This window comes from Petaurus breviceps, unplaced genomic scaffold (genome assembly GCF_028583685.1).
Source record: "Petaurus breviceps papuanus isolate PSGF00001 unplaced genomic scaffold, PetGlider_PUasm1.0 90845, whole genome shotgun sequence".
Taxonomy (NCBI): domain Eukaryota; kingdom Metazoa; phylum Chordata; class Mammalia; order Diprotodontia; family Petauridae; genus Petaurus; species Petaurus breviceps.
Genome location: NW_027187359.1, coordinates 22,822,923 through 22,895,011, shown reverse-complemented (window position 1 = coordinate 22,895,011; position 72,089 = coordinate 22,822,923). Strand labels below are relative to the sequence as shown.

General features: G+C 39.3%; 2 protein-coding genes across 3 annotated transcripts; one reads left to right on the top strand and one right to left on the bottom strand.

Annotated features, from left to right (window-relative positions):
* The first annotated feature begins 15,687 nt into the window (after nt 1–15,687).
* Nucleotides 15,688–29,877, top strand: MPHOSPH6 (M-phase phosphoprotein 6). The gene is given in 6 exon segments (XM_069072244.1): nt 15,688–15,813; nt 15,816–15,887; nt 19,925–20,037; nt 20,371–20,461; nt 28,546–28,640; nt 29,131–29,877. Coding segments are annotated over 6 exon segments (615 nt in total). The 5' UTR covers nt 15,688–15,702; the 3' UTR covers nt 29,264–29,877.
* Nucleotides 29,878–30,038: 161 nt separating this feature from the next.
* On the bottom strand, nt 30,039–44,462 carry LOC138149217 (arylamine N-acetyltransferase 1-like). 2 transcript variants are annotated; one of them, XR_011165258.1, is made up of 3 exons: nt 44,210–44,462; nt 32,610–34,031; nt 30,039–31,581 (listed from the first exon to the last, which is right to left on the bottom strand). XR_011165258.1 is itself a non-coding variant. In XM_069072243.1 (2 exons), the coding sequence occupies exon 2, from the start codon at nt 34,024–34,026 to the stop codon at nt 33,157–33,159; it is 870 nt and encodes a 289-aa protein (XP_068928344.1). In that variant the 5' UTR covers nt 34,027–34,031; nt 44,210–44,462; the 3' UTR covers nt 30,039–33,156. The 2 variants fall into 2 exon arrangements, 1 of the variants encoding a protein (XP_068928344.1); XM_069072243.1 differs by having other exon boundaries at nt 30,039–34,031.
* Between the last annotated feature and the right edge of the window lie 27,627 nt (nt 44,463–72,089).

Here is a 72,089-nt window from a genome sequence, read left to right as displayed (position 1 = left end):
TGCCTGGTAGCAAGTAAGTCAAGAACTGCTATGGGCTTCTGCTACTTTTGTCCCTGTTGTGTCTATTCTTTCCTGGAATGACCTCATGAGCTCTGAAAAACTGGATGAGCCAGCAGAGTTTACCAGTAGCTTTAGCCTGCATCTATCCCAGCAGTAACTCAAATTGGCAGCCAAGACACCACATCCTACAAGTACAGAACAGTTATTCTGTTCATTACTGATATGGCATTTGGAAGGAAACCTGTTGGGGCAACTCTTTTGTAGCAAACACTTCTAGTTTAAGTTCATTCTCTTCAAGTACTAAGGTGTAAAGGGGAGGGTATATCTCCATTTAGGAAGACATTATTGTATTTTGGTTCTTGCTATATCTTTTAAATAAATATCATTTTGTAAAAGACAATTTATGTTTTTTGCTTATGACTGATATTAAGGAGATATAAACTGGTTAAAATGATAGTGGGATAGTAATCAATGGAATCAAATAATGAGACAATATTACTGGCACTTACGATTGACCTGAGTGACACACCAGAATGGGGATCATTAGCATTAGGGGGTGGCTAGGTGGCACAGTGAATAGAGCACTGGCCCTGGAGTCAGGAGGACCTGAGTTCAAATCCAGCCTTAGACACTTAACACTTACTAGCTGTGTGACATTGGGAAAGTCATGTAACCCCAATTGCCCTGCCTTCCCCCCTCCAAAAATGCAAAAGAAAAACAGTTAATAGCAATAGAAAGTCATCCCTGTGGCCCTCAGACTATGATTTACTAGAGCCACAAGAGGATCTGGGCAGCTAGGTGATATGATAGAATGTCAAGTCTGAAGTCAGGAAGATTCATCTTCCTAAGTTCAAGTCTGACTTCAGACACTTACTAGTGTATGACCCTGGGCAAGTCACTTAACCTTGTTTGCCTCAGTTTTCTTATCTGTAAAATGAGCTGGAGAAGGAAATGGCAAACGACTCTAGTATCTTTGCCAAGAAAACCCAAATGATGTCAGGAAGAGTCAGACATGACTAAGAAATAACTAAGCCACAAATAACAAGAAGAAGATATAGTTGTCTTTTGGGCACCCAAACTATCAGTATGAGTGAGAATTGAGATAAGGACCTCTTGTTCTCTCTACAGGTAACACAGGATTTCTAAGAATTTTTACTGCTAATATCTACAAGGAAACATACAGTTTGGATTAACAAATAGAAAAAAGCTCAAAGTAGACTTCCTAGATTTCTTATGAAATCATAGTCCAATGAGCCTGAATTGTAGTGAGGTAGTACTAATTAGCACCTTGGGGCTTAAAAGGAATGTTCCTCGCAGCAACTTTCTAGGGTAATACAAGAAGTATTTTCCCCAGATGAATAAACTGAGGACTGAAGAAATCAGATGACTTGCTCCTGTCACACAGCTGGTGTTTATCCAGATCCTCCTAACACCAAGTTCAGTGCTTTATCACACTAGATTCTTCAACTCTAGCTCTGATCATATCATCACACACACACACACACACACACACACACACACACACACACACACACTCTTTCTCTCTCTCTCTGTCTCTCTGTCTCTCCCTCCAATGGATCTCTATTACCTCCAGGATAAAATATAAAATCCTTTATATGGCATTGAAAGCTCCTAACAACCTGGCCCCTCCCTCTCTTTCCAGTGTATTTTTATTTGCTCCTCTCCATGTGCTCTATGATCCAGTTACATGAAGTAACTTGCTGTTCCTAGCGTAGGACACTCCATCTCCTAACTTAGGCATTGTGCTGGTCATCCTACATGCCTGGAATGTTCTCTCTTCTAACTAACCTCTGGCTCTCACAATCCCTGGCTTCCTTCAAGACTCAGTTCAAATATGACCTTCTACAAGTGGCCTTTACATATCCTCCCCAACTACTGCCGCTTTTTCCTCTAATGTACCTTCCTTCTGCTCTGTATGCATCTTGTACACATCCAGGTATTTAGAATTTGTTTCTCCCAATAGAGTGTAAACTTCTTAAGAGCAGAGACTTTTTTTGCCTTTTTGTGTGTCCTCAGTACTCAGCATAGAGTAGTAAAGATAGTATATAGCACAATGATTGTTTCCTCAATTGTGTTGGATGCTGATACAGTTGAGTATGGGCAGACCCCTCCTAAGAAGGGGATCTAGCCTCATCAATCAGTCAATAAACATGTATGAAGCACCTACTATGTGCCAGGTACTGTGCTAGAGCTGTCCACTTCTTTCAGCACTGGTCCTCATCCTCCAAAATTGTCTCTGGAAGCAGACAGTGTCCTCCAAAACTCATTTTCTTTCTCTGGAAACAGAGTTCAGTACACTGCATTCCTCACAGAAGCTATGAGATAGAGTCATTTCAATTTAGGAGCATTGAGATTAAAGAGAAATACAAATTATACATAGATTTAGATCATGAAAGAATCTAATAGGCTATCTAGTACAACTCTCTCATTTTATACAAGAGGAAACTGAGTCTCAGAAAGGCTAATGACTTGTCTGAGATCCCACAAGTAGTAAATGGCAGTCAAGATTTCAATTCAGGCTGTCTAATTCCAAATCTCAAGAAGAAAGAGTTTCAAAAAGCAGTAGATAGCTATTAGAGCAAAATACTTCAAAGATTTCTAAGAGGGTGAGGTTGATGAAAAGGTTATTAGAGTTGGAAATTGGGAGGTTACTGCAAGACTGTTTCACTGAGCTGGTAGTGAAAAACTAATGGGAGATTGAATGGCAAAGTGGAATCAGTTAATCTGAGAAGTTTGGCAATAAACTGGTTATTTACACTTGAGGTTACTTCTACAATACCCATTGTTCTTTTTGTTTTTTAATGCATAGCATATTCATTTGAAAACAAGGCTGAACTCTGACATAGCAAGCTGTATTTTCTTGAGACAAGAAAAACATACTTTAGGAAGTTTTATTTAGGTGAGAAATGCCTACCTGAATTTCTCTGTATTCTTAGATGCAGAATTCAAGACTTTGCAGCTCTAGCCCTCCCCATACCCAAGTGAAGATCCAAGCCAAGGCCAGAGCCTCTAATTACAGAGAAGGCCCCTAGGGCAGTTCTTCAGGGGACTAATTAGCATTGGTCTGTAGCAACTAATTAGCATTTGGGTTTCCCAGCATTCCCCACTCTCCCCAATCTTTTCACTGTTCTTCCCAGAATGAAAGCCCTAGCTTGTTCTAGCAACAGAACAAGTTTTCATTCTAAATAACTCCAAATTACTTAATTCTGCATGTGTTTGACCCAGGGATCCCATTATAAACAGGGTTTATAATACCGAAGAGGATAATGTCAAAAAGAAATGTGCCATATATAAAATAATATTCATTGTTGCATTGTTCATATTAGTAAAAAGCTCAGAGGAGAGATAATAAGAGCCTGAACCTTAGTGCTTGCCTAAACAGAAAGCAACTGAATCAAAATATCAGGTGAATGAGGAAACAAAACTATCACTCTTTGCAGATGTTATGATGCTATACTTAAGAGAAACCTAGAGAATTAACAACTTTAGCAAAGTTGCAGGATATAAAATAAACCTATTGGAGTTTGTGGGGCTAGGAACCCCAAAATGCAAAGGTATAGGGGGTCTGCCTTGAAAGAATTTTATCATTCCAACCTTCTTTCAGTCAAAGTAGCAAGGTTTATTTGTGAAGCCAATAGAAGCAAGGTAGATTATAAGTGAATCTGAGCAATTTAAGGGGGGTAAAATGGTACTTATAAACAAGAAAAGACATTAAAAAATCTGGATGGGATTAAGGAGTGGCAAATAGCCTGGGGTGGGCCAGGTGCAGACAATGAAAGGAGTTAAGTAGTCTGGGTTGAGTAGGAGAGTCACAGTGAAAGGACAGTTAAAAGCATTATTGAGGGCAAAGCCAAGATGGTAGAATAGAAACAGGAATTCCGCACAGCTCCAGCTTCCACCTCCTCCATGTAAAAATGACTCTAAACTAACTTTAGAGCTACAGAACCCACAAAGTGACAGAGAGAAACAAATCTCCCACTGAAGGAAGCCCAGTAGGCCAGCAGGAAGGGTCCATCACAGCACACTGGGAGCCAAGTGCAGTCCTGACTAAGCCGTGGGGCCAGGGTGTCCCAACCAGCTGTGACTGGAGTAGACTTCAGGAGAGTTGATTACCAGCAGCTGTAGTGGTTTCCAGATGTCTCAATCCACAAATGCCAAAGACAAAGTAAAAGGTCAGTGTGGAACTTTGTTCAACAGGGGGAGTGTGGTCCGGCTGATACCCCAGGAGCAAAAAGCAGAGAAGGATTAAGAAGTAGAGGAGGCACAGTGGCTGCTGCCACTGCTTCATGGCTTCTTCAGAGCTCCTGGCCTTCAGACTGTAGGAAGACCAAGCAACTATTCAGAGGGTAATTGCTCTTGCTTTAATCTGCTTGGATCCAGATCTCAGTCTTGGGTAGTGATCCTGGGGTGTGTGGCCAGTGAACCAGAGCTGTAGAGAGGGTGCCCATCTAATGCCTCCAGCACCTGCAAAACCCCCAGCTATTTGGGACATAGCTCTCTCCATTTTGGAAGCAGAGTTCTACTGTGGCAAAGAGCTCAAAAGTCAAGTAATTGGATGCCAATATGGCAAGCAACAGAAGCACAAACAGACGATAGAATCCTTTTTTGGGAACAAAAAGTTTCAAGGCATGGACTGGGAGGAAGACATCAAAGTCAGACCTCCTGCATCAAAAGCCTCCTAGAAAAATATGAATTGGTTACAGGCCATGGAGGAGCTTAAGAAGGATTTTGAAAATCAAGTAAGAGAAGTAGAGGAAAAATTGGGAAGGGAAATGAAAATGATGCAAGAAAATCATGAAAAACAAGTCAACAGCCTGCTAAAGGGGACCCCAAAAAATACTGAAGAAAATAACACCTTAAAAATAGACTAACTCAAATGGCAAAAAAGACCCAAAAAGCCACTGAAAAGAAGAATGTCTTAAAAAAGCAGAATTTGCCAGATGGAAAAAGGAATTTCAAAACTTCACTGAAGAGAATAATTCCTTCAGAATTAGACTGGAGCAAATGGAGGCTAATGACTTTATGAGAAATCAAGATACTATAAAACAGATACAAACAAATGAAAAAATAGAAGGCAATGTGAATTATCTCACTGAAAAAAAACACTGACCTGGAAAATAGATCCAGGAGAGAGTAATGGGAATGCAAATTTGGAAGATCTTCCCTGCCCCTAGGCTAAAATGCACCTGAAGCCTGGGGTGGGAGGCTTGTTTTTCAGTAGATACTTCTTGATTGTCCAGTGAGTCAATAAGATTGTTACATTCTCTGAGCCAGGAGAAGGCTATATAAGCCCTGATGTGTAGCTTTGTTTTGGGACTCACTTTGAGAAGTGTTCTGTGATTTGATCTGAATTCTGGGAAGCCATTGTTGAGAGTCCCCCGGCTTTGAAAAACCCAGATGTGGAAACCCAGATGTTGACTGGGTATGGATGTAATGGTTGGACAGTTTGGAAAGCTGTCTACTTGATCTGTTAATGTCTTGATAATTCTGTCTGTATATTTTGAAGTTTGGGGTGCTGACCTTTTTCCCCTGAACAAGGTAAATGATATATGTCTGACTGATTAAAGTAAGCTTGTTAACCCATTTTGAGTTGCTTTCCTTTAACAAAGCAGATCCAAGAACCTGTGGTAGCTGCAAACCCTGAGGACGCTTGGGGTGCTTGCTGCTACAGAGAGATAATTTAAACATCATTGGTTTACCTGAAAGCCATGATCAAAAAGAGAGTCCAGACACCTTCTTTCAAGATATTATCAAGAAAAAATTGCCCTGCTATTCTAGAACCAGAGGGTAAAATAGAAATTGAAAGAATTCACCGATTACCTCTTGAAAAACATCCCAAAAAGAAAATTCCTAGTAATATTATAGCCAAATTCCAGAATTCCCAAGTCAAGGAGAAAATACTGCAAGCAGTCAAGAAGAAATAATTTGAGTATTGTGGAAACACAATCAGGATAACACAAGACCTAGCAGCTTCTACATTAAGGGATCAAAAGGCTTGGAATATGATATACCAGAGGTCAAAGGAGCTAGGACTAAAACCAAGAGTCACCTACCCAGCAAAACTGAGTATAATGCTACAGCAGAAAATATGGCTATTAAATGAAATAGAGTACTTTCAAGCATTCTTGATGAAAAAACCTGAGCTGAACAGAAAATTTGACTTTCAAATACAAGAAGCAAGAGAAGCATGAGAAGGTAAACAGGAAAAAGAAATCATAAGGAACTTATTAAAGTTGAACTATTTACATTCCTACATTGAAAAACAATAATTGTAGCTCATAAGACTTTTCTCAATATGAGGATAGCTGAAGGGAATATATATACGTATGTATGTATGTATGTATATATATATGTATGTATGTATGTGTATATAGGAGGATGTATGTGTATACAAATATATATATATATATATGTGAGTGTGGGCATTTGTATGTTCATGTATACATAGACAGAGGGTACAGGATGAGTTGAATATGAAGGGATGATATCTAAAAAATAAAATTAAGAGGTGAGAGAGGAATTTATTGACATAAAAAGAAAGGGAGAGATAGATTAGGGTAAATTATCTCATATAAAAGAGGCAAGAGAAAACTTTTACATTGGAGGGGAAGAGCAGGAAGGTGAAAGGGAATGGGACAACCTGATTTTTATTGAATTTGGTCTAAGGAGGGATTAACATACACACTCAGGGGCGTCCAGGTAGCACAGCAAGTAAGAGCACCAGCTCCAGTGTCAGGATGACCTGGAGATCGAATCCCTGCCTCAGACACTTAGCACCCACCCAGAAACACCTGGCCATGTAACCGTGAGCAAGTTACTTAACCCCAAATGCTTAGGGGCAACCAGGTGGCTCAGTGAGTAAGAGCACTGGCTCCAGTGTTGGGATGACCTGGAGATCGAATCCCAGGCCCAGACACTCAGCACCACACCCACACCCAGAAATAACTGGCTGTGTAACCTTGAGCAAGTTACTTAACCCTGATTACTTACAAAAAATAAAAAAAAAAACATACACACTCATTTGGGAATCTTAACCTACAGGAAAATGGGGGGGGGGGGGAAAAGGGAATAAGAGGGGGGAGGGTAGAAGGCAGGGCAGACTAGGGGAGAGCGTAGTTAGAAGCAAACATTTTTGAAAAGGGAAAGGGTCAAAGGAGAAAGTAGAATAAGTGGGGGGAGGGATAGAATGGAGGGAAATATAGCTAGTCTTCCACAATATAACTACTATGGAATATATTTGGGTAACTATGCATGTATAATCTATATTGAATTGCTTATCTTCCCAGTGGTGGTGGGTGAGGAGGGAAGAAGGGGGAAAAAAATCTGGAACTCAAAGTTTTAAAAACAAATGTTTAAAAATTGTTTGTTTGTTTTTTACATGCAACTGGGAAATAAGATATACAGGTACTGGGGTATAGAAACCCATCTTGCTCTACTAGAAAGTTAGAGGGGTGAAGGGGGAGGATATAAGAGAGAACAGATTGGGGGAAGGGGTATTCAGTAGGCTTGCTATTTGGGGGTGGGGTAGAGAAAAGATGGAGAGAAAAAAATTGTAACTCAAAATCTTGTGAAAATGAATGTTGAAAACTAGAAATAGATGAATTTTTTAAAAAAAGAAAGCAGATCAAAGAAAAAAAACTAACCCAAGAAAAATAAAGTTTAAAAACATGTGCTTCAAAAAACAGAAAAGAAAAGTTGGGGATCTACATTCCAGGACAAACCTAGGAAATATATGAACACAATTGTAAAATATTTTCACGCAAATAAAGACAAATCTAAACAACTGGAGTAATATTCTCATGGTAGATAGCACAATACTACTGCATCACAACCATATACCGCATTTTGCATCACAATATACCACATCTCTGACCAAATATAATAAAAATTACAATTCTACCTAAATTAATTTACTGATTCAGTGCTATACCAATCCAACTACCAAAAATTTACTTTATAGAGCTAGAAAAAATAACAAAATTCATCTGGAAAAGCAAAAGGTCAAGAATACCGAGGGAATCAATGAAAAAAAGGGAAGGAAAATGGCCAAGTAATAATAGATTTCAATCTATGTTACAAAGTGGTGATCATGAAAACAATCTAGAACTGGCTGAGAAATAGAGTGGTGGCGTGGAGAAACAGATTAGGTACACAGGCACAGAAGTAAATGACTATAGCAATGTAGTATTTGATAAACCCAAAAATCCAAGTTTTTGAGACAAAAACTCACTATTTATGAAGAGTAAAATAAGCAAAACCAAGAGAACATTGTATATAGTAACAACAATACTGTTCAAAGAACAAATGTGAACAACTAAATTATTCTGAGTATTATAAATACTCGAATCAACTACAAAGTATGACATTTAAAAAGGTTCAAGTGACATAGTTTGTGGGCAACTTAATCATTTTATTAATAAGGCCAGCAAGTTATTAATAAAAGGATGGTCATTTGGTTTTCTCTCTTAGACCAAAGACCATCATGGCAGTGGGCTCACTTTATACACACTTTGAAACAGTAGATGGTCAACGGGGTTAAGGGTGACCCTTGCACAGAGAAATCATCTCTACTCAGAACACCCCCAGCTATACCAGACTACTCCCAGCCTTAGGCTGTCTAAACAGAAGGATCTGTCTCCATGTAGTCTTAAATAGAACACAATGAGCTTCCCCCACACTAGATTAAATTCCTTGCTAGGTTGGATGGGGTCTGACTAAGATTTAGGAGAATTAACTCATTATCAGTAATGTCCTACAGGAAAACTGAATTTAGGAGTGGCTAGGTGATTCAGCAAATAGAGCACCGGCCCAGGAGTCAGGAGCACCTGAGCTCAAATCCAGCCTCAAACATTTAACCCTTACTAGCCATGAGACCTTGGGCAAGTCACTTAACCCCAATTGCCCTGCCTCCTCCCTCCAAAACAAAAGAAAAAAAAGCCCCCCAAAAAAAACCACCGAGAAAACTGAACTTAAAGTCAGGACTTTAGAAAAAGAGGGGGGTACTCTGAATTTTCCCAAGATATTGGTTATTAATAATTTCTCACAAAAGGACCTATGAAGGAAGATTTCTACCTCCAAAGAAAGAATAAATAGAAGTATGCATAGTATGCTTTTACATATTTGTGTGTGACACACACAGAGTTCAGAACTTAAAATGTAACTAAAAAATAAATTAAATTTTAAAAACTCACTTCCTGGCAAAATAGAGCACATTTTGGCAGAAACTAGGTAAAGACCAGCATCTCACACTGTATACCAAGATAAGGTCACAATGAGCACATGATTTTGACATAAAGGGTGATATTATAAGGAGATTAGGGAAGCAAGGAAGTTTTTACCTGTCAGATCTATGGACAAGGGGGAAACTTATGACCAAACAAGAGATTGAAAGTATCACAGGGTATAAAATGAATAATTTTAGATACATTAAATTTAAAAAGTTTTACATAAACAAAACCAATGCAGCAAAGATTAGAAGGAAAGCAGGCCAAGATTAGAAGGAAAACAGGAAACTAGGGATAATCTTTAAAGCAAGTTTCTCTGATGAAAGCCTCATTTCTCAAATATATAAAGAATCGAGTCAAATTTACAAGAATACAAGTCATTCGTCAATTGATAAATGGTCAAAGAATATGAACAGGAAGTTTTCAGAAGAAAAAAATCAGTTATCTATTATCATTTGAAAAAAGATGCTCTAAAAAAAGAAAATGACAAATTTGGAGGAGATGTGGAAAAACTGGGGCACTAATACACACTTGGTAGAGTTGTGAACTGATCCAACCATTGTGGAGAACAATGTGGAACTATGCCCAAAGGGCTATAAAAATATTCATACCCTTTAACCCAAGCAATAGCACCAATAGGTCTGTACACCAGAGAGATCAAAGGAAAAAGAAAAGTACCTACATGTACAAAAGTATTTAGAACAGCTCTTTTTTTGTGGTGGCAAAGAATTGAAAATTGAGAGAATATCCATTACTTGGGAAATGGCTGAGCTGAACAAATTGTGGTATATGGTTGTAATGCAGTAGTATTGTGCTAGAAGAAATGATGAGGGGGCAGCTAGGTGGCATAGTGAATAGAGCATCAGCCCTGGACTCAGGAGTACCTGAGTTCAAATCCAGCCTCAGACACTTAACACACACACACACACACACACACACACACACACACACACAAACTAGCCATGTGACCTTGGACAAGTCACTTAACCCCATGTACCCTCCCAAAAAAAACCCCAAAAACAAAACAAAACAAAAAAAGAAATGATGAGCAGGATACTTTCAGAAAAACCTGGAAAGACTTGTATAAACTGATGCTAAGTGAAGTAAGTAGATCCAGGAGAACATTATATACAATAACAGCAATACAATGATCAAATGTGAATAACAGTTATTCTGATCAATGCAATGATCTAAAACAATCCAAAAGTAAATATATTGAAAAATTCTATCCTCTTCCAGAGAAAGAACTGATGGAGTATGAATGTAGATAGAAGCATAATTTTTTCACTTTTTTTCTTGCTTTTTTTTTCAAAATGGTTAATGTGGAAGTGTGATTTGTATGATTTCACATGTATTACTGATATTACATTACTTGCCTTCACAATGAGTAGGAAAGTGTGGAGGGAGGTAGAAAACTCATAACTCAAAACTTTTATAATTGAATGTAAAAAACAAATAAATATAAACATATGTTTTATATATATACATATATATATATATATTGTTAAAGAAAGAGATCTGGTGGAGGTAAAATCAGACATCAATTGACAATTGACTGGACATGGTTGGGGACAAGAGGGAACAGGTGAGAGAAAGGGAAGTGTCCAAAACATGGAAATATGGGTGAAGGACAAAGAAAGAAGGTCCCTGGGAACAATATCTGAAATGATTACTATAATGTAAATGAAGAAATCATTAAAGGCAACAGCATTCAGGTCATTGCTGATGCTATTTCCAGTGCACTAATGTTAATACATACTTTCTACCTTTATTAAGAGGAAGGTAGACTCATAAGCAGAAAATATGATGGTTTGAATCCCAATGGCTCTATCAGAGAGTTTTGCTAGTTTTTTTTGTTCATTTGCTTGCTTTATGAAAGGTAGGGGAAAAGGGGCTATTGTGGAGTGATTATGTTCAACAAAACCATCATCTATAGCCCCTGGATCCCCCAAAGACATTAGGTTCACATGGATTCAAGACCCCTAAGATGTCAGTTTCTTTTTTTTTTTTTGGCTCATTGCCCCCCATTCCTAAATAAAACCCAGAAGAAATCTGACTAAAGCTTAGGTATACCTAAGGCCTGGGTTTCCCTATACGTGAGTAACAGGGTCCCCACTCCCACAAATATCAGTGTCACATATAAGACAGCCTTTATTTCAACAACTACAAAAGAGAATAAGATGAAAAAAATTCACTGGAGTCCAGGAACAAAATAGAGAATCATAAAGCCCTCTTATATCTGTGATGTTTAAAGTTTGAGAGACAATTATACCTAGATAATTTAATCATTTTATTAATAAGGTTAGAATGTTAATAATCACACTCTCAAATGCCATAGATCCTTTATGACAGTGGGCTCACATTTTACATGCCCTGGGAAGAGTGGGTGTTCCTGAGGGTGGTAATCAACTTGGATTGGTTAACAATTAATGAGACAATGAATATTACAATGAGAAGTGGGCTCACTCTAATGAGGGCCTAAGAGAGTGCTATCATGTCACTATTGGACAAAGAGACCACCTCAATAGCCAGACCACTTCCCAGCCTTGGGAAATCTAATCAAAGAATTTATCATCACCCAAACCTGAGTAGAACACAATGGGCTTCCCCACCTTTGATTAAATTCTTATAAATTTGGGTGGGGTCTGACCAAAATTGAGAAGAGAGAATTCAATTATCAGGCATTATCAGTAATGTCCTTCAAGGGATTGAACTTTGAAATGAGGACTACAGAAAAATGGGGAACTCTGGATTCCCCCAATTCATTGGTTGTTAATCATTATTTCTCTCATATCCCATTAGAATCTTTAGGGTCCTCTCTCTCCCTATGCATCCCCAAAGTGAGTTATTTTGTGGGACTGGGAAACAAACACTGCTCATCCACTTCCACCTTCACCTTTTGAGTAGCTCACAGCAATATCATGAAGGATTAGCAGGAATCTTATCTACTGCTCCGACTCTAAGGATGTGCCTTTATTCCTTCAGGTACAGGTACAGTACTATCCTATTTCATCTCCAAAATTATATACAGTTCTAAAATCTTTTCCCTCTTGAAAGCCAGTGCCCAAGGCTCAAACTCAGGAATTTCAATCTCTTGCAGACTCAAGAACTTGGGAGCTCTCAAACTCAGAATTACCCAAGACATAATCACCAAGGTTATAAATGTCTCTTCTCAGCCTTACTAGTCTCTGACCTGTGCTCAAGGAAACAGAAAGCTAAGAGAAGGTAGTCAGAATCTGGAGGTACTGATAGGGTGCTTGTGCTTGGACCCCAGACCTAGGGCCATATCTCTCCCCAGCCCAAAGATGCTATCTCTGGCAATAACTCATGAGTGGGCCCCAGTGGAACAAACTATCTCTCCCTGTTACAAGAACAAGCTGACCTCTGTAGAATTTCCTTTGTATAAAGAGGACTATCTTGTACCAATAGAACTATCATGTACTGATTCATACAGTTACCATATACAATCCAGAGGTCAAGCTATAGGGATCAACTCCCGAGACTCTCTTATTATAGACATAGCAGATCAAAAACACACCCCTTAGAAGTCCCTCACCCAGCATTTCCAGTAGTGAATGATGCCTTCGCCCAGTGTACAGAACACTGTATGTTCACCACCTAATTAGCATACTTGGCACACAATGCACTAAGTTTTTCCTATATAAGCTTTAGCATCATCCCCCACTTACGTTGCAAGTTCCCTAAGGAACTCTGCCTTCTGCCCCCTATATTAGCATTACAATAAACTTTTTGCCATTTGACTGGAAGATTGCTTGAGCCCAAGCATTCTTTCTAGATAACTCTGCCCTGTACCTCAAAAGCTTTGGGATTCCTGTACCCCTAAACCACATCTTTTAAGGTACTATCCTCTCAAAGTCACCTAACCAAACATAGGTCACTCATCATGTGCTTCTCCATCTTCTGTTTGAGGAGGTAGAAGAAAATCTCTTCCCAACTATCCTTGCTGCACCCTGGACTGGAAACCTAAAGATAAAGCCTAGGAAAAGAAAAAAGGGAGAAGCTATTTCGCAGTTCATTTTTATATACCATAGTAAATAGGTAACACTTTCAACAAGAGTCTGTCCCCTTTCACTCTCAGTTGGCAATCCTTTTGGAGGCAGCAACAATCACTAGGAACCAATCAAAGTAGTTCCCTATATCTTCTCAGCAATTGTCTAGGGCAGATGTGGTTTCCATAGGAACTAACCGTTCCAACAAAAATCTACATCTGTAATCTCTTCAAGTGTATTGGAGGATTCATGAAATTAATCATGGGCTCCCCTGATCAAATGTTTGTCGCACAGTGAAATGTCTGTATTTTAACAATTCTAAATAACTATGCATCAGGGGATAAGGATCATTTTCAAATTGATGACCATTAACATCCCCCCCAAAAAAAAACTTAAAATTTTAAAACTTCAATTTTACTTTGTATTAGAGGGGAAAAAGTTTTCAGTTTAATAATATAAAACTATTCTATTAGGTTAAATAGTTAAAATTTATACTTGTTCTAATAAATCAAACACTTAAAATTTATATTACACTTCCACACTGTATCAGGTTAAAGGAAAAAGACATCAGGAAAGACAAACAGAAGGAGGTGGGGAAAATGACACAAAGGAAAGTAACTGAAAAGATGGATAAAGGAAGTAAAAAAAAATTTGATAGGATTTCATTCTACCAACAGGCAGTACAAGAAGGGGAAAAAAAACTAATTCAAACGTGATGAATGAAAACACCAAGATAGTAAGGAAAGCTAGGGATATACAAGTGATTTTTAAAGCTGACTTTAGTGGACAATCAGGCCCTCACATAGTATGTCCCTTGGTGCCCGTTGGAAAGGTGTACTACTAAATGGGCTATGGCATCAGACCCAGGGTGATACTTCCTACAGTACCCAAGACATACCTCCAGAGGAAACAATAGCCCTAAAGAGCGCTGATTAACAGAAAAAAAAAAAAAAAACTGGCTTTGGAGTCAGCGAACTTAGTTTGGAATCATTTATAAATTGTGGACAAAGTTACTTCTCTCTGGACCTTCCGACAAATTCTTTGACTCAAGATCTAGCACCCTTATTACCATAGGCAAATCACTTCCCCTTTCTGACTCAGTTTCCCCTGTGAAATGGTTGCTAAAATCCCTTCTGGTCTGGACTTCACATGAGGCAGTTGCAGTTTAAACCCAGGAATGCCAAAAAGCTGTTGAGGTAGGGGCTCTGCCCACCTAAAAACTGTTGGGGTTTCATGATGTACTGTGGTAGAACCATCTCAAAGAATTCAGTCAGACCACCTCTAATCCAAATAGAGGCATTTATTGAGATTAACATCTCTCATGAATCGGGCTAAATTCCAAGAGGAACCAGCAACTTTAAAGAAAGCAAGATGGATTTTTATAGGGTAAAGATGCAATTACATAACAGAAATTTACATAGAAGAATTTCATTAATATTAAAAAGACAGGAGGAGTTTCTTAAGGGATTAGATAATGGAGGAGGGGGGTCCCATCTATTTTCAGTGGTTAAACATTCTGGTCATTCTGCCCTCCAATTGGCTAGCTATTGTGGTCCTGCCTGGTTAAGACAGATAGGTATTATGGTCCTGTCTTGGGCTAGCTGGATGATGTGATTGTGATTGAATACAAGAACACACCAGTTTCTGTGGGAATGGGTCTGGGGGCAGTGGCTAAGGAGAAGCAGTAGCTGGGTTCCCATCACATGGACACACCTGCTGTTTCTGTGGGAACTAAGAGTTCAGGGACACACCTGTTGTTCCAGTGAGCAATGAGGCATATAGGAAGAAGTTAGGAGATGGGGGGTGGGGGGAGGGTGAAGCAGGTAGGTGCAGTGTGCCTGCTACTCAGTAGGGCCAAGACTATAATTAAGTTAAAATATTGGGGCTGGGGGGCAGCTTTATTAGGATTCCATCAAGGCCAAGACAGACCCCCAAATTGGATGGGAAACTATCCTAACTTTGGAGTCAAAGAACCTGGGCTGAAATACTGACTGATGCCAAGTAAGCTGCTTAACCTCTCTGGGTTTCAATTTGTTCATCTTTTCAATGCGGGAGTTGGGCTAGGTGACTGCTAACGCCCTTTCAGCTTCCTAATTAACGGTAGTTTTTTCTCCTCCTCCGCAAAATCTCCCCCACCCTTTCCGAGGTTAGCAATCAGAGCAGGAGGATGACTCGATAAGCATCGCGCTCTTGAAGAGGACTACTTCTTTCCCTAGAGAAATCACCCCTGGAAGCCAGAGAAAGGGAAGGAGGACCTGCCAAAGGTGCGAGCTCAGGCTAACACTGGTGTTAGTGAAGGATCGGGTGTCAAGGAAACCCAGCCCCACGTGGCTACAAGGCAAGACGCTCAAATCAGACTCCCCACAACAGCCACTGTGTAGAAGCCTAACAGCTAGAGCCTGGCTTCCACGACGCAGTCTGCGCAGGCGCATCAAAGCACTCAGTGAATGCCTTTGGTACTCGTCCCCACCCCGCGCTGGAGACCCCCGGCGCTGGAGAGTGACGTTGGCAGAAGCGACGTGGGCAGAGTTTCTCCTGGAGCTTTCGCGTGTAGTTTAAGGGGGAAGCTGGTGGAGGCGCCATGGCGGCCACGTCTAAACCCAAGCTGTCAAAGAATCTAATGCGGATGAAGGTAAGAGACATCGCGGCGGAAGATAGTACGGGGTCCCCAGAGAGGCTGAGTCTGAGGCCCCAAGGCTCGTCTCAGAGGCCGCGGTCTGGGGTGGGAGAGGAACACTGGGGCCCGATCAGGGAGGGCTTTGAATGTCAGAATCAGAGCTGGACTTAATTGTCCGAGCGATAGAAAAAAAAACCCTTTGAAGGTTTTCTGCAGGACAGTCACGTGGTCAGAGAAATATTAGAAATGAACATTCCTCTGCCGGCAGGGCCCTCTTCCACGTCACTTTGTGATGACTGTGCCTATTTCCTATTGACTTACACCTCTAGAATTTTTTTTTCTCTTGCATCTGGTAGAATGTAAGCTTCTTGAGGGCAGAGGCCCTTTTTTTGTTAGCCAGTCAATAAAATATTTATTAAGCCCCCTTTAAGCCAGTCACTACGCTTAGGCCCTAGGGTTAAAAAAAAAAAAAAAATACAGTCCCTGCTCTCAAGCTCACTGTCTAGTGGAGGGGGCACAACACGTAAACAACTATGTACAAACATGCCATTTGCGGGATAAATTGGAAATCAGTGAAAGAAGAAAGACACTAAAATCAAGGGGATTGACTTCGTGTAGAAGGTGAGATTTTACTGGGACTTAAAGGAAGTCAGAAAAGCCACGAAACAGATTAGGTGGGAGAGAATTTCATTTTTTTCTTTTTATCCGTAGTACCTAGGACAGTGCCTAGTATATAGTAGGTTTATAAAAGACTGGAATAGATGCGTGAATGAAGATTCAGACTGAATTGGAGGAGGAGAGGCTGGAGACAGAGGGAACTGCTAGGAAAAAATATTTTAAAAGAATCCAGACAAGAAATGATTCGGGCCCTGTGAAGAGGTGATAATAGAGATTGGAAAAATAGAGTGACATGATTTAGAAAACATTAGCATGGTGGTGGAGTATCAGTAGTGAATTAAAGTTGATGCTGAGGTTTGGTAACTAGGAGAATGAGAGATGCCATTGACAAAAAGAGAAGATGGATGTGAGTGGAAAATGGTGGTGGTTGGAAATGAGTCTTATTTTTAGGTTTGAGGTGCTTGCAGAACATCTGGCTATTAGAGATTTTGCAAAGATGTTTGGAAATGGTCAGGAAATTCAAGAGAAAAAAAATTGGGGTTGAAGATAGAAATTTGAGGATTATCACCAAGTTAATAGTTGTTTAGCTCTGAACTCCATGGCAGTTTCAATTCATTTAAGAAGTAATTTGTAGTCACACTCCAGAGAGAAAGGAAGAGAATTCTAGGCCTTTTTGTTTATCCCTCCTCATTCTCTGTGTCTCTCATCTGTCTGTGTCTTTCTTTTTTTGTTCTCTCTCTTTATTTGGCCATAAAATGGAATGCAATGGAATTTTCAAGTGTATTATATTTATTTTCAAATCAACTACATTTAATTTTGTGTACATCCATTTCAGTCTTATAGCAATCATGATCTACAAATGTATTGATGATAACCTTGATGAAAATGTGAAAAGGAAACAGGCAAGTTTTTTAACTTTTTCTATTGCTTTTAATTTTAACTTTTTCTATTTCTTATTTACAACTACTCAGTTGACTAAAAGGTGTAGAAAAGACAAGATTCCTCTTTACAAAGACTCTCCTTCATTAAAGAATCTCTCCTGTATACTTTAAGATCATACAAGATTCTTTGGTATATGTAATCCAGAAATCAATGACCTCCTGATTATTGTCAAGTGAGACATAAAACTAGAAGATACCCTTACCAAAACTGGGTGAAACAAAGGTTTTCATCATCCTTATCATGAAATATATACTGCCCATGGTCTAGTTGGAATTGGAGATTCCCTATACATGATGAGAGTTTTCATATGCTTCCATTTTCAGGTGATATGCATTGAGCCCCAGCAACTTAAGATCCTCATGATTAGTCAAAAGAGGTGGGACTATCAATTTATTCAGGAAAATATAAATGAATAGCAAGTGCCTTTTGTACAGACTATGATATGAATAGTTAGATTCCTGTCTATTGACATCAGTACTTATATTTGGCATAGTCACTGCAGATGGACTAAATAAATAGTACTATAATAAATAAATAAAAAGTGAATAAGAAGAGTGGAGTAGATTACACTTAAAATTTTTTGCAGTGTTTTTATGATTCTAAACTCCTGGACACACACTCATCTTTTAACATTAGTCTTCTCCCACTGAAATGCTATGTTTGCAAATCTTGTAATTCTAAGGAGATGATATCCTTAGAATTGCAATAAATACAAATGGCAGTGAAGAGACACAAGTTAAGTAAAAATGGCATACCTCATTTTCTTACACTTTCCTTTATTGAATTTCTCAGATATTACATTTTTTACAAATTGGAAGTTTGTGTCAACCCTGCATCAAGCAAGTCATTCAGTGCCATTTTCCCATCAGCGTGTGCTCACATCATGTCTCTATCACATTTTGGAAATTCTCTCGGTATTTCAGACATTATTATTATTACATGTGTTATGGTGATCAGTGATCTTTGATGACACTATTATAATTATTTTGGGGTGCCACAAACCATACCCAAACTGAATCGTTAAATATGTGTGTGTTCTGACTGCCCCACTGACCAGCTATTCTCTATCTGTCTCCCTCTCTTTGGGCCTCCCTATTCCCGAAACACAATGATGATTGAAATTAGGCCAATTAATAATCCTACAGGGGCCTCTAAGTATACAAGGGAAAGGAAGAGTAAAACTATGTGCAAAACTTCATTGTTAACTTATTTTAAGAAATTGTCACAGCCACCCCAGCCTTTAGTTACCACCACCCCGATCAGTTAGTGGCCATCAATATCAAGGCTAGACCCCTCTACCAGCAAAAAGATTACCACTTGCTGAAGGTTTAGGTAATGGTCAGCATTTTTTTAGCAATAAAGTACTTTTTAATTAAGGCATATACGTTGATTTTTTAGATATAATACTATTGCACACTTAATAGACTACGCTTTGGTATAAACATAACTTTTACATGTACTAGGAAACCAAAAAATTCACATGACTTGCTTTGTTGCAATATTCACTTTGTTGGGGTGGTCTGGAACTGAACCTGCATTGTCTCCAAGGTATGCCCATATTTGTAATGACAACCTCTGCTTAAAAGGATGTTTTAAAGGATGTTACATTGGAAAAGAGGTGGACCAGTCATATAGTGATAAGAGATGGACACCCAAAAGAAAGAACTCTAGATTGTTTAGCAAATCTTCTAAAGTCAGTAAACATTTGTTAAATATTTACTATGTGCCAGATATATGCTAAGGATAAAAAGAAAGTCAAAAAACAGGGTTCTTTTCCTCAAGAAGCTCACATTCTAATGGGGGAGACAAGATGCAAATAACTGCACATATTAGACATAATACGATGTACATAGAAAAGTATCTCAGAGGGAAGGGGGGAGGAGGAGAGGAGGAGAGGCATGAAAGTCCTCCCATAGAATGTTGGGTTTGAGCAGAAGCTTCCAATTGTATGGGAAATGAGGAGCTGAAGATGAAGTCTGAGAGCATTCTAATTCTTGAGGGACAGCTAGTGCAAATGGAGTAATTAGCTGGAATGTCAGGTGTTAGGAACAGCAAATAGCCCAGTGTAAATGGAACATACAGTTTATGGAGGGGGGTATGGTGTAAAAAGACTCAAATGATAGAAGAGGGCCAGGCTGTAAAGTGCCTTTAAATGCCAAAGAAGATTTTATATTTGATCCCAGAAGTAATGCCTGGAACTTATTGAATATGTTTGTATTGGGAGAGTAGGGGGGAGGGACAAAGGTCAGATCTTTGTTTTAGGAAAATCCCTTTGGCATATGAGTAGAGAATGAATTGGAATGGGGAGAAACTTGGGACCAGAAGATAAATTGGGAGGCTGTTGCAGTGATCTAAGAATCACATGATGATGACTTTCAGTCTCATACCAACTGAGTGAATAAAATCATGGATCCATGAAGGTATTAAAGTTAATTAAAGTTAAAAACTATCTTTAGCTCATTACTTAACCAATCATATTGTTTTTAATACAGTTTATGCAAAGGGGGTTGGATGCAGAAACTAAAAAACAACTAGAAGAGGAAGAAAAGAAAATAATCAGTGAAGAACACTGGTACTTGGATTTACCTGAACTTAAGGAGAAAGAGTAAGTTTATTGGAATTTGTATTTGTGATGTCTCATTTATCCAAAAGAAGTTTTCTGTAAATGAGAGTAAAGTAAATGCAAATGAACTGCCTAGGAAGATTTGCTAATCTTTTGCTTTCTTCATTTTGATGTTATTTGCCGTGGGAAAAAATTTATGATGTAGTATATTCAGACTTGATTTTATCTTTAGTTAAGCCATCCGTGCATTTTCCCTTGTGTCTACTAAGAACCTAAAATTGGCTAGTTTTGCATTTTATTCTTGGCTTTTATTTGCTACTCTTTATTGCAAATAATAAAGACATGGTATTCATATAAATATATTTCCCCCTTTAGGAGTTTCATAATAGAGGAGCAGAGCTTTATGCTTTGTGAAGATCTTTTGTATGGAAGAATGTCATTCAGAGGGTTTAATCCAGAAATCGAGGTATTTAATAGTTACTCCAAATCTGAGATTTTTATAATTTAATTACTTCTACCAGTAATGGATTTTTTAAAAATAATTTATCCTTATTGGAAGATAACAGGTCTTAGAGTATATAGGACAGCATCTGGTCTTGATGTCATTTGAAGATGGGACATCATTATCCCAGTCTTCTGTAAGAATATCAGGATTTTGATTCAAATGATGGTATTTGTTCTGAAATTTTTTTCTCACTGGTCTTTACAGATATCTCTCCCTCTATGTACCTGACTACCTCCCTTTAAATTATTGTGTAAATTAAATTTAAATTCTTTTGCATAGGATATAAAGGCAACCTATGGCACATTCTTCTATCAATCCATAGAGTGGGTTATTGCCAGAAGAGACATTAGAGGTCATCTGACCAGCCCCCTTATTTTGCAAATCAGTTAAGTGAGCCCAGAGGTGAACTAATTTGCTTTAAGATCACACAGTTTATAATTACCAGAGCCAGAATCAAAGCCAGCTTATCTAGCTCAAATTTAGTGCTCTGTTTACTATATCATGCTTTAAACAAATAATCGTTACCTAATTTATCTATTTTGTTCATCTGGATTTTCATAAATCAGGTTTGTGATAAAGTAAGCATGTGCAGTAAAGATTTGTTCCCCTCAAATTCCTTTGAGAAATTTAAATGGTTTGATTTAACTCAACTAATACTAACTGCTATGTGAAAGGAAGCAGTGTAGAGATGAATTTGCCAATCTCCCTGTCTTCAAGGAGTTTATAATTTGGTAAACTAACCAGAATTGTAGAGAGAAGGCAAGGAAATAGGTAGAAAGGGGATACAGAAAAAATGAGTGGGAGAGAAACTCAATCATACATAAAGAACACCTTAAAGATAGGGACCCCCTAAAACAGAAACCATAACCAGATGAAAGTTTGTAGGAAGCAGTCTTTAAAGAGAGGCTAGGAAAGTGAATCAGCTGTGCCTAAGAAATGAAGAGGTTCTGCCTTGCCCTATTTGTATAAAAGTCTACAGAAGGTACCAGAAGACCCAGGGGTTGTGATCAGGATATTGGGAGCCTTAGGCTAGTCCCTTAAGGGCCTTGGGTACGGACAAGAAGCCCCATTAACAGAAGAACTTTCCTTCAAAGTATTCTGTATTTTCCCAAGGTGAGTTAGGAAGTGTCACTGTCCAGATGGGCAAGATTCTATTTCCAGAGTGTCTCTGGGGTCTACCAAACTAGGTACATCAATAAAATAAATAGTTCACCTTTCTGGAGCATTTCAAATTTCATAAAATACTTTATATACATTCTTGTTGCATCCTCACAACAGTCCTGGAATTATCAACATTTTCAAGATGAAGAAATAGTTTCAGAAAAGTAATGTGACTTGACTCTCACCATAGAGCTAAGAAATGTCTTAAGCAAATTCTACCTTAGGTCCTTTCATTGTGTGCTCTATTCACTAAACTACATTATACAATCCTTTGACTTCTGGGCTATTAAGCTACTTAACTTTTGGTTTTTGTCAGGGCTCTGAGCCATACCTACTCATAACATAACAAGCTGCCATTAATAGCATGATTACATGAAAATGCAGTAAAGATTCTGTGAACTGATACCACTTGGTGTGTGCCTCAATTTCAGACATACACAAGGATCTGCACATGTAAACCCAAGTGTTAGAAAAGTAGGTTGGAACAAGTTTCTGTGCCCTTCTGAGCAAGAGTGAGAGACCCCAGGAAAATGGTGAATATCAGGGTTTGCACTCGCCCTTCAGTCTCAGGGAATGGAAAGACCCCAAGAATTCCTGTGTTCTAGATGGGGTAGGACTAATTTACTCAAGGCTGACTAAGCAGTATTTAATGTGCCATTATAACAACATTGGGGAGAACCTCTGAGTAAGCAGTACAAAAGATATTTCTGTAGTGGTCTCATAGCAAAAATATCTTCTACCTGTCAATCCTATGTCATTGCCTCAATTAATCTGGAAAAAGCTCTCTAAATTAGAGTTGCTAGAAAGTGATTTATCATTTCTGGCTTTCAAAAGGAGCAGAATGAGGGAAAATTCTGATATTTCATAGATTGTCATATAACAGAAGCAAATTTATCTTAATGGATAGTGTAAGAGTTTGACTGCTCTCCAAGAAATACTAAAAATATTATAGGAAGACTTAGAATGTTTGGGGCAAATAATTAAGGACATGAGCAATGTTCCAAGAGAGAGGACTTGGATGGCTTATAGTCAGTATTAGTAGAATGACCACCCACACCAGCGAGATCATAAATCCACCAAAGTAAATTCTGCATCGGAAGCTTTTGAAAACTATAGTACTTTTCATCTGTAAATACTATATTTATTTGTTTTCGTAGGCATGTAATTTAGTTGGGAGAGATAATTTAAAATGGAGAGAAAAAAACTTTTTTTATTACAAAGAAGTTTTAGGATCTGGGTAGGAATTTGCACTAGAGAGCCGAGTTTTGTGGTCACTTTTATTTTATCTCTAAAAATATATGATTATTAACTTGAGGTTCATCAAGTGGAGATTTGAGAGTTTCACAGAATGTGGTTTTCTACTTTTAGTTTAAAACATAACTATAATCTGGGTTTTATTTAGAAGCATATAGCAAAGGCAGGGCTCTACTGAGTTGTTAGATTTCGGTTGCTGCTGCGTGGTTGTTTGTTTCACCAAACATCTTGCAGTGGCATTTACAGATTCTGGCAATGTTTGTAAAAGAAAGGGGACTGAGGGGTAATAGGCATTTATTGTTTTGTTTTTGTTTTTTCTTTTTGGGAGGGCAGTTGTGGTTAAGTAACTTGACCAAGGTTACACGGCTAGTCTTTTTGTGTGGGTGTTAAGTGTCTGAGGCCGGAACCGAACTCGGGTTCTCCTGACTCCAGGGCCAGCGCTTTACTCGCTGCGTCATCTAGCCGCCCCATAACAAGCATTTATTAACTGCCTACTGTGTGCCAGGTGCTGTGTGTTACAAATATTATTTCATCCTCATAACAACCCTGGGAGGTAGGTGCTTTTATAATCCCCACTTTACAGATGAGGAAACTGAGGCAAAAATGTTAAGTGATTCACCAAAGGTCCACAGCTAAAACTTATCTGAAGCTGTATTGGAACTCAGGTCTTCTTGTCTTCAGGCTTGAAGCCCTATCCACTGCACCAAAAATACCACAATACACCCTACATTTGTTCTGTGGTTCAGTCATCTATCCTCAAATATAATTGTAGCCAGCAAGTACAATGGAAAGACCACTGGACTAGAAGTCAGGAGTCAGTCACTAGATCTGTGTGACCATTTAACTTCTTTGATCCTAAGTTTTTTCATCTATGACATGAGAATGATCTCTAAGGCTCTTTTAGTTAAAGTACTATGAATCTGAGTCTGAAAAGTTGTCAAGTAGATATATCTTAAATAATTTTAAGTGAATTTCAAGAAAACCTGAAATTTAAGTAGAAGTTAAAGATATTTGTATTTTGAGAGGGAAAAATGGCATCATAAACCAAATGGACTTATTGTAATAAAAGTTTGCAGTCAGTACTAACCTCCTAGGCCATGTTTTATAGTAACACACAATAATTTCATCCACATAGGAAACTCTGTGGGAAACTTTTAACATTACAGACCATATTTAACCTCATAACTCAGGTAAAGAGCAGACAGCTCCTTGAGGTGGTTAGTGAGTGACTTTTTTTTTATTTTTTTTAATGCTTTATTAACTTCTGATTTACATCATCCATTTCCGCCAGATTTTGAGTTACAAATTTTCTCCCCATTTCTCCCCCACCCACCACCCCAAAATAGCAGTCCCACAAGATATCCCCTCCTCTAATCTGTTCTCTCCCACATTTTCCCCCATACCCTTTTCCACTTTTCCAGTAGATCTCTATGCCTCAGTGCCTGCACATCCCATTTCCCAATTACATGTAAGATGGTATTAATAATAGTATATACACACACACACACACACACACACATATATATATATAAATATATACATATTTAAATATTTGATTTCAAAACTTTCAATTCCAGATTCATTACCCTCCTTCCACGTCACCCACCCCTACTGGGAAGATATGCAGATATGCAGTTCAATATAGGTTGCACATGTGTGGCTAATGCAAAACAATAACATAGTAGATACATTGTAAAAGACTGATTACATTTCCCTCCCTCCCATCCCACCTCCCACCGGCTCTACTCTCCACTTTGATCCCATCTATTTTCAAAAGCGAGTGCTTCCAACCTCCCTCCCCCCCAGCCTACCCTCCCTTTCAACATCCCCCATCACACCCCTTTCCCCCCCATTGTCCTGAAGGGTGAGATACCCTATTTAGTGTGTATTTCACTTCCTCCTCAAGCCAAATTCAATGGGAATAAGGTTGACCCATTCCATTGTAACCATTTTCCCTTGCCTCTTCTGTATGAGATAGTTTACCCCAATCTGTCTCTCCCCATCTCTTCTCATTATATTCCTCTCACCTCTTAATTTCACCTTTTAAGTATCATCCCTTCCTGTTAAATTGGACCTATGCCCTCTATGTATACCTGTAAACATATATATACACATATGTATTCATATGCCCATATACCCTCATATATAGACAAATATATATATTTCTAATCCCTTCAACTACTGAGAAAAGTTTCATAAGTTACAATTATTGTTTTTCCATGTAGGAATGTTTATAGTTCAACTTTGATAAGTTCCTTATGATTCCTTTTCCCTGTTTACCTTCTCATGCTTCTCTTGCTTCTTGTATCTGAATGTCAACTATGGTTTTTTCAGCAAGAATGCTTGAAAGTCCTCTATTCCACTGAATGACCATATTTTCCCCTGAAACATGATACTCAGTTTTGCTGGGTAGGTGACTCTTGGTTTTAATCCCAGCTCCTTTGCCCTCCGGAATATCATATTCCATGCCCTTCGATCCCTCAGTGTAGAAGCTGCCAGATGCTGGGTTATCCTGATTGCGTTTCCACAATATTCAAATTGTTTTTTTCCTGGCTGCTTGTAATATTTTCTCCTTAATCTGGGAATTCCAGAACTGGGCTATAATATTCCTAGAAGTTTTCTTTTTGGGATCTTTTTCAGGAGGTGATCTGTAGATTCTTTCAACCTCTGTTTTGCCCTCTTGGTACTAAAACATCGGGGCAGTTTTCTTTGAGAAGTTCCTAGAGGATGATTTCTAGGTTCTTACTTTGGTCATAGCTTTCAGGCAGTCCAATAATTTTTAAATGATCTCTTCTGGATCTATTTTTCAGGTCAGTGGTTTTTCCCATGAGATATTTCACATTGCCTTCTATTCTTTCATTTGTTTGGATCTGTTTAACAGCATCTTGATTTCTCAAAGTCATGAGCTTCCATTTGTTCCAATCTAATTATGAAGCAATGATTCTCCTCATTGAGTTTTTGAGATTCTTTTTCCGTCAGGCAAATTCAGCTTTTTAAGGCATTCTTCTCCTCATTGCCTTTTTGGGCCTTCTTTGCCATTTGAGTCAGTCTGTTTTTTAAGGTATTATTTTCCTCAGTCAGGTTGTTGACTCTCATTTCATAATTTTCTTGCATTGTTCTCATTTCTCTTCCCAATTTTTCCTCCACTTCTCTTATTTGGTTTTCAAAATCTTTCTTAAGGTCCTCTATGGCCTGTAACCAGCTTGTATTTTCCTTTGAAGCTTTTGGTGCAGGAGTTCTCACTTCACTGCTTTCCTCCTGTTCCATGCTTTGCTCCTTTTTGTCCCCAAAATAGGAGTGTATTGTTGGAATCTTCTGTATGCTTTGTTTCCTTTGCCTGCTCATTTTGCCACTCAATTACTTGATTTATGGGCTTTTTGCCACAGTGGGACTCTGCCACCAGACAAGGGAGCTTTCGTCCCAAACGCTGGGGTTTTCTCAGCTGCCGGAGGTATTAGATGGGTCCCCTCTCTGAGGTTTCCACACACTCTGGCAAGCTGGACACACACCCCAGAACCTCCACCCTAGACTGCAATCCAGATCCAAGCAGGTTAAAGCAAGAGCGATTACCCCTCAGACTGGTGCTTGGTCCCCCTACACTCTGCAGGCCAAGAGCTGAAGCCGCCACAGGGCGCTGGCTGGCTGTGCCATTGTCTCAGGGGCTTTTCGCCCTGGGAGTAAAAGCCATGCACTCCCACTTACTGGTCCCAAAGTCCAGACTGTACTGACCTCTTACTTTGTCCTTTGTGTCTCTGTGTTGATAAATCTGGAAACGGCCACAGCTGCTGCTGATCTGGAGTCCCTCTGGCCAGCGCCTGGTCAGGCCCACCTTGGGACTAAAGCCTCGGCACTGGGCTGGGCTGGATTCCTGCCGGCCTGCCGGGCTGTCCTCAGTGGGAAGTTAGCTTCTCTGTGTCATTTTGTGGGTTCTGCAGCTCCAAAGTTTGTTTAGAGTCCCCTTTTTACATGGATTGGGGAGGGTGGAAGCCAGAGCTGTGGGAAGGTCGTGCTTCTACTCTGCCATCTTGAGTGAGTGACTTTCAAGCAACATATGGCTACTGAGTATCAGGTGGGATCTGAACCCAGGCTTTCCTGAAGCCAAGCCCAATATTTTATAATTCCAGACTTCCTTATCATCCATTTTTATCATTTCAAAATGTTATTGATGGTTTACAATGTCTTAGTTTTTATACAATTACTATGAGTATGGTTTATAGGTAATAGAATAGCCAGGTGTCCAGAGGATTAAAATGTATTCAATAAGAATAGTCAGGGGACAATACTGCATAGATTGAAAAGAAAAAACAAACTGATTTGGGCATTGAGATTTATTCAAAACAAAATAATCTTCTCTAGGTCTTTCAAACAACTTTTTGACCAAATTCTATCACTTAAAACCAGGGAGAAGTTATTTCTTATCCCAGCAAAAATCTCAGCTTTAAACAGGTGAACAAAATACAGTATACTTCTTACAAATAAAAAGGTTAACCTTCTGTGTCCTTCTTGGTAATCTCAGTTACTTCACTAAAGTGTATAATTTTTTTTTTTTAAAGCACTGACTTTCTGAACATCTATAGGCCAGTATTTTTCTTTCGTTGGACTCAAGGTGCTTGCTATTACCAGCCCAGCGACAGTCCAAAGCCAGCCCTAGGATCCCAGTAGCCAGGGGTTGTACAAAGAGATATTGTGTGATAGTGACAAGAGTTAGAGATTTGTAGTTAGAAAACCTGGGTTTCACTTTTAACTATATTATTATTACTTATGTTGGCTCAAGCAAGTAATTTCACCCTTCCTTTTCCAAATAATTGTGGAGGGCCGGAAGAGATTATATGCTTTCTTAGATCCCTTAAAGTCCCTTCTAATTCTTAGTAATTTGTGATTCCATGATTTCCTCAGTTTGCATAGCATATAGATTAAAACTGCCTTCTGCACACCCAGGATTTTTGCTGAGATCAAAGAAATATGGGTCATGATGAAGCTGCTTTACTGTATTTGGAGCTGTAGAGCCCACAACATATACAAGTTTTACATGCTTTGATAATCATAGAGACCATCATCTTCATAACTGGCCCTAAACCAGCTTCATGCAACTGGATTTGGTCACTCTGTCCCCTTCTAATTCCCCCACACCTACCAAGCCAAAGATCGCCATCTGTGTATAGTGTGCATATCTCAAGCAGTCATTGATGTTTCTATTAAAACTATGTATGAATATCCAAGCTACAATTTGAAAATATTTCCTTTGAGGTAGGTTTAATTTTGCTTTGTGATATTAAGTAGTTTATTTTATTCTTATTTTCCTGACAGTAAGAAAAGGGCTAAGAGAATCACATGATCCTTAAAAATAAAGAGAAAATGTTTGCCTACATTTATTAATTTCTAGTAGCAAGACATTTTTAGGACCTGTTATTTTGGCTTGGTTTTGTTTGTTTGTTTTCTAAGCACTGTTGGGTAGCAGAGTACTAGAAGTTGACATTTACTCTAATCCTTTAGAAGTTAAGGAAGGTAGTTTGAAACTTGGTTTCTCTCCTGCTTTTTCCTGCTCTCCTCACTCTCCCTTTTTGCTAGGAAGGAAGCAGTCCTGCATAAGCCAGAGCTGGACCAGCTCTAATGCTGTGTTTCTTTTTAAGAAATTGATGGTCCAAATGAATGCCAAACACAAAGAGGAAGAAGTTGAAGATGTAACAATGGAGGCTGATGTGTCTGATGAAGAAATGGCCAGAAGGTAACTAGCCATTGCTTTATGAAAGCCTTATAAGAGGGTACCCAGTGTACCTCAGCTTTCCTGGTGTTTCTGCCAGTAGTTGTCCCCCAGAGTTGAGAGGTTGGCAGGAAGGGAGAGTGAAACAGGACAATACATGATTTGCATCAGCATTCTTTTCTATCCCAAGCTTTGAGTTGTTTTTCACACAGTGTGGCCAGTCTTAGTGCTTCTTGATAACATGATGATTGATACATAATTCATTCCTTTAATGTAATAGGAAAATGTAAAAAGTAGCATAGTGATTTCTGACAATGAATTTAAGTATTTTGCCCTAGGTTTGCACAGTTCTGTTGACTGCCAAGTCTCCACTGCACATTCTAGGCTTCTCCTAGTAGTGGTTTTGATTATGCTCAATAATTTCATGTTATAAATACCACTTGGGATTATTGTCAAACCTTAATTCACAGTACTTCCAGTGGAAACTGAATCTGTTATTATAATTTCTTTGTAGATATGAAAGTTTGGTTGGTACAATTGGAAAGAAGTTTGCCAAAAAGAGAGATCGAGCACAGTATGATGAAGATGAAAATGGTAATATAAAACCAGTTAAAGCTAAGAAGACTTTTTTAAAGCCTCAGGAGTAGAGCAAAATATTCAGGAATATCTCTGGTATATTTTGAGACTATTTCTAATTACAGTTGGTTGTATAATTAGTAATGTTATTATACTTATTTGTAAAAAAAAAAATTTTAACTTTTGAAACATATGCTGTTCCAGAAACAGATGTGTGATGGATGTTATACATCCTTGGCTGAGGGGTTGTAGTTGACCATGGGGTCTTTAGCCTTGATCTGTTAAACATAACAGGCAATTGTTCCCTAAAGTATTTGAGTTGAGAGAATAGTTGTTTCCTCTGCCTGATCATTTATTTCAAAATCTCAGATATAAAATGACAGTACCTTTTAAATTGCCCTTAGAATGTTTACATTTTATTTTAAAATATTAATTAAGACAAGCCAATAAATTCATTTGGGAATAAGGAAATTTTATAGCATGGGTCTTTTTATAGATAATTCATTTATGTGTACATACAGACAGGATGGAATTGTTATCGTGAATTGTGATAACTCCCATTCTGTGAAATATTTACGTGCTGTCAGGTGAGATTACTGCTTCTAACATTCTGCATATTTGTCTTGAATGTTTGCAGCTCCTAAAGATAGAAAAATATGTCCTGAAATAAATTTTTTTTCTTTCATGTGTTTATTGATTTTTTCAATCAGCAAATTAAACCCTACTATGTACAGTATTGAACTAGACCAAGGGGACCACAAAAATGAATAAGACCAAGTCCTTGTCTTCAAGTTGTTTACAATCTAGTAGTGGAAATAAGGTATGAACACAGATGAATATAGTACAGTTTTTAAAAGTATATAATTGATATATAGTACAATGAGATCTGATTGGGGAGAATTGGGGTGGTAATTTATACATTCAGGCAATTATATTTCAGTTCAGTAATTTAATATCAAATAAGGAATTTTTAAAAATTCCTTCTAACTTCCTCCCTCCATGCTATCATGAGAAACAAATGAGATAATGTATGTAAAGGTTCTACAATAGAATGTGGCAGAAGTAGTAATTCCATAGTCACAAGTTTATTTTGTGGTTTGCAAAATATTTTTCATCACAACTGTCTTATGAGGTAGACTGTACAAGTCTTACCCCCACTTTATGCATGAGGAGACTTGAAGTTTAGAGAACGAAAGTGATTTGGTTCTGGTTACATAGCTCATGTCAGGAGCTGGTTTTCTTTACACTAACAGTGCTGCTACAGAAAGGTAGATCCTTTATGAATAACATTCAAAGGCAATACCACACCTGCTTAACTGAAGCAGCCTAGGATGGTGGCAAATCAGTCCAGCATACATTTATTAAGGATCTACTATGCTAGCAAGAGCACGAATTTGTTGTCAGGAAGAAGACCTAGGTTGAAATGCCACCTCCAACACTATGTGACCCTGGGCAAGTCCCATAATCCCTTGGAGCTTCAAATTCATCTGTCTGGATCTGTGATTGCTCACAGATGTCTGGATCCTCATCTGCAAAATGAAATTAATCCTACTTGTAGTAGCTTCCTCGCAGGATTGTTGTGAGCATTAAATGAGATAACCAAGCATTTATTAAGCACCTACTATTAAGCATTGTAGATACAAAGACTAAAGGGAAAGAGTCCTTGTCCTCAAAAGCTTATATCCTACCAGGGGAGACAACATGTACATGTACAGACATATACAAAATGAATGTAAGGTGATGAATCAGGTGTTCATGTAGAAGGTAACACTTTAACTGAGTCTTAGGAATTCCAAGAGAAGTGCATTCCAGGACTGGAGGATGCTCAGAGCAAAGTCTTGAGGAGCTGAGACAGAATTGGTCAAGGAGTATCTAAGTGCCTACTAGTGTCAAGCACTGCACTAAGTGCTGGGAATACAAAGAAGGGTAAAAACCACTCCCTGCCCTCGAGGAGCTCCCTGTCTAATGGGAAACGATTAACGCAGAAGAAAGTGAAGATAATCCAGAGAGGGAAGGCACCAGCATTAAAGAAGACTGAGAAAGTTTTAGCTTGCACATGAAAGAATCAAGGGAGGCAAGGAGACAGAGATGAGGAAGAGAATTCCAGGGTATGGGGACAACCAGTGGAAGTGCCCAGAGTCAGGCCAGTTTGACTAGACTGTAGAGTACATGGAGGAGGGTAGTATGGAAAAAACATGGAAAGGGCAGGGAGCAGGTTTGAGGCACATTCAAAAGGGCTTTAAATGACAAACAGGTAAGTTGACATTTTATCCCAGAGGTAATAAGGAGCCACTGGAGTTATTAAGTAGAGAAGTGATGTGGTCAGATCTGGGCTGTAGAAAAATCACTTTGGCAGCTACGTGGATGACAGACTGGAGTGGTGAGAGACCTGAGGAAAGAAAACCATTTAGAATACATACTAGAAAAGTCCAAGTAAGACGTGACAAGGGCCTAAATTAGAGATGGGGCTTTGTGGGTAGAGAGAAGGAAACTAAAATGAGAGATGTGCATGGGTAGATAGAAAATTTGGCAAATAAGTGCACGTGTGAGCTAAAGAATGATGAGTCAAAGCTGTCATCAGTACTGCAAATCTGGGTGACTGGAAGGATGGTACAAGTAAAGGACTTTGTTAATGACTAATTTATAGTGCTTTAAATGTATTCTCACTTGATTCTCTCAACAACCCTGTAATATAGGTGTTAATATCTTCACCATGTTACAGACTAGTAAACAGCCCAAAAAGTAAAGTAACACCCATATGTAACTAAAAAGTGTCTGAGGCAGGTTTCAAACTCAGGTCTTCTGACTCCAAGTCCAACACTACAGTATCCCATGATGCCTCCCAACTAAAAGTCTTTAAGAAAACCACTGACAAAAGTAATGGGAGAGATTGTAGACTGATGAACCAACTTGGCCTCCCTGAAATTCTGCACAGGATTAGCTATCAGATAATGTATAGCTATGGAAAAAGAGCCCTAGGGTGCAGAACACATCCCCAAAACACCTTCCACTAACTGAAGAGTCCTTGGATTAAAATGTTCTCTTAAAAAAACTCTCCCTCAAATATATGAATTATTCACAACTCAGTATCAGTTGCTATAGTCAGGTCAACTTGACCTACCTGAACTGTTTAAACTAAGAAGAGAGGGTGTAATAAAATGGAGCAAAACAGTCTGAGGTTCACTGGGACTTGGAATGCCTAGGTTTTACCCTGGCTTTGTTCTAACTCAGATGTGTGAACTGGGACAGGTTCCTCATCTTAGGCTGAGATCAGGCTCTGTAGAAGAGCTCCCTGTGCTTTCTTGGTGTTACCAGTGGCCTCCTTGTAGGCAAATGTCAAGAGCACTGGGTCTGAAGCCAGTTTGAATCCCAACCCTGCTACTTTTATCCCTTTTTCCAGCTGCCTAGCAGACATACCTGCTTGGATGTGTGACTAGCATTCCCCTTTCCTGACTGTATGGTGAACTCTTCAGGGGTCCAGACGTGGAATGGGTTACTCCAAGAGTTGGTCATTACTCCATCCTTGAAGGTCTTCAAGCAGAGATTGGACTACTGTCAGATATGTTATAATAGAGATACTTTTCATATATGGGTTAGGCTAGGTGGCCAATGAGGTTGCTTCTGACTCCCAAATTATATTATTCTCCTGCCCATCTAAATTTCAGGAATTAGTAATTAAAGGCTCTGACATTCCAGGGACTAAAAATTTTTCCAGTATACTTTTCATAATGAGGTTTCTGAAACCTCAGTGCCACTCTATTAGGTAGTTTTGCCCAATTGTTTTGGGGAAATTATTTTGTGGAAGGCAAGGTGGGGAAGTTTTTTTAGTTGTTTTTTGTTGTTGTAAAGTGTTTTTTAACCTCAAAATATAACATATGAAATTTATCAATAAAATGTTTTGAAAACTTCATTGTCATGGTTCCTCTGTTTCCTCACCCCAATTGTTTCTATAGATTTTCCCTTACTAAATGGTAAAAATTTGGTCACCATGCTTTGGGACAAGCTTTTTCTCTAGGGAGATATTGAATATACTCTTCAGGATCTTCTCAATATCTTCATGCTCCAGAATCTTAAATTCCACCAAATCCATATTTTCTTTATAATTGAATCTTCTGTGAGTAAGAGTCCAGCCAACTAAGCAGTAAATTCCATCTACTGTCTGCAAAGAACAGAAAGACTTGCTTGTAAACACAGACTTAGGAGAAGTCTGAAGGTAGATGTTTGCAGATTCAAATTCTTCTATTGTTCGTGGCTGGAGAGTAAAAGAGTAGATATGACGGAATTCATTTTTTTCCAAGAGATCAGAGTTTTGAAATTCTGGGTTTGGAATGAATTGTTTCCGTCTTATTTGGTCCAAGTACCAGATTCCATTGTCTTCTTTCAAGCGGAAGATGCAGGGAGTCTGAGGTTGATCCTTTCCAGAAACCAGTTCCATTGGCTGCCATATTTGATGAGACCTGCCAAATGCACCATCCACTATATAGGCTGTCTCACCTATTGTGACCTTTAGGAGCAGGTGAATCATAGTGCTATACTGCCTCTTTAAGGTATTGTAAACATATCCTCCTAAAATTGTAGTCTCGTAGCCCATTGTGGTCAAGACCCAAAAGAGAAGGTGATTGATTTCTAGACACCACCCACCCCTCTTTCTCCTCACAATCTTGTCATACACAGCCTCTAAGCTCAGTCCTATGGGTATTCCACAGTGAATGTCCAAGTTCTCAAAAGGCACAGCTTGGATGTTATGCTGCATCACTTCAGTTAAAGTCTCCAAATCCAGCTTTTCACTGGAATGATTATAGCCGATCCTTGCAAAGTATTCTCTGATGTCCATGTTCCCTGTAATAAAGCAGCACAGTTTCAATTAATGATAGAATACTGGGAGGGTAACATATATAAAACAAGCAGGATAGTACCAGGTGGTGGAGATTTTGAGATCCAGTCTAAGAAATCTGAGCTGGGGGCAGAGCCAAGATGGCAGCATAGAAGCAGGAAAACTCCATGCACTCCCCCCATAACCACCTCAAATACCAATAAAAAATGACTCTAAACAAACTTTAGGGCTACAGAACCCACAAAGTGACAGAGAGAAACAAATCTCCCACTGAAGGCAGGCCAGCAGAAAGGGTTCATTGCAGCCCACTGGGACCAGAGCCCAGCCCTGCATGAGCCTGCAGCTTTAGCCCCAGGACAGCCACTACCAGCCACAGCAGGAAGGACTTTGGGAGAGTGGATCACCAGAAGTTTTGGCAGTTTCCAGAATTATCAACCCATAAATGCCAAAGACAAAGTGAGAAGTCAGTGTGGACTTTGGGAACAGGGGGTCTGGGAGTGTGGTGCAGTTTCTGCCCCCCTGGAAGGAGAAGCGGCTGAGGCATGGTGGCCGCCATTGCATGACTGCTTCAGACAGCCTGGCCTGCAGATTGTAGGGGGACCAAGCAACCATTCTGAGGGGTTATCGCTCTTGCTTTAACCCTCTTGGATATGGATTGCTGTCTACGGTGGAGGTCCAGGGGTGTGTGACCAGATGCCAAAGCCGGTGGAGGCTTCAGAGAGGGCACTTAACTAATACCTCTGGCAGCTGAGAAAACCACAGCAATTTGGGACAAAGCTCTCCTCTCTGGAAGCAGAGTTCTACTGTGTCAAAAAGCAAAGGAAGCAAAGCAAGCACGGAAATCCAACTTCAGGTTCCTTTTTGGGGAGGCAAAAAGGATCAAAGCATGGAACAGGAAAAAGACAACAAAGTCAGAACTCCTGTACCAAAAGCTTCCCATTAAAATATGAACTGGTTACAGTCCATAAATAAGAGAAGTGGAGGAAAAATCAGGAAGAGAAATGAGAATGATGCAGGAAAATCATGAAAAGAGAGTCAACCACCTGACTGAAGAAAATAGCACCTTAAAAAATAGACTCAAATGGCAAAAGAGGCTCAAAAAGCCAATGAGGAGAAGAATGCCTTAAAAAGCCAAATTTGCCAGATGGAAAAAGAATCTCAAGCTCACTGAAGAAAATCATTCCTTCAGAGTTAGACTGGAGCAAATGGAAGCTAGTGACTTTATGAGAAATCAAGATGCTGTTAAACAGATCCAAACATGAAAAAATAGAAGGCATTGTGAAATATCTCATTGGAAAAACCACTGACATAGAAAATAGATCCAGGAGAGATAATTTAAAAATTACTGGACTACCTGAAAGCCATAATCAAAAAAAGAAAAAGAACCTAGAATTCATCCTTCAAGCAATTCTCAAGGAAAATTGCCCTGATGTTTTAGAACCAGAGGGCAAAATGGAGGTTGAAAGAATCCACTGATCACCTCTTGAAAAAGATCCCACAAAGAAAACTCCTAGGAATATTATAGCCAGGTTCCAGAGTTCCCAGATCAGGGAGAAAATATTATAAACAGCCAAGAAGAAATAATTTGAATATTGTGGAAACACAATAAGGATAACACAGGATCTGGCAGCTTCTACACTGAGGGATCGAAGAGCTTGGAATATAATACTCCAGAGGTCAAAAGAGCTGGGATTAAACCAAGAATCACCTACCCAGCAAAAATGAGTATCATGTTTCAGGGAAAAATATGGTCATGCAATGGAATAGAGGACTTTCAAGCTTTCTTGATGAAAAAAACAGAGTTGAAAAGAAAATTTGACATTTAGATACAAGAAGCAAGAGAAGCATGAGAAGGTAAACGGAAAAGAAATCATAAGGAACTTATCAAAGTGGAACTATTTACATTCCTGCATGGAAAACCAATAATTGTAACTTATGAAACTTTTCTCAGTATGAGAATAATTGCAGGGAATAGAAATGTGTGTATATGTATGTTATATGTATACATACATATATATGTCTATATAGGAGGGCATATTGGTATATGAATACATATGGGAATGTGTATATATGTGTACAGGTGTATACATAGACAAGAGGGCACAGGACCAATTGAATAGGAAGGGATGATACTTAAAAGGTGAAATTGAGAGGTAAGAGAGGAATATAATGAGAGGAGATGGGGAGAGACAGAATGGGATAAATTATCTCATATAGAAGAGGTAAGAAAAAACTTACAATGGAGGGGAAGAATAGGAAGGCAAAAGGGAATGGGTAAACCTTACTCTCATTGAATTTGGTTTAGGGAGGGAATGACATACACACTAAATAAGGTATCTCACCCTACAGGAGAGTAGGCAGGAAGGGGATGACAGGGGGGATGATGGAGGGGAAGGCAGGTTGAGGGGGAGGGAAGTTAGAAGCACATACTTTTGAAAAGGAACAGGGTTAAAGTAGAGAATAGAACAAGTGGGGGGGAGCAGGATAGGATGGAGGGAAATATAGTCAGTCTTTCATAATATATTCATTATGGAAATGTTTTGTGTAGCTACACATGTACAACCTATATTGAATTGCCTATCTTCCCAGTAAGGGTGGGTGATGAGGTGGAAGGGAAAGAACCTGGAATTCAAACTTTTAAAATCAAATGTTTAATACACATATATGAGATGCAACTGGAAAATAAGGTATACAGGCACTGGGGTATAGAGATCCATCTTGCCCTACTGGAAAGTTGGAGGGGAGGTGGGGGAAGATATAGGAGAGAGCTGATCGGGGGAGAGGGTATACAGTGGGATCACTGTTTTGGGGTGGTGGGTAGGGGAAAGATGGAGAGAAAATTTGTAACTCAAAATCTTGTGGAAATGAATGATGCAAACTAAAAATAAACATAAAATCTAATTAAAAAAAAAAAGAAATCTGAGCTTCACTCAGTAGACAATAAGTAGCTACCAATAGACTTTAAGCAGAGGAATGGGAGGATCAGATTTATGCATGAAGATTTTTTTGGCATCACTGTGAAAGATGGATTAGATGGGGGTGTGGAGTGGGGCTTGGAGGTAGGGGTGGAGACAATTTTAGCTGTTGTAGTAACCTAAATGCATGGTAGTAGGGATCCATGATAGTGTGGTTATAATAGAGATGAGGCCATTCATAATCTCCCTTAATGCCAATGCTTTCCTTCTGTCATTGATGATCTTCAATTTATACTAAATATATCTAGTTTATACATAGTTATTTGCATATTATCTCCTCCATAATTCTGTGAACTCCCTGACAGCAGGGACAGGTTTGGTTGGGTTTCCTTTCTTTATATCCCCAGGGTTTAGCGCATCAGCTGGCACAGGAAAGGTACTTGTTAGTAAATATCTGTTGGCTTCACTTGACATGGTGGATGAAAGAGATATCGAAAAGGCAGAATTGCCAGGACTTGGTAACTGACTAGACATGAGAAGTCAAGGAGAGAGAGAACAAACATGGGAGAGTGGGTGAGTGTTGCTGCCATTAATAAAAGGTGAAGCCAGAAAAAAGAGCAGGCTTGTCTTTGGACATTTTGACTTTGAAGTATCATTGAGACATCTCAGTATAGAAGTCCAGAAGACAGTTGGAAAGGCTGGTCTGGAGCTTGAGAGACAGAGAGTACAGAGCCAGAGGATGTAGACTTAGTAGATATTTCTGTAAAATTAAGAGTTGCAACTGTGGAAGTGAACAAGATTGTCTTAAGACAGAAGAAAAGAGGGTAAGGATAGAAGTCTGGGGAACACTCACTTTAAGAGAAGAATTTGGGAAGTTAGTAAAGGAGACAGAAAAGAAGCAATTATATGAGAGAGAGGAGACCCAAGAATTTAGTCTGTAAGAGAAAGGTTCTTAACCACAGCGTCCACAGAACCCTAAGAGGTCCATGGATATATTTCAGAAGGTCCATGAACTTGGATAGGAAAAATATTTTGATAACTGCATTTCAATATAATTTATTTCCTTTGTAACCATGTGTGGCAGCAAGCACCCCAAGTGTCCTCAGGGTTTTCTGCCAACACAGGTTCTTGGATCTGCTTTGATAAAGGAAAGCAACTCAAAATGGGTTAACAAGCTCACTTAAATCAGTCAAATATGTATCATTTACCTAGTTCAGGGGAAAAAGGTCAGCACCCCGAACTTCAGAGTATACAGACAGAATTATCAAGACAGAAACAGATGAAGTAGACAGCTTTCTAAACTGTCCAACCATTACATCCATACCAAATCAACATCTGGGTTTCAACATCTGGGGTTTTTCAAAGCCGGGGGGCTGTGGACAACAGCTTCCCAGAATCCAGATCAAATCACAGAACACTTCTCAAAGTGAGCCCTAAAACAAAGCTACACATCAGGGCTTATATAGCCTTCTCCTGGCTCAGAGAATGTAACAACCTTATTGACCCACTGGCCAATCAAGAAGTATCTACTGAAAAACAAGCCTCCCACCCCAGGCTCCAGGTGCACTTTATTAGCCTAGGGGCAGGGAAGATCTTTAAAATTTACATTCCCATTACACCATGTAGATTTTATTTTATGCATTTAAAATATTACTTATAGAAACGGTTGATAGGCTCCTTTAGATTACCAAAGGAATCCATAACACACAAAAAAAGTTAAGAACTCCAGCTCTAAGCAAATGAATAAAAGTCTGGCCCATAGGATATGGGGGTAGTTAATGGTGTCAAATGCTGTAGAGTTCCAGAAGGATGAGGGCTGAAACAAAGGACACTGGGTTGGCAAGTTTGTTAGCAATCATTGGAGAGGCAGTTTCAGTGAAATTGGGGAAGGGAAAAGCCAGATTTCAAGGGGAAAGAGTGAGTTGGGGAGAAAGAGATATAAGATATATCCATTTATGGATATATATGATTTATATCAGCTCATTTTCATCACAAAAGGTACAAAAATTATCTAGCATTTGAATATGGGAAAAGAACCAATGTAAATCTCAACCCCAAAAGACTGGCAATGAGCCAGCATTTTATTTTGGCCATAGCAACTCCTAAACATTGGTGATTAAAGCATGGAAAGACTTCAGTATTCTTTCTCAGAGGGCATACTCACAGTGATAATCTCAAATCTAGTTAAGTATTTAAGTAATTACAATGCTGATCATTTTCTTTTTGTTATAAACAAGTTATATATATATATATAAGATCATAGATTTGTTCAGTTGTTTTCAGTCATATCTGACTCTTCATGACCCCATTTGGAGTTTTCTTGGTAAAGATAACTAGAGTGGTTTGCCACTTCCTTCTTCAGCTCATTTTATAGATGAGGAAACTGGGACAAACAGTGTTAAGTGACTTTCCCAGGGTCACATAACTAGTAATTATCTGAGGTCAAATTTGAACTCCGGAAGATGAATCTTCCTGTCTTCAGGGCCAGTACTCTATCCACTGCACCACCGATCATAGATTTAGAACAAAGCTTAGTGGCTCCTCATTTTAACAATAACTGAGCCCCAGTTTTTGCTCAAGGTCACACTATGGCAGGGCTAGGATTCATACCCAGATCCAGGTATGGGATTCAAACCAGGTGCTGACCTAAATCCAACACTTTCTGATGGGGTGCTTGGGATCTATGTTTGTAAAATCTATTTGTAAACTCAATTTGTAATACCAATTTGTAACATCAGTAATGATGGGGTGCTTGGGATCTACATTTGTAACATCAGTATGTAAAACTTTGTAACATCAATTTGTAAAACCAGTTTGTAAAATCACACTCCATTCCACCAACCCCCCCCCACAGTCTCAGAGCATTAACTCTGTCCCTTCTCCCCCCACCCCTAGCTTCAAAGCATTAATTGCGCCCAGCAACAACTCATGGATTGTTTATCTCAGCCTCGAAACACTAACAAGCTATACCTATCAATCCTTCACAAAAATATCTATAAATATTCCAGTTTAGGCAACTATTATGTCCCCCCTGCATAGTGTCTCCTTGCCCCCATGAATTCTTTGGTACCCTATGTCTAGATTGACTCCTTGGCTGCCTCAGTGAATCCTTCAGGACCATATCTCTGGGTTAACTCCTTTACCTGTCATCCACTGAATCTCAGGTTAACCTTGGTTCCCAGACATCAATCCTGTCAAACATGACGCTGATGGATGGCAGACTGGGCACTTCTCCATCAGCCCTTGACCGCTCACTGACTTAGTGACGTTTCAAGCCTAAAACCACACATCTAAGTAGCCCCCCCTTGGGCTTTTTCCCAGTGAATGATGAGCAATATGCCTGCACAGTTACATTACACTGTCCCCACCTTAACTCCTCCCTAATCCCACCCTTAATCACCTAGTTAGCATAATTGCCACGGTTCCACTATGGATGATTCTATATAAACCTTAAGTCTACCCCTTTAAGGTTGCAGGTCCCCTAAGGATCCTTGCCTGCTGTAAGGTGAATAATAAACTTTTGCAACTCTGACCCCAAGTCTGCTTAGGCCTACTGAATTCTTTCCAGACTGAATCACAGGCTCCCTGGTCTTAGATAAGATCAGAGTCCTACTGAACCTATTGGGAGCCATCCCTCATCATTTTCACTCTTCTACACTGCATATATATAATAGATTCCCATGACTTTAGATAAGGGGAAAAATTTACATACTTATTTATTTCTTTTTTTTAATGCTTTATTAACTTCTGATTTACATCATTTGTTTCTGCCAGATTTTGAGTTACAAATTTTCTCCCTGTTTTTCCCCTACCCACTGCCCCAAAATAGCAGTCCCACAGGATATTCCCTCCTCCATTCTGCTCTCTCCCATATTTTCTCCATACCCATTTCAACTTTTCCAGTGGATCTCTATGCCTCAGTGCCTGTATATCTTATTTCCCAATTACATGTAAGATGGTATTAATAATAGTATATATATATTTGAATATTTGATTTTAAAACTTTCAATTCTAGATTCATTCCCTTCCTTCCTTGTCACCCACCTTTACTGGGAAGATAAGCAGTTCAGTATAGGTTGTACATGTGTGGCTAATGCAAAACAATAACATAGTAGATATATTGTAAAAGACTGACTGTATTTCCCTCCTATCCTATGTCCCACTTGTTCTATTCTCTAATTTGATACCATCCCTTTTCAAAAGTGGGTGCTTGCAACTTCCCTCCCCCTCAGCCTGCCTTCACTTCTATCTTCCCCCCTCTAATCCCCTTCCCATCTCCTGGAGGGTGAGATACCCTATTTAGTGTGTATTTCACTCCCTCCTCAAGCCAAATTCAATGGGAATAAGGTTGACCCATTCCCTTTTGCCTTCCTATTCTTCCCCTCCATTGTAACCATTTCCCCTTGCCTCTTCTGTATGAGATAGTTTACCCCAATCTGTCTCTCCCCATCTCCTCTCATTATATTCCTCTCTCACCTCTTAATTTCACCTTTTAAGTATCATTCCTCCCTGTTAAATTGGTCCTGTACCCTCTATCTATGTATACCTGTAAACATATACACACATTCACATATGTATTCATATGCCCATATACCCTCATATATAGACATATATATATATTTCAAATCCCTTCAACTACTGAGAAAAGTTTCACAAGTTACAATTATTGTTTTTCCATGTAGGAATGTTAATAGTTCAACTTTGATAAGTTCCTTATGATTTCTTTTCCCTGTTTACCTTCTCATGCTTCTCCTTCTTCTTGTATCTGAATGTCAAATTTTCTATTCAACTCTGGTTTTTTCAGCAAGAATGCTTGAAAGTCCTCTATTCCACTGAATGACCATATTTTCCCCTGAAACATGATACTCAGTTTTGCTGGGCAGGTGACTCTTGGTTTTAATCCCAGCTCCTTTGCCCTCTGGAATATCATATTCCCCCTCAGTGTAGAAGCTACCAGATCTTGGGTTATCCTGATTGTGTTTCCACAATATTCAAATTGTTTCTTCCTGGCTGCTTTGTAATCTCTCCTTAATCTGGGGATTCTGGAACCTGGCTATAATATTCCTAGGAGTTTTCTTTTGGGGATCATTTTCAGGAGGTGATTGGTGGATTCTTTCAACATCTATTTTGCCCTCTGGTACTAAAACATCAGGGCAGTTTTCTTTGAGAACTTTCTGGAGGATTATTTCTAGGTTCTTACTTTGGTCATGGCTTTCAGGTAGTCCAATAATGTTTAAATGATCTCTCCTGGATCTATTTTCCAGGTCAGTGGTTTTTCCCATGAGATATTTCACATTGCCTTCTATTCTTTCATTTGTTTGGATCTGTTTAACAGCATCTTGATTTCTCATAAAGTCATTAGCTCCCATTTGCTCTAATCTAATTCTGAAGCAATGATTCTCCTCATTGAGCTTTTGAGATTCTTTTTCCATCAGGCAAATTCGGCTTTTTAAGGCATTCTTCTCCTCATTGCCTTTTTGAGCCTCCTTTGCCATTTGAGTCGGTCTGTTTTTTAAGGTATTATTTTCCTCAGTTGGGCTGTTGATTCTCATTTCATAATTTTCTTGCATTGTTCTCATTTCTCTTCCCAATTTTTCCTCCACTTCTCTTATTTGGTTTTCAAAATCTTTCTTAAGGTCCTCTATGGCCTGTAACCAGCTTGTATTTTCCTTTGAAGCTTTTGGTGTAGGAGTTCTGACTTCACTGCTTTCCTCTGTTCCATGCTTTGCTCCTTTTTGTCCCCAAAATAGGAGTGTATTGTTGGAATCTTCTGTATGCTTTGTTTCCTTTGCCTGCTCATTTTGCCATTCAATTACTTGACTTTTGGACTTTTTGCCACAGTAGGACTCTGTCACCAGACAGGGGAGCTTTCATCCTGAACGCTGGGGTTTTCTCAGCTGCTGGAGGTATTAGATGGGTGCCCTCTCTGAGGTCTCCACATGCTCTGGCAAACTGGATACATGCCCCAGAGCCTCCACCCTAGACTGCAATCCAGATCCAAGCAGGTTAAAGCAAGAGTGATTACCCCTCAGACTGGTGCTTGGTACCCCTACACTCTGCAGGCCAGGAGCTGAAGCCGCCACGGGCGCTGGCTGGCTGAGCCGGCATCTCAGTGGCTTTTTGCCCGGGGAGGGGGGGATAAAAGCCATGCACTCCCACTTACTGGTCCCAAAGTCCAGACTGCACTGACCTCTCACTTTGTCCTTCGACTCTATGTGTTGATAAATCTGGTAACTGCCACCACTACTGCTGATCTGGAGTCCCTCCAGCCAGCAGCTGGTCAGGCCAGCCCTGGGGCTAAAGCCTTGGCATGGGGCTGGGCTAGGCTCCCAGAGCTCTGTGCTGGATTCCTGCCGGGCTGTCCTCAGTGAGAGGTTAGCTTCTCTGTGTCATGTTGTAGGTTCTGCAGCTCCAAAGTTTGTTTAGAGTCCCCTTTTTACATGGATTAGGGAGGGTGGAAGCCTTAGCTGCAAGAAGGTCGTGCTTCTACTCCGCCATCTTGGCTCCGCCCCCCTACATACTTATTTTCACTAAATTCTAGCTGAAATTTAGATGTTTCTTCAAGTGTGATATAAGCAACAAACATGCCTCTAAAAGGGGATCCATAAACTTCAAAAGACTACCAAAAGGGTCTATGACACAATAAAAGTTAAGAACTCCTAGACTAGGGATAACATGGGTTAGACCAGCTGAGAACACAACCAAAGTACCACATACTCAAAAGTTCTTAATCTAGGGTCCATAAGCGTTTTAAAAAAATATATTCTAACTATATTTCAATATAATTGGTTTCTTTTGTGACCCTATGTATTTTGTTTTATGTACTTAAAAACATTAATCTGACAAAGGCAGGTCATAGGCTTCACCAGACTGCTGAAGGAGTCCACGACATAAAAAAAAAAAAAAAGGTAAGAATCCCAGATAGCCTTGGTGAGTGCACACTCTCTGAACAGCAAACAAGCTGGGCAAGTTACAAGGGGGTGGGGGGTGCTGGAGAGAAATATGGAGGACATTAACAGTTTAATTCAGTCAGCTTTCTAAACTAATAACTGAAAGCTGGTACAGGTGAAACCTCCCAAAGACTCCTGGGAAACACAATTTCACTTGGAGTCAGCCTAACAGTACCAACAGATATCCTGGGTGTTCTCAGTCTTTCTGATCTCGACCCAAGCTCCACTTTGAGACAGAAGGAAATGCTCTGAAGCAGTCCAGTGACTTAAAGAGAAAATAACAATTTCAGGGAGAGCTGGTGAAAAAAACACTCTTACCAGCAATGACGAACTTCCTGTGGGCAGGAGCTGGGGGATGGGGCAGCCTTCAGTATCTGTACTAAAAGCAGAGGTCTGAGAAATAGTAAGTTCCTGCAGTCACACCAGGCAAGGGATGACCAGGGGTTCTTCCCAGGCTAAATTAGCAGATCTTCAGGCAATAAATGGCTTCCAGACTGCACCAGGGCCAGTTAATATAGAGCCCCCACCCTCCTTTCCTGATCTCCTGCCCAAGGCTATAAAATTCTTGGTTCTCATTGGCTTTGGGGCTGACTTATTTCTAAGACCAGTTTCCTTCCACACCCAGAGGTTTCTGGGATGTGTAGTTTTAGGCTTTCACTCACCTCTCTTAGTATGTTTCTATTCAATAATGCTGAGTACCTGTTCATTAGCTGGTCTGTCCTACAAGTGGGAGAGAATATGACCCCACCTCCTTCCCCCAAGAAGTAAGCATCTTATGGAGGTGAGACTTACACACAGAGAGTAAGTAGGGATTACAAAATAGAACAAAATCAAGAAACCAAACAGTGATGGTAATCATATAATCATTAATTTAGAGCTGGAAGGAACCTTAGATACCACCTAGGCCAATCCTCTTGTTTTACAGACAAGGACCAGAAAATTTAAGTGATTTTTCCCAGGTCATACACAAGGTAAAAAAAGTTATAGTCAGGTTCTTAACTCAGGTCACCGGCCTCCAAATCCCACATGTATCTTTCTACTGCCTATTTTGGTTCCACTCTAAAATTTTATATCTCCCTCTCTTCACAACTGTCTCTGTGGGGTAAACAGATAAGGAGAAAGTACAGTGAGAGAAAAGAACTGGGAGAAATCAGTATGGGAAGAAGAATGTTTCATGGAAGAGATTGTGCTTGCAAGTCTAGAGCCCCAGGATTCTTTGGAAAATGTTTCCAACTCTCAGTAAAGCAGACATAAATCAGAAATGAACCACAGACCAGATCTGACCAGAAAGGAAAGAAAGGAAGAATGAATATCACTGAGCTAATGAATGAGTTAGGAGGCAGCTAGGTGGCTCAGTAGTTAGAATGCTGGGTCTGGACTAAGGAAGACCTGAGCTCCACTGGGGCCTCAGACACTAGCTAGCTAGGGGACCCTGGGAAAGTCACTTAATCTGGGTTTGCTTTCATCCACTGGAGAAGGAAATGGCAAATCCTTCTATCACCTTTGCCAGGAAAACTCCATGACTATGGATGGGGTCTGGAAGAGTCTGAGTGATTGAACTACAAGTGAATGAGTTGGTGAATGAATTAAAAAGTGACGTAAGCAATTATGCACCAGGCATTGTGTTGCTATTGTACTAAGCAATCAATACTTGCCCCAAGGAGGTTATATTATAATAAGAAAAGAACAACACATAAATGGAAGCTAAAGGTGAAAAGTGGGAAAGAAGAGGGTAGGGTGCCAATGCAAGGGTATGGTGATGGCCAAGAAATATGGATCAGGCTAGATTAGAAGTCAATTTGCCAACCAGAACTCAGGGCCCCATGGGCAGGAGTTCTTCTAATGGGAGTAGGAGAAGACCAAAGTGCACGTAACATTGATGGGGTGCTTGGGTGCCTGGGCTTGAACTCCAGTTCCAAAATCACATTTCTCCCCAGCCTCAAATCTCCCTAGCCTCAGAGCACTATCTCTGCCTATTTATTCTCACCCCCTTATAAAGCCAAGCATAAGCAGCTTTTAGAGGACTGCTTCTGTGAACAGCTTCAAGGTTCTTATTACACAGTGTAGGAAACTATTTATTCAGCAGTAAATTAAGTCAAAACATTCACAGAAAATCAAGATACAGCATTCAACATGTCACAACTCAACAACTTAACACTAAAATGGCCACATAGTTTTCACCAGAGTAGTCACATAATTTTAAATAAAGTTCATTCATTTAGTTAATCACAAAATCCTAAATTCAATCACAAAGTACAAAAGTCAAAGTCTTCCACCCATGGAGTGCAATTAAGTTACAATTTCATCATTCACTACTCAGTACCCTCTTAAGTGGTAGTGGAAAATACAAAGGTCATCCACCCCTAGGTCACAAGTAAGTTACAATTTCATCAGTCACTACTCAGTACCCACGGGAGGTCTTTTCATCTTGACTTAAGGCAGGCTCTCAGCATCCCTGGTTCTTCTTCCATGGTCCCAGCTCCTGCCCAAATCTAACCAACTGCCACCTGAGTTCAAAGGCAGATAGCTCTCAGTTTCTTGTCCAGCTCTCCATATAGTTCCTGCTCCACATTGAAACTCACTGTGTCCAGTCCACCTCAAATCTCTCACATTCTGTCTTCCTGGGAAGACAAGGCTTAACAAAGCCACAATAACATTTATACACATTAACAAAGCCACAACAACATTTGTGCAAAGTACCGGCACTACAGTCATGCTTCCTCAGTATTGGGCAGCTCCAGCTGGCTCTTGGAAGTCTTTGGCAGCTCCCAGAAAAAGTTGGTAGCCCCTCAGTCTGGTTCTTGGAAGCTCTCAGCAGAAGTTCCTAGAAGAAAATTCTAAGCAGAAGCTCGATTCTCAAAATCAAAATCACTCTCTCCAGCTTCCATGGGGCTTGCTCCAAGAAATTCTGTCTCAGTTCTCAACTCTCATTTCTCTTCTCAGTTCTTCTCAATTCTCAGTTCAGTCTTCAGTCCAACAGCAGCAGCCCAGCCTCCAATTGAGCACTGAAAGAAATTCTCTCTCTCTCTCTCTCTCTCTCTCTCTCTCTCTCTCTCTCTCTCTGTCTCTCTGTCTCTCTCATGACCAACATGGGTTCATATCTTGTTTCTTTACAGAGGCTTAATTTGAAAGTGCTAAGTACCTGTTAGCTTGGCAATACAAAGGGAACTTCAAATTTCATTACTATTATACCCCTGCACTATGCTTAGCAATCAATTCATGACTGGGCCCCAGCCAAATGCTTATCTCCCCCTGGTACAATAACAAGTGAGAGCTCCATTGGATTATCTATACTAACTCCCAAGCTCATTTTATACATCCTGTATTCCTCATGTTATACCTTAGGCTAAAGATATATGTATACTGCCAATATCCATCTTGTCAAAGATGACATTGATGGGTGGCAGACGGGGCATTTCTGTCAACCCTGACCACTAATTTACTTAGTGATGTTTCAAGCCTAAAACCTCCATGTAGCCCCCACCACCACCACCACCCTTGTGCTATTTCACAGTGAACTCTGGGTAAAATACCACCACAGTAGATATTAAAAGTGCATGTTCCTTTAAGAACTGACCATTCCTTAACAACTCCCTAATCCCACCCTGACTCACCTAGCTGGCATATTTGGCACAGGTTTTATTATAGTTTATCCTATATAAACTTTGACTATACTCACTTTAAGGTTGCAGGTTCCCTAAGAACTCTTGCCCGCTCTATAGCGTAACAATAAATCTTTGCCACCTTGACTTAAAGAATGCTTGAGTCCATGAATTCATTCCAGATTGCTTTCCAGGGACTCTGGTTATTGGGGTTCCTGGACTCCTTGAACCCTGTCAGCAAGACTTGGAGATAGCAGGGAAATCAAAAGAAAACTGCCCTCCCCTCCACCCCAACAATAATGTGACCTGATTTGGACTAATTTTAGATCATGATGCTAACATCTAATATTTAGATCCTGAAGAGTTGCCAGTATTAGAAAACTGTGAGGAAGGCACTGGGCCAGGATATAAGGTATCCCAGTGAATTTACTCCAGACCCTCTGAATGACACCCATGTTAGGGAGGGGTCAGGATTCATGTAAAGGAGAGTTTGTTCAGGGAATCATATAAAAGCTACTCATAGGCAGTTTGTTATTCAGTGGTATCCAACTCTTTGTGACCCCATTTGGGATTTTCTTGCCTATGATCACAGTCAGTAAGTTTCTGAGGCCAGATTTGAACTCACAAAGATGACTGACTCCAGGCCCAGGAACTCTATCCACTGTGCCACCTAGCTGCCCCTAAGATTTGTACCAATCAATAATCAAAAGTATGTATTGCCTACCATGTGCCAGGCAACCAAAGAATCAACAAACATTTAGAAAGCACTTGCTAAAAGGCAGTCATTGCTAAGTACTGAGAATACCAAAATACAAAAAACAAAAGTCCTGCCTTCAAGGAGTTTACATTCTAGTGGAAGAGAAAACAATCCTAACATAGCCCCCTTCCCATCTTCCCATGGGTGCTGCAATCCTGGGACACTGACCTCCTTGCCGTTCTTTGCACAAGATACTCCATCTCCTGCCTGGGCATTTTCATTGCATGTCTTCATTCTCACCTCTGCCTCCTAGCATTATTGACTTCCTTCAATTCCCAGATAAAATTCCCACTCTAAAGAAGTTTTTCCAGATCCTCTTTAATTCTAGTGCCTTCCTTTTGTTGACTCTTTCTAATTTCTCCCATACATAGTGGTTTGAATGTTTTCTCCTCCATTAGACTGAACTTTTAGAGAACAAGAAATGGGTTTTTTGTGTTGTTTTGGTTTACCTTTCTTTGTATCCCTACCTTGTAGCATGGTGCCTGGCATATAGCAGGCACTTCATAAATGCTTACTGACTGCCTGACTAAATGAATGAAGAGCTTAGGATCACAGAGTCTGAGAGATAAAACTGGAACAGACTAGAGAGCAAAGATCGTCTAATCCAATTTCCCCGTTTTTCAGAGGCTGAGAGAGTAATTGACTTGATCAAAGTAACACTGAGAGCTAGTAACACAACTTTCTCCTTATTTTCCATGCCATAGAACCAAACTTTTGAGTTCTTGAACTTTTTATTTCAGGGACTTCTCCATTACCACTCCCCTGATCAACTCTTGCTCCCCAACTTCCAGCTGTGACTTCACCACCTAATCCTGGCACCCCATGTCAATCTCAGCTATCTTCCTATTTTAAGTATGCCTGATCTTTTCTTGTTATGTTCACTTTGATCTCCCTTTCCCTAGCCTGACTTCTTTTTTTTAAAATGCTTTATTAACTTCTGATTTACATCATTCATTTCTGCCAGATTTTGAGTTACAAATTTTCTCCCCATTTTACCCCTACCCACCGCCCCAAAATAGCAATCCCACAGGATATCCCCTCTTCCAATCTGCTCTCTCCCATATTTTCTCCCATATCCCTTTTGACTTTTCCAGTGGATCTCTATGCCCCAGTGCCTGTATATCTTATTTCCCAATTACATGTAAAATAGTATTAATAATAGTGTGTATATATACATATGTATATGATATATATATGTATACATATATATATATCTGAATATTTTATTTTAAAACTTTGAATTACAGATTCATTCCCTTCCTCCCTTGTCACCCAAGGAAGATAAGCAGTTCAGTACAGGTTGTACATGTGTGGCTAATGCAAAACAGTAACATAGTAGATATATTGTAAAAAACTGACTGTATTTCCCTCCTCTCCCATGTCCCACTTGTTCTATTCTCTAATTTGATACCATCCCTTTTCAAAAGTGGGTGCTTGCAACTTCCCTCCCCCCCAGCCTGCCCTCCCTTCTATCTTCCCCCCTCTCATCCTCTTCCCCCCCTACTCTCCTGGAAGGTGAGATACCCTATTTAGTGTGTATTTCATATCCTCCTCAAGCCAAATTCAATGGGAATAAGGTTGACCCATTCCCTTTTGCCTTCCTATTCTTCCCCTCCATTGTAACCATTTCCCCTTGCCTCTTCTGTATGAGATAGTTTACCCCATTCTGTCTCTCCCTATCTCCTCTCATTATATTCCTCTCTCACCTCTTAATTTCACCTTTTAAGTATCATTCCTCCCTGTTAAATTGATCCTGTGCCCTCTATCTATGTATACCTGTAAACATATACACACATTCACATATGTATTCATATGCCTCATATATAGACATATATATATATATATATATATATATATATATATATATATTTCTAATCCCTTCAACTACTGAGAAAAGTTTCGTAAGTTACAATTATTGTTTTTCCATGTAGGAATGTTAATAGTTCAACTTTGATAAGTTCCTTATGATTTCTTTTCCCTGTTTACCTTCTCATGCTTCTCCTTCTTCTTGTATCTGAATGTCAAATTTTCTATTCAACTCTGGTTTTTTTCAGCAAGAATGCTTGAAAGTCCTCTATTCCACTGAATGACCATATTTTCCCCTGAAACATGATACTCAATTTTGTTGGGTAGGTGACTCTAGCTCCTTTGACCTCTGGAATATCATGTTCCAAGCCCTTTGATCCCTCAGTGTAGAAGCTGCCAGATCCTGAGTTATTCTGATTGTGTTTCCCCAATATTCAAATTGTTTCTTCCTGGCTGCTTGTAATATTTTCTCCTTAATCTGGGAATTCCAGAACCTGGCTATAATATTCCTAGGAGTTTTCTTTTTGGGATCTTTTTCAGGAGGTGATCAGTGGATTCTTTCAACCTCGATTTTGTCCTCTGGTTCTAAAATATCAGGGCAGTTTTCTTTGAGAACTTCTTGGAGGATGATTTCTAGATTCTTACTTTGGTCATGGCTTTCAGGTAGTCTAATAATTTTTAAATTATCTCTCCTGGATCTATTTTCTAGGTCAGTGGTTTTTCCCATGAGATATTTCACATTGCCTTCTATTCTTTCATTTGTTTGGATCTGTTTAACAGCATCTTGATTTCTCATAAAGTCATTAGCTCCCATTTGCTCCAATCTAATTCTGAAGCAATGATTCTCCTCATTGAGTTTTTGAGATTCTTTTTCCATCTGGCAAATTCGGCTTTTTAAGGCATTCTTGTCCTCATTGCCTTTTTGAGCCTCTTTTGCCATTTGAGTTAGTCTATTTTTAAGGTGTGATTTTCCTCAGTCAGGATGTTGACTCTCATTTCATAATTTTCTTGCATTGTTCTCATTTCTCTTCCCAGTTTGTTCTCCACTTCTCTTATCTGCTTCTTAAGGTCCTCTATGGCTGGTAACCAGCTCATATTTTCCTTTGAAGCTTTTGGTGCAGGAGTTCTGACTTCACTGCCTTCCTCCTGTTCCATGCTTTGCTCCTTTTTGTCTCCAAAATAGGAGTCTAATGCTGGAATCTTCTGTCCGCTTTGTTTCCTTTGCCTGGTCATATCTCCCCTCAGTCACTTGACCCCTGGGCTTTTTGTCACGGTAGGACTCTGCCACCAGACAGGGGAGCTTTTGTCCCAAACGCTGGGATTTTCTCAGCTGCTGGAGGTATTAGATGGATGCCCTCTCTGAGGTCTCCACACACTCTGGCAAGCTGGACACACACCCCAGGACCTCCACCCTAGACTGCAATCCAGATGCAAGAAGGTTAAAGTAAGAGTGATTACCCCTCAGACTGGTGCTTGGTACCCCTACACTCTGCAGGCCTTGAGCTGAAGCTGCCATGTGGTGCTGGCTGGCTGTGCTGGCGTCTCAGCTGCTTCTCACCCAGGGGGCAAAAGCCACACACTACACTGGCCAATTCCTGCCCGCCTGCCAAGCTGTCCTCAGCGTGAGGTTAGCTTCCCTGTGTCATTTTGTGGGTTCTGCAGCTCCAAAGTTTGTTTAGAGTCCCCTTTTAAAATGGATTGGGGGAGGTCGTGCTTTTACTTTGCCATCTTGACTCCGCCCCGCCCCCCAGCCTGACTTCTTGATACCAAATTTAACTCTACCAAAATGGCATACTGTCCTGCCCTAAATTAAGAAAACCCAAGGCTTATAAAACGAACTCTTATATCACTTATTTATGCTGCACACTCAATGGAAATTTCGTCATATCCTAATTGGTATTATATGTATAACCAGAGCCCCAAAGCCCCATGCCTACATGAGGGGCGGGGCAGAATTGGTGAAAGTGATAGAAGAGATAATCTGTATTTCTTTTGACCTTTCTCTCTTAGACAGAGAAGATCCACAATATTGATCTGGGTTATCCTGATTGTGTTTCCACAGTATTCAAATTGTTTCTTCCTGGCTGCTTGTAATATTCTCTCCTTAATCTGGGAATTCCAGAACCTGGCTATAATATTCCTAGGAGTTTTCTTTTTGGGATCTTTTTCAGGAGGTGATGGGTAGATTCTTTCAACCTCTATTTTGCCCTCTGGTTCTCCAGGTTGCTGAAGGGAGAGAAAGACTGGGAAGAGCTTAAGATAACAGGAACTGGCAATCTCTATCATGTCACTATCTACATCTTGATACACTGAGACGTTAGGGAATTTTGCCTTCAGGTGAGCTCTCATTGAGCAGATAAATATCACTGTCAATGGGAGAGCTCCTTCACTCTGTATTGTCTTATGTGTGTGTATGTACTCTTATATGTTATCTTCCTTGATTTCTATTTTGATATCTACTTAGATAAATGGATTCTTTGCTATTTGCTATATGTGTTCATTATGGATATTTGGTGGAAAGGGAGTCAAGCCTTGAATATAAAGTTCGGGGCCTCTCTACACTAATTAATTAAGTAGTCAGGAGTACATCTTGAAATCTTGCAGTTAATTTCCCTAGACTAACAACATTTAAGGGTGCAGGTAGATGTAATTCTAGCCTAGTAAGCCCTCTCTCTAAGGAAAACAGAGTAACCAGCCTCTCAGCCCAGTCTCTAGCTTCCTGTTCTGGCAGGAATTAAAGCTTCCCTTGGAGAAGGATGGTGTGTGTAGTGTGGGTCGGGGAGGGAGTTAGGGGGAGGAAGATGGGGAAGAGAGATTCTAGAGAAATCTCTCCTTGCCTCTCTACAAGCTACTTTGAGACAGCCACATTATGTGTGGTTGTTTTGTCTCACAGATTAAACTGTAACCTCCTGAAAGGCAAGATTGGTCTCTAATTAAATTCTTGTGTTCTTCACAGAACCTGCTGTAGGACTATGTATACAGTGGATGATCAGCAAATAGATATTGAATGAATGAGTTAGTAAGAAGATTGTTTATATTATGCATATATTCTTCATTTTGCCAAAAAGAGTCCTTCAAGGTAGTCTGGGGACATTTTAATTAAATTTAGTATACATCTGCCTTGTAATAGTAGTATCAAATTAAAGTGTGATAACACTTCCAATAACCAGTCTTCTGAGAGTTAACTACCATTATAATTATGCCAACCTCTGCTCCATTGACAGTGGAGAGAGATCCCTATGGAATGGACTTTAAGACATTACTATCAGAAATATTTCTTGCTCTGTTCTGTTTATCCTGATACAAGCAAAACTTGGATTTTTTTCCTAAGTCTTTGGAGGGTTGGTTCCTGTGTGCTAGGGTAATTTTACTTCTGGTAATAAAGTTTATAACTGCACATTAGCATAGTTATCTACTTTGTAAACTCAAATTACTACTTTATAGGTGTTTCCTTAAATTCATTTTTTTTCTAAAATTGTAGTATTTTGGAATGTCTCTTCAGTGAGACATTGAATTTATCCTTCAGGATTTCTCTATATTTTTATCCTTTATAATCTTAAATTCTACTAAGTTATGTTTTAGTTGTGTAAACCTTGTGTCAGGGGCTTCCTCCTAACATGAAAGGCCCAGGTCATTTTGATGTGCCTTTTATATCTCTGATTCAGTCTCTGACATTCAGAAGGAAAGTAGAAAGTAAATCCTTCAAGATCTGGTTTATTTGCACCCCTAGATGGCACTTGCAAATATTAATGTATGGCACTAACCCTAAGAGTGACCATCTGCTCCTCTCACAAACATGCAGGCTCTCAAGGCATCAAACATATCAATGAGTTTATTTTCAAAGAAGTAATACCAAAAGGGCCCACATGTAAGACAATAAAAAGACACCTTTTCTCCATTCTCACAGCATACTTTCTCCCTGCCTAAGCCCAGTGGAGAACTACACTATTCCTATAAATTATAGAATTTGTCCTGGATAGCACCTGCTCCCCAAAAGGTGATACCAGCTCTTCAGCAGCTGAACCAAGGGAGAAGCTAAGAGTGTTGGCAGCTCCTCATGCTCATGGCCAGAATATTCCTAGGCTATTTTGATTTCTGTTCTATAACACCAAGTCTCGTACCTTCCATCTTAAAAATAAAAGGCCTCCAGGTGCTCAGCACTTGCCTGCTCAAAGGAGTGTCCCCCTCTTTCCCACTTCTGAGGCAGGTTTCTTCTGCCTTGCTTAGCATCCCTTCCTAGGGCTTGAAGATTAGAGGTCCTTTTCTATGCCTTCTTGCTTGCTTTTCTAGTTATGATTTCCCCCAGGAGCCATCAAACTGGGCCATTCATAATCACTACCACCATCATCATCATAGTTACGATTTATATAGTGCCTACTATGTGCCAGAACCTATACTAAGCACTTTACAAATATTAACCATTTGATTCTCACACCAAACCTGGGAAGTAGGTGCTATTATAACCCCATTTTGTAGATAATAATCATAATCAATAAACATTTATTAAGTGCCTACTATATTTCAGGAACTGTGCTAAGCACTGGGGATACAAAAAAAAAGTAAAAGACAGCCCCTGCCCCCAGTGAGCTTACAATCTAATGAGAGAGGGAGACAACATGCAAACAAATATATAGAAAGCAAGCTATATACAAGATAAACAGTAAATAATTAATGGAAGGAAAACAGTGGAATTAAAAGGGATTGGGGAAGACTTCCTGTAGAAGGTGGGATTTTAGTTGGGACATAAAGGAAGTCAGGGAGGTCAATAGTTGGGAGAGAAGAAGGGAGAGTGTTCCAGGTGTAGGAGACAGCCGGAGAATACACCCAGAGCTGAGAGATGGAGTGTCTCATTTGTGGAACACCCAGGAGGCCAATGTCACTGGATTGAACAGCATATGTCAGAGAGTAAGGTATAAAAAGACTGGAAACATAGGAAGAGCTAGGTTATGAAGGGCTTTGAATGCCAAAAATCTGATTTTGTATTTGCCCCTGGAAGCAATAGGGAGCTTCTGGAATTTATTAAGTGGGAGGCAAAGAGGGTGACATGTCTGGACTCTGGTCTTAGGAAAATCACTTTAGTAGGTGAATGGAGAATAGTTTGGAGGAAGGAGGGACTTGAGGTAGGCAGACTCAACAGCAGGAAATTGCAATAATAAAGGTGCAGAGTGATGAGGTCCTGAACTAGAGTAGTGGCTGCATCAGAAGAGAGAAGGCATATTCAAGAAATGTTGCAAAGGTGAAATACAGTAGCTCTTGACAAAAGCCTAGATATGGGGAGGAGTGTGAGATATAGTGAGGAATCCATGAGTACTAATTTTTGAACCTGAGGGACTAGGTTGTTATTGATGTTGTCTTGACTTGCAAGTGAATTGGATTTAGGGGAAGGAGAGCTGTGCAAAGTCACCAGCCTCACTCTCTCCTCCAGAGCCATCTTGGTCCAGTGACAAGATAGATCAGGGTAACTGGAGATGGCCCAGATGCAGTGAGAGATGTTGACCTTTTTAAGCTAAGGTCTTTCCCAGGTCTCAGTTTGTCTGAGGCAAAGCCCATTCAGTGATTAAGGCAAGGTAAGAAATGAGGCAAAGAATGGCCTCTTTTACCTAGTTAAAAAAAATCAGTCTGGAAGCTGAAGACCCTCAGAGAATGGGGGTGAACAAGAGGGCAATCTGTCGGAGGAGATGGGATGGAATTGATGAGAAAACTGAGGCATACAGGGGTTAAGTGACTTACACAGGGTCATACAACTAGTAAATAGTTGAGGCCAGATTTGAATTCTCTCTTGTCTGGAACATGCTCCATCCCTTTCAGTTCAGTTGTTTCAGTTATGTCCAACTCTTTGTGATTCCATTTGGAGTTTTCTTGGCAGAGATATTAGAGTGGTTTGCCATTCTCTTCTCCAGCTCATCTTATAGATGAGGCACCAAATCACAAAGTTAAGTGATTTGTCCAGGGTCACACAGCTAGTAAGTGTCTGAGACCAGATTTGAACCCAGTAAGAGGAGTCTTCCTGATTCCAGACCTGGCACTCTATCCACTGTACCACCTAGCTTAGAACCCCCAGTTTCCTTCAAAGCTTAGCTCAAAAAACCACCTCCTCTATTCTCCCAATAGTTCTCCCCTATAGTTTCCCCTCCTCCCCTCCCACTTGCATTTTCTTATCTCTATTTTGTACATACCTATCTCTATACATATTATCCCCTCCACACCTGATGGAGTCAGGAACCATGTGGTTAAGCCTGCAAACCAATGCAATACTCATGCAATGTTTTTTTCTGTGAAATTTACCCTCTCCTCTTATTATTGTTTTCATTACCTCATTTATTGCATGGTTTGTCTATTGTTGTTGTTGTTACTGTTGTGTTGTGTGTCCTACCTTTCAATAAGCACTTGCTGGGAATCTCACCATCTTTCCCTGGATACCTTCATTTCTGAGGCTGAAGACTAGACCCTGGAATATTTGAAAAGGAACTGGCCCTGTTGTTAAGAGAGGAACTTAAGGTTGTTTTCTCATTAAGAGCATCAATCCATTGACCTTATCAGCGTCTCTGGGCTCACACAGCTGATACAAATAACATCAGGAATTCATACTTTGGTCAAATAAGAAATGACAAGAAGATAAACACACACAGAGATCTGAAAGTATATAGTAATAAATTAGGCAAATATTGAAACGTTCCTTCTGGGTTTCTTTTGGTTTTTTTTTTAATTTTTTATTTGCCAGAGGGATCTCTGATCCCCCTCTCCCCCCAAAAAAGGGTAAAAACCCTTGCTAGATTCTTACAGTTAAACCTTGGAGTTATTTTCTTTTCTTTTTACAATGTTGCTTCATCATGTCTAAATTCATACAAGAGCTGGAACTGTACCAATAAAGTTCTGCCAAAAAGAGACACTTTAAGATTAGCATTAATAAAGAGATTAGAATTACTGATAATTAGATCACCCACTGTTTGTTTTAAAGTTTTTTAAAACAATACAATCCCTTAAGTAGAATAAGAATTTCCTCTGCCACCCTGCTTATACTGGAACTTGACCAAGAAAATCTTTTTTCCTCCTTTTAAACTGAGTGAACTTCCTGACTCTGAAAAGCCTACCAAAAGATATTCAGAAAAGAGGGTATTTAGAGATTAATAATTGAACCTTCTCCCTCTGCTAAGACTTACTAACCAATGTGAGTCAATCTGAGAAAGGAAAGGATGGGATGTGGAAGGTGCATGGGTACAACTGGGAAATAGGACAACCTTCCCTCAACCAATGACAAAAGAGATATGGGTATGACCCATGGACACATTGAAAACAATTTGATAAAGCCAAAGGGGAGCTACTGTGGACAATTACATTTACTTTGGGGTTGGGAAGATGTTCACTTACCTAGGGAAGTGCCCTTTGGCTCTAACAAGGTCATGTCATTAAGTCCTCTAGGAGTAGCAGATGACTGATTCAGAGAAACATTCAGAGAAAAAATACTAGAGCACTGCATGGGAGTATGCCTTTGATGCCCTATGCACCTTGAAGATGGAAAGCCCTGGGCATATAGTGCTCAAATGTTTGTGAGAGCTAGATAGCTAATTTTTTGGTGGTTAGAGCACAAAGAACAATACCTGAATCATTTACCAAGAAGAGGGAAAAAAGGTCTCCATCTCTGTGCAAAGTTTAGACATTCCTCTATAGAGAGCCATCAAAAGAACAATGGCTGTAGAATGTGAGGCCCACAAAGATAACCTAAGTTACAGTGGGATTCTACATGGTGACCTGCTATCATTGTACCCATATCTAAAAAAAAGCAACACAAATAGTCTCCACAGCTACTCAGAACAGAATTGATCTGGTCAGAGTAGGAGAAACAAAGTATGAACAGAGTACTTGTAGGTAACCAAAATTGGCTCCATGGGGCCCTAGGTGGTCCCCATATTTATGAGCCATTACAAGTAAATAGAGGCTAATCTAGACTGCACTGACCTCACTGAAAAACCAGAGCCAGACTTGATGTCTGCTTAGTGTGGTTCCATAAGGACAAGGAGGTTTAGGTTCAGAAAGTCAAAGCTGCTCATTTTGTGAACAATACTGAATGAGCATATCCTCAAAGGCCAAGTGATATTTTGCTTCAGTAAGATATGATAGGGCATTGGTATCCTGCATTCATTCAAGATGTGGATCCAGCATTGACTTTCCAGAATGCCATGCTTATGGAGCTAGTATCAAGAAGTTGGCTCCTAAGAAATTAGCTCCTACCCCAGCAATCTTTCCTAGGTCCTTTCCACCAAGACTCATGGGATCCCATGCATCAGTGACCATAAGGATTAAAAATGTGTTTTTCTGTGCTGGACAGTATACGTCAAATTAACATTATACTTATCTAGTTGTTTTTATGAAGAATATCTGATGTATATAAAAGCCTATCAATGGCCTGGGCCCCTCTGGATTGAGTAACCCATATTTGGGCCATGTCTTTAACCACCAGAGGATACTTCTGGCCAGTTGCCTGATTCTGACTGTGATTATAGGGTCCCAGCTCTGTTAGTCACACACTCATCTCCAAAGGCTCTCCATTCCACCCAATACTAGAGGGTCCTGTGGGAGTAACTCTGAGTTCTCTCTAGCTCAAAGAGAGCTAGCTACTTTTTTTCCCTTCCTCTGTCTCTTTTGTGAGTTGCTAAGTTTAAGAAATTTAATTTTAAAAAGTTTAGCTCCTCTTGCTAAGTTTAAGAAATTTAATGCTTGTGAATGTATCCAATTAGATTTCTTATGGTTCAGTCCCCATCCTAATAGAAAAATTATTCCCCTATTTCAGTCCCTACTGTATTTCAATGGAGTTTGCTCACAAAAGCATGGTGTAACTCAAGACAGCTGATCATATTAGTAAATAAAGGAATAAAACTATATGCATTAATGCCCTAAACATTGTTCATCATGGTATTGCATTTGGGGATCCCAGGGGCTGTGGTGGGGCTGAAAGGTTCAGACTGTATTTTCAGGTTTGAGAAATAAGGTAGAGATAGGGGTAGCATAGCCCCTATAGAGAGAGAAAGACCCTTCCCTAGTCTACACCAAGACCTTAGAAAGAACTAGGGAATTCCTGGAGATTCACCACAATGTTGGCTAGCACTGCCTTTACTATATATGGGAGAGCTCTCTCTACCAAATCCAGAGCACCTAAAAATTCTCAATTTGCCATAATGAGATGCAAAAGTATGGTAAAGTCTTGTAAGAAATGTTAAGACAACTAAAGCTTAGAATGAGGTTTTTGTCAAGGAGGAATAAAGGATGCCCAAAAGGCAGTTTTAAACTATGTTGGGTAAAGGAAAGGATCAAAAAAGAAATAGGATCTTTGCTTAGGGTGGATAGAATGGTGACGACGGATGACAGAGATGTTCAACTAGTTTTGCTGCACAAGCATGAGATGGAGGAGCTGTTACTACTTAGAAATTCCTCTGGGTTTTTTTAATAGATTGCATACTTATTATTATTATTATTATTGTTATTAATCATCTCTGGACCCCGGTATCCCCATCAGTAAATGAAAGGGATTGGACTACGTGGACTCTATAGTCCTATCTAGCTTTAGCAGTCTATAATCCTACGAAATGTCAGCTGTTGTGGCTAATCTTATTGGAAACACTAACCCCAATGCCAGTAGAATTAGCAAGATATGACAGCCATGAAGAAAGGCAGTTCAGTCTTAGGCTGAATTAAATGAGGCAGTGTTCCGGACATAGTGATGCTAGTTCCCAGTGAGACAACTTTCTAAAGTATTGTGTTCAGTTCTGAGCACCATATGTTAACAGGAATATTGATTACTTTGAGGGTTTCCTATGTAAGGTAGCAAGGATACTGAAGGACTTCAAGTTTTTACCTTATAATGATAGGTTGAAGGAACCTAGTCTAAGAACCATAGCCTAGAAAAGGCTTTAACTCTTTTTGAGTATGACAGTGGTTGGATAAGGACAAGTCTCTACTTCCCAATGTTTAATGCAGCAAGCATTATATTTGAATAGCAATGACACTTTCCATGAGGTGGAATCTAACTGACTGTAGCCAGGTTAAGACTTCATATCCCTGTGAGACTCTCATACCAGAGGCATGGGAGATGTCACAGTGAAACTCTGGGAAAGGAAGAAGTGGAGCTAAGCAATGTGGGCAGGGGGAGGGGAGAAGGATGGGAGGGGCAGGAGAAAGCATGATGGACATACATGATGGTAAGCTGCTAGCCAGGCTTCAAGGAAAAACTGACCCAGCAGCTGTGAAAACTGCCAAGATCTACCAGTGATGTGTAGAGGCCACATAAGATCTTCAGTTGACAGAGTAATAACCAGATGCTATGGGTGTCTAGTGTCTAAAAAAAGAGTAAATATAAGCAGATACCCAGCTAGATTATTACTGTGTATCATGAGGTAGACAGACCAACTCTGCAGGAGTGTCCAAGGCTACATAGAGTCTTTGCCTTGTTTTCCCTAGTTTGCAAAAAAGAAATCTGATAGTTTTCTAGACTATGTGTGTCAAGGATGAAGGGAAATCACAGGATACTCATCTGAGGAATGGATGTCAGAATGCTTCTATGTTTTGAATTCACATTTCTGTTCCAAATAACAGATTTTTATTTGTTGTTGTTTTTCCAGAGCCCATGCTATTGTTTCCCTGGGTTTCTTTTAATGTGATAACTGAATTTTTAGATCTGAGTTAACTTTTTACTAACAAGCTCTTACTCACTGATAAGGAAAAAACATACTGAGCTAAGACAAGTGATTCACCCAAGCATTCCCCAGTAAATATGAATCCAAGTCCTTGCAGGATCAGTGCTATGGGGGAGGGAGGAGAGTGCATGAATACAAGGCTGAAGGAGGATAGGACTTATTCTGCTTGGCCTAGGAGGTATAGGGAGTGACATGCATATAGGGCATGCACATAGGGCAGATTCTATCTCCCCTAAAATTGGCATTCTATGTCTAATTTTTGAAATTAAGTTTAGTGTTTAATTTTTAAAATTTCTCCATTAAATTTGAATTTAGTTTGATTAATTGTAGCTTTTATGGCTAAGTATTCAATAAAATGTTCACCTATAAAGAAGAAAAAAGAAATAAATCCAGTAGTATGTACTTGTTGTCAGTCATTACTATTGATCTATGAAATGTTGTCTTTTTGTTATTTGTTATTGTTGTTGTTGATGATGTCATCCTCTCTGAACCCCAGGATCCTTATCTGTAAAGTGGGGAGTTGGGCTATAAAGATGCTGTAGTCCTTTCTAGCTTTAGAAGTCTGTAATCTATTGTGTATAATTTTATTGGAAACACTAGTCCAGGGGCCAATAGCCACAGTCCCTAAGACCTGTTCCAACTTGAAGTTATTAAGAATGTTGTCATCTATAAACCTTTTGGTAGGACATTCAGAATTAATTGTCAGGGTTTCAGAGTCAACTTTGATGAATCTGGAGCCAACAAATTCAGGTAAAGCCAACCCTGACCAACAATGGTTAAAGAAATTGATCTAACTATATATATTGTGTGTGTGCTACTACTGATCTCTAAGAAAATGTAATTCTCTATAGCCCCTGTAGATTCCTGGAGTCAAGAACACAACTGAGAATAAACTATCTTTATGTTTACTCTATTGGTTTCTCATGAGATAGATTAACAGTTTCAATAATGTATAATGTTTTACCTTTACTAAAGGTAAAATGACGTTATTGATTACCTGTATGACCTTAGCCAAATCACATCATCTCTGTGGGTTTCTTCATCTATAAAATGAGGGTGTTGGATTATCCATCAAATAACAATGCCTACTTCATGCCTAGTACTGTGCTAGGTACTGGGGATATAAATACAAAAGCTAAAACCATCCATACTTACAGGCATTTTACATCTAATGGGGAAAACAACAAGCACATATATGAGTATATACTAAATAAATAAAAAGAGAATATGTACTAATAAGCTATAAAGCCAAGCATGAGCAGCTTTCCAGAGGACTGCTGCTGTGAACAGCTTTCAAGATTCTGATTACATAGTATATCGAACTCTTTATTTATTACATATCAAAGCAAAACATTCACAGAAAATCAAGGTACAGCATTCACAATGTCACAACTCAACAACTTATCACTAAAATGGCCATATAGTTTTCACCAAAGTAGTCACATAGTTTTAAACAAAGTACAATCATTTAGTAAGTCTATCATTCAGTAAGTCAATCATTCAATCATCCTTAAGGAGGCTTCCTTAAGGGACACAAAGTACAAAAGTCAAAGTCCTCCACCAATGGAATACAATCAAGTTACAATTTCTTCAGTCACTACTCAGTATTAAATACCCAAGGAGAGGCCTTTTCATCTTACCTTGAGGCAGGCAGCTCCTACTTGAATCCATCAAACTGTCACCTGGGTTCAAAGGCAGACAGCTTCCAGTTCCTTGTCCAGCTCTCCATGCAGTTCCTGCTCTATATTGAAGCTTGCAGTGTCCAGTCCATCTCAAGTCTTTCACAGTTCCTGTTCCTGGGAAGACAAAGCTTAACAAAGCCACAGACAAAGTACTGACACCACAGTCATGCTTCCTCTGGCGGCTCCGGCTGGCCCTCAGAAGTCTTTGGGAGCTCCAGCTGGCTCTCAGAAGTCTTCAGCACCATAAGCTCCATTCTCAAAATCAAAATCACTTTCTCCCATTCTCAAAATCAAAATTGCTTTCTCCAGCCTGGGCCTTTCCTCCCCAGCCTCCACGCAGCTTACTCCAAGAAATTCCTCCACCACAAGTTTAGGTTTTGCCACCACAAGTTCAGGTTTTGCCACAACAAGTTCAAGTTTTGCCACCGCAATTCCAAGTTCTGCCACCACAAGTTCTGTTCTCCAAATATCTCTCTCTGGCAGCAGCTGCTCTGCCTCCATAATGCTTGTCCCAAGAAGTTCTGACTCTCCCAGCTGGGGCTTTTCCTTATATATGGTATTAGCTCCTCCCTGTTCATCCCCTTCTTGTTATAGTCAGCAACAGGGGTTCATACCTTCTGTTTCTTATCTTGACACTAAGTGCTAAGTACCTGTTAGCTTGTCAATACAAAGGGATCTTCAAATTTTATTACTATTACATAAGCAAATCCTAGATGATTTCTAGTTCCCTCCCATCTTTGATGCTACATTCTGTTCTATGTTCTTAGGTCTCTGGAGCAATGCAATAAGCATGAAGATAAATAAATAAAATGTAATATGTGGATGGAGACAGCCTTAATAACTCAAAAAGATGCTTCATTTAACTTGGTGCCACTTGAGCTGGTCTTTGATGGAAGATAAGGATTTTAAGAGGCAGAGGTGACAAGAAAATATATTACAGGTATGGAATCTGTAAGATGGCACAGAGATGGGTGACAGTTGCCAAGTTCATAGAATAAATATCTAGTTTGCCAATTTGCTGAGACCAGAGGGTGAGTGAAGGGCAATATGGTCCAAGAAGTTTCAAAAGGCAAATTGCACCAGACATGAATATAGAGAACTTTCAATTTCAGCCTTAAGGAGTTGGAATTTCATCCTAAAGACCATCTAGATCCTCTCAAGATCTTTGAGCAGAGAAGTGGCAAGGTTACAACTGTGCCTCAGGAAGATTATTTTTTTCAGCTACATGAATAGAGGTTAGATTGGAGAGGGGAGAGACATGAGGCAGATAGATCAATTTGGAAGCTAGTATCATATTTCAGGTAATAAATGATGAATGCCTGAACAATGGATGTAGCCATGTGAGGAGAGAGAGACTTGTTGTGACCCACTGGCTGATTAACTGAAAAGAGAGAGGGAGAGAAAAGTAAAGGATGACCCTTAAGTTAGAAGCCAAGAGAACTGGGAGGTGGTAGGAACCTTAACAAAAGCTTAGAGAAGAGGCAAGTGTAGAGAAGAAGTTTATGAGTTCCATTTTAGACATATTGAGTTTGTGATGTTTACAGCACTTTCAAGCAGAGGTGTCCAACAAGTAGCTGATTTGAGACTCATCTCTTCGAAATGAAAATGGATCTGTGGAACAGGTGAGATCACCAGAGAAAGGATGTAGTGAGGAAAGAAGACCCAGGATAGAATCCTAGGGGACATTCATGTTAAGGTGATGGATATACCTTTCCTGATTTCCCTCAATTAGTGCATTCCTCCTTATCACCAAATCATGTGATCTAGAAAAGGAATGTGCAGAGCAGTTAAGATGGTAGGGGGAGAATCAGAAGACAGCAGTGATCCAGAAACCAAATGAGGAGAGAATATCCAGGAGAATTCACTATATCTATGATAGGTCTTTTCAGCTGTGACATTCTGAAATTCTAAGTATAAGAACTACTAAAAATGTACTTCAGCTTTAAAGAGAAGTCAAATGGAGAAGAGAAGGGTGAGGAAGACCACCTTGAAAAAGAAATATGACATGATGCATCATCTTTCCATTTAATTTGATAATTAGTTATCTAGTTAGTGCTAGTGTTTTCTAGTTCCTTATAACTGCATAGCACAATGGAACATCCTGTGGTTTAGATGCCACAAGTTTGGAGTTCAAATTACAGTTCTGTTGCAAACTTTTCTGAGATCTTTCCAAAAGCCAGTTTAGTCTACACAACTGTCCGAAGGTTTCTTGTTTAAGTTGTTTCCTATTTGTTTCCATATTGTGGTAGTCTGATGACCACTAGATGTCAGTGTGATTGAGTTTGGGTTTCAGACTTTAAGGCCATCTTTTGGTGTCATTTGCCAAAATTTTTGTTTGCAGGAAAATAAGCAAAGGTAGTTAAAATGATACACAAATTCCACAATAAACCTTTACAATAGGACATTCAGAGAAATCTGTTAATGGAAAACGTAAAGCGGCAGCTGTACTAACATCACTTTCACAATTTATTTGTTATGTATTATTTATTTAAGATTGAGGACCTTTGTCTCTTACAGCAATGACAACCACTCTTTTAGCATGTGCAAATAAATGATAGAATATCCTGTTGCCCTGCCTTTAAAATCAGGAACCTTATTCAAAAAGCAGCAGAAAGTCCATCCTTTATATATATTTTCTCATTTGAGCCTTATTGTTAGCATCACCATTTCACAAGTTAAGAAAATAAGGTTTAGAATTGTTAAGCAACTTAATCACATGATTAGAAATTCCTAAACAGAGAATTTGAACCCAAGTTTTCCTTCTTCTAGACATAATCCCAGGCTGCCCCAGAAGACTGAGTCAAAGCCTAGGTTTTAGTCCTGATTCTGCCACTAACTTTCTGTGTTATCCTGAACAAATCACTTCACTTGCCCCAGGCCATATGTACATAGTCCTATACCATCATAAATAGCCAGTATATTCTCTAGCACCTTTTCTGATCATCCCTCTCTTCCCTCACCTCTTAATTCCCCTTGTTCCAATCTAATGGGGGCAGAGGGAAGGAAGAGTTAAATAGGAAGGAAGAAGGAAACATGAAATAAACAACATTCCCCTCTCTGAAAACCTTTTCTAAACTTTCATCCTCTACATTTCTGTTTCACAGAGAAAGAGAAAAATTTTTGCATAGAGACATGAGTACTGGATTAGAGTCAGAAGATCTGTATTCAATTTATTGGATATGACTTTGGGCATGTTGCTTAACCTTTGTGTAGTAACTAAAGAACCTCTTCATTCATGTGAAGGCCCCAAAGGGCTGCTTTAGGTTTCAGATATTGTATGCCTTATTCATGCAAAAACACTTTTCATAAGTCCTCGCCGATATGTTTGCATGAAGACAAAAATAGTCCAAAGCAATGACTTTTCTAAATTAGCTTACTAAGAAAAATAGCAATAGGCCATTTCTCTGTTTACTATCTATCTGCCCTCACCCTTAACCTATACCTTCATCTATACCCCCACGAATACATATACCATCAATAGGAAAAATAAATTCACATAGAAATCACACATGCAAGGTACACATAGGGAACATTTGTCCAGACCATATGTATAAAGGGATATACATCTTAAGACTACATGTGTCTAGGGCACATAGGTGAAAGAATGACTCTCTCTAATGTTGTAGGGACACCAGTGTCTCCTGGTGATGTTTTTATACTGCTATCTCTGCATAAATAAGTGCATCTATCAGCTCGTCCTATCCTGCAAAGGCCAAACTTTTTTGGGAGCACACAATAGTCAGCCTGCTACTTAGACTCAGAAAGCTGTTTGTTTGTTTGTTTAACTCATTTCATCTTCCTTGCAGGATCAACATCTTTGCTGATCTGCGTTCTATAGTGAACTTAAGGTTAGAAAGTCTCCTTTAGCTCCCATAAGTTCCTAATTGTCAAACTGCATTCCCTTTCAAACATTTTGGGAGCTACTTTCCAGTGATCCAAAAAGGACTGTCTGGGTTTAAAGTTCTCTAGTTTTCCTCTCCACCACCACACCTTCTCCAAATCCTTTGGGTCTTGCCATGCATATAATATAAATATGAGCTAGCATGAAAACTAAGCTGAGAGGGCAAAATTATTATCTTCTTTCCAGCTCACATTCTTGCCTTTATTATTTATCTGTGTCCAGCAACAAGCCTCCAAGGCTTTGAGACACAATACAAATCAGACCTTCATTTCCTCATGTATAAAATGTTGTTAGGAAAGTATTCTGTAAATCCTTAAGCTCTAAAAAAATCTGGCTTGTTATTTTTGTAATAGACTTTTAAGCATTCTATCTTCCTCCAGCTGATAGGAAGTTGTGCTAGCTAGGATGCTAAGTCTCTTTTAAATACCAAACTTCCTTTTCAGATCCTGAGGTGTTTTTCCCCTAACACTGAGCTCTTTAGCTCCTAGGTCTCTATGTGTGGCTCTGAGCCCAAAAGCTCCATTCCCAGGTTTTCAAAGACCTTTAAATCCAGAAACCTTGGGGGGGGGGGGCGGCAAGGGGAAAAGGGCCTCAAAACAGATTGAACAGGTCCTTCCAGACCCAGGCAATTTTCAAGAATGTTTAAACAGAACATAATGCGGTTTGCAGAGACTCATTTAATAGGAGTGTATGATCAGGTACTAACTTCTTTAGGTAACACCCAGGGAGGACCTGTGTAATGTAATGCCAAGCAAAGGCAACTTCCCAAGGTTCAAAATGCCAGCATAGGTGCTCTCCATTTTATTCAGTGAAAAGTTAAGAACAGAGAAGATCAAAATATGACATCATTCAAAATACAGCATTTACTTAGTGTGATTCAATAATCTCCAAGTACTACCTGAGTTAATCAAGTACTACCCCACCCCAGGACATTACATTCATTTAATCAATTACAAAATCCCTCTTCTAAATACTACTCCACCCCTAGGCTATACCTTCATTTAGTTCATCACAAAGCCCCTCTTCTCAAATGGGGATTAGTTTCCAATCATAAGTAAAGTACATTCATTTGTTCAATCATAGAACACAAAAAGGTCAAAAGTTCCCCACCCCTGGATCACAATTGAATCTACCCCAGAGTTACAACGAGTTTAAGCACAGCACTTAATACCCAAATGGAGGTCTTTTCTTCATCTTGACAAGAGGCAAGTTCTCAGCAATCTTTGTTCCTGGGTAGACAAAGCTTAGCAAGGACACAAGATACATTGCCAGTCTCTTCATTAATTCATTCTCTGTCAGCAGAACAGTCCTAGGACCCCTGAAAACATTAGCAAAACCCTCTTCCAGGATTTCTGTAAACATACAACAAGAAAATCCTTCTTCAGGGCTTTGGAACCAACAGCAAGGTTCTAAGACTTCTGGGACAACAGCACTGTCCTTCACCAGTGGACAAATCTGGCAAAACAATATCAAAACAGACAAAGTACCAGCAAAACAGCCATGTCTCCTCAGTCCTTGGCAGCTCTGGGTGGCAGGTCTCAAAAGTCCAGGGCAATTCAAAATGGCCCTCAGCAATCCTTTCAGTCTCTCTCTGCCTCCAAGGTGCTGCTTCCAAAAAGCTCTTCTGCCTCTCTCTTGTGTCTCTCCAAATCTACTTCACCAGCTCCTCCCAGTTCAGCCCTCTCTTTTCATATCAACAAGTCCATCCCACAAGTGGAATTAACAAGCTCTGGGTTTTAACACAATCAAACCAAAAACCAAGCCAATACAGGGGAATCTTTAAATGCCATTAGTATTACAGCCTGGTTTAGCCTCTCTCTGTCAAGAAGACCAGAGTAAGGTTTCCACTTCAGATGAGTTTGAACCAGATGCTCTCTGAGATCCCTTCCAATTGTGACACGGTGATTCGGAGACAGCAAAGGGGAATTGATGGTCACTTTTCTCTCTTAGACCCTGATAAGAAAGAAAAACGGCTTCAAGGATGCATTTTTTAACTTAAAAAATTTGACATCCTTTGACATGTTTCTAGGAAATTTGATCCTAGGAGTCATTTTAGGACACATTTGCTTTCAAAGAGATTTTTTTTTATTTTTTTATTTTTATCTTTATTAATTTCTTTGTTTACTTTTAGTTTATAAGATTAAGTTCCACGATTCCTTGAGTTTCAAATTATCTCTCCCTTCCTCCCCCCACTCCCACCCATGGCGGCACACAATCAAGTACAGGATCTGCAAATACTTTCACATTAGACATTAATCAGGTTATAAAGAAGGATTGTATCAGATGGAATTAACAATGCGAAAGAGGAAACAAAACCAAACAAGAAAAAAGAGCAGGAACAGGTAGTTTGCTTCAATCTACATTCAAACTCTGTTCTTTCTAGTTCTTTCTCTGAATGTAGACATCTCTCTCCATCATGGGTCTTTTGGAGTTGACTTATAACCTGGCATTGCTGAGAAGAGTCCAATCTATCAAAGTTGGTCATTACACATATGATGTGTCTGTAATTGTGTACAAATTTCTCCTGGTTCTGCTCTTCTCACTCAGCATCAGTTCATATAAGCCTCTCCAGGTAAATATGAAGTCCATCTGCTCCTCATTTCTTATAGCACAATAGTATTCCATTACATTCATATATCGCAGCTTGTTCAGCCATTCCCCAATTGATGGGCATCCTCTTAATTTCCAATTCTTTGCAACCACAAAAAGAGCTGCTATAAATATTTTTGTACATATGGGTCTTCCTCCCACTTCTATGATCTCTTTGGGATACAACCATAGAAGTGGTATTGCTGGGTCAAAGGGTATGAAATTACTTATAGCCCTTTGGGCATAATTCCAGATTGCTCTCCAGAATGGTTGGATCAGTTCACAACTCCACCAGCAATGCATTAGTGTTTCAATTTTTCCACATCTTCTCCAGCATTTGTCATTTTCCTGTTTTGTCATCTTAGCCAATCTGACTGGTGAGATGTGGTACCTCAGAGTTGTTTTGATTTGCATTTCTCTAATCAATAGTGATTTAGAGCATTTTTCCATATGCTTATAGATATCTTTAATTTCTTCCTCTGAAAATTGCCTGTTCATATCCTTTGACCATTTATCAATTGGGAAATGACTTGTATTCTTATAGATTTTACTCAATTCTCTGTATATTATAGAAATGAGTCCTTTATCAGAGACATAGGTTGTAAAAATTCTTTCCCAATTTCCCACTTCCCTCTTAATCTTGGTTACATTGGCTTTGTTTGTATAGAAGCTTTTCAATTTAATGTAATCAAAATTGCCCATTTTGCATTTTATAATGCTCTCTAATTCTTGTTTGGTCATAAAGTCTTCCACTCTCCATAAATCTGAAAGGTAAACTATTCCTTGCTTTCCCAGATTGCTTACCATATCATCCTTTATACCAAGATCATGCACCCATTTAGACTTGATTTTGGTATACAGTGTTAGATAATGGTCTATGCCCAGTTTCTGCCATACTATATTCCAGTTTTCCCAGTAGTTTTTGTCATATAGTGAGTTCTTATTCCAAAAACTGGGGTCTTTGGGTTTATCAAACAGTAGATTACTAGAGTCATTGTCTGCTGAGTCTCGTGTACCCAGTCTATTACATTAAACCACTACTCTATTCTTCAGCCAGTACCAAGAAGTTTTGATGACTGCTGCTTTATAATACAGATTAAAATCTGGTATAGCTAGTCCACCTTCCCTAGCATTTCTTTTCATTGATTCCCTTGATATTCTGGACCTTTTGTTCTTCCAAATGGATTTTGTTACTATTTTTTCTAGTTCTATAAAGTAATTTTTTGGTAAATTGATTGGTATGGCACTAAATATGTAACTTAATTTAGGTAAAATTGTCATTTTTATTCTATTAGCTCAACCCAGCCACGAGCAATTGATGTTTTTCCAATTAGTTAGATCTGACTTTATTTGTGTGAAAAGTGTCTTGTATTCATATAGGTCCTGGGTTTCTTTTGGTGGGTAGATTCCCAAATTTTTTATAATGTCTACAGTAACTTTAAATGGGATTTCTCTTTCTATCTCTTGCTGTTGAATTTCATTAGAAATATGGAATGCCAAGGATTTATGTGGGTTTATTTTGTATCCTGCAACTTTGCCTAATTTATTTATTGTCTCTAGTTTTTTACTTGATTCTCTAGGATTCTCTAAGTATATCATCATATCATCCGCAAAGAGTTATAACTTGGTCTCTTCTTTGCTTAATTTGATTCCTTTGATTTCTTTTTCTTCTCTAATTGCTTCTGCTAACATTTCTAGTACCAGATTGAATAAGAGGGGTGATAGTATACACACCTTTTTCACCCCTGATCTTTTTGAAAATGCTTCTAGCTTATCCCCATTATATATAATATTTGCTGATGGCTTTAAATAAATGCTGCCTATTATTATAAGGAAGATGCCATTTTTTCCTATACTTTCTAGTATTTTTAATAGGAATGGATGTTGTATTTTGTCAAAAGCCTTTTCTGTATCTGTTGAAATAATCATGTGATTTCTGCTAGTTTTATTGTTGATATGATCAATTATACTGATGGTTTTCCTAATATTAAACCATCCTTGCATTCCTGGAATAAATCCTACCTGATCAAAGTGTATTATTCTTGTGATAAATTACTGTAGTCTTTTTGCTAATATTTTATTTAAAAATTTTGCATCTATATTCATGAGGGAAATTGATCTATAATTTCTTTCTCCATTTTATCTCTTCCTGATTTAGGTATCAGTACCACATTTGTGTCATGAAAAGACTTTTGTAGGACTCCTTCTTTACTAATTTTCCCAAATAGTTTGTAGAGTATTGGAATCAATTGTTCTTTAAATGTTTTCTAGAATTCACTAGTAAATCCATCTGGACTTGGAGATTTTTTCCTAGGGAGTTCACTGATGCCTTGTTTGATTTCTTTTTCTGATATGGGGTTATTTAAGTAATTTACTTCCTCTTTAGTTAATCTTGGAAACTTATATTTTTGTGGATATTCATCCATTTCAGTAAGATTGTCAAATTTATGTGCATACAATTTGGCAAAATAATTCCTAATTATTGTTTTAATTTCCTCTTCATTGGAGGTAGATTCACCCTTTTTGTTTTTGAACCTCATCATTTGGTTTTCTTCTTTCTTTTTTTTATCATATTGACTAAGGGTCTATCAATTTTATTGTTTTATTCATAAAACCAGCTCTTAGTTTTATTTATTAATTCAATAGTTTTCTTAATTTCAATTTTATTAATCTCTCCTTTGGTTTTCATTATTTCTAATTTAGTATTTAATTGCAGATTTTCAATTTGTTCTTTTTCTAGCTTTTTCAATTGCATGCCCAATTCATTGACCTCCATTTTCTCTAATTTATTCATGTATGCACTCAGGGATATGAAACTTCCCCTAAGAACCGCCTTTGCTGCATCCCACAAATTTTGGTATGTTGTTTCATTATTGTCATTCTCTTGAATGAAGTTACTGATTGTTTCTATGATTTCTTGTTTGACCCACTCATTCTTTAGAATTAAATTGTTTAGTTTCCAATTAGTTTTTAGTCTATCTTTCTATGGCTCTTTATTGCATATGATTTTTATTGCATCATGATATGAGAATGATGCATTTAATATTTCTGCCTTTCTGCATAGAATTGTGAGGTTTTTATGCCCTAGTACATGGTCGATTTTTAAGTATGTGCCATGTACTGCTAAGAAGAAGGTATATTCCTTTTTATCCCCATTCAGTTTTCTCCAGAGA

Bases quoted from the DNA above. Each gene is read 5' to 3' on its own strand.
- LOC138149217 (XM_069072243.1), bottom strand. From the start codon at position 34,026: ATGGACATCAGAGAATACTTTGCAAGGATCGGCTATAATCATTCCAGT.